The 72,089-nt window shown below is 34.8% G+C and overlaps 1 protein-coding gene, 1 non-coding gene and 2 pseudogenes across 2 annotated transcripts; 2 read left to right on the top strand and 2 right to left on the bottom strand.

Annotated features, from left to right (window-relative positions):
• Positions 1–11,697: 11,697 nt before the first annotated feature.
• Positions 11,698–11,804, bottom strand: LOC114388767. The gene has a single exon (XR_003661564.1). It is a non-coding gene; the product is annotated as a small nucleolar RNA R71 (small nucleolar RNA).
• A 14,229-nt stretch (positions 11,805–26,033) lies between these two features.
• LOC114385905 lies at positions 26,034–26,450 on the top strand. Its single transcript, XM_028345939.1, has one exon. The coding sequence runs from the start codon at positions 26,034–26,036 to the stop codon at positions 26,448–26,450; it is 417 nt and encodes a 138-aa protein (XP_028201740.1).
• Positions 26,451–31,594: 5,144 nt separating this feature from the next.
• Positions 31,595–36,453, top strand: LOC114385903 (annotated as a pseudogene).
• Positions 36,454–37,268: 815 nt separating this feature from the next.
• Positions 37,269–55,152, bottom strand: LOC114385902 (annotated as a pseudogene).
• Positions 55,153–72,089: the final 16,937 nt, after the last annotated feature.

Here is a 72,089-nt window from a genome sequence, read left to right as displayed (position 1 = left end):
TTGGCAGGGCATTGAAGTCCCGTAAGCTCACACCTAGATTCATTGGTCCCTTTGAAATCCTAAAGCGTGTCGGCCCAATGGCCTATCAAGTGGCTTTGCCACCATCTCTCTCAAATCTCCACAGTGTCTTCCATATCTCTCAGCTAAAAAAATATGTCCATGATCCGTCGCACGTGATCGAGTTGGACAATGTCCAAGTGAAAGAGAACTTGACATATGAAACACAACCACTGAGGATCGACGATCGTATGGTTAAGCAACTAAGGGGGAAGGAGATTTCCTTGGTCAAAGTAGTATGGGGAAGTGCTTCGGGCGAGGATGCCACCTGGGAACTAGAGGGTCAGATGCGTGATGCATATCCTATCTTATTTGATACCGGTAAGTTTCGGGGGCGAAACTTTTTTTTTAGGAGGGTGGAATTGTAACAACCGTGTTTTTTTTTTAAGTTTTTCTATAAAATAAAATTAATAAATAAATTAGTAAAAGTAATTAGGTCATAAATTTGCATTATATAAACCAAATGTTAACCTAGAGCAGCTTTTACAAAACACTTTTGTTCCTTTTTCTTCTTCTCACGCACAAGAACCCTAACAGAGCAACCGGAGGAGAAGCTCTAGAGAGCACCAGAGACGTCACAATTGCTAACAGAGAACGTTTGAGCAACTACATCGAGGTAAGGGATGAGTTATTCACGCTTGGGGAATAGAATGAACATGTATAGGGATCCCTAGAGGATCAATTTTTGGGTATTTTGGGTTGTTTTTATAAAATTTTAATTCATGAACCCTTTCAAATTGAATTTTTCATACGCTAAATTGAATGTAATATCTATTATTATGAAATTCTATGATCCTATTTAGTGCATATTGATATGATATTGTTTAGTGTATATTGATATGATACTGTTTAGTGTATATTAGATTTTTTTTAAATCATCAATTGTTATTACTTGATTTATTTTGTATATTAACGCGTATGATTGTTCGTTGTTTGACGCTTGTAATTTACCATTTTTTTAGAATGTGTCCGTGAATTTTATCATTGGAATGGAGAATTTGATCCAAATAATTGTATTCCATTTTGTTTGTAATCAAATTTTTTGAACCACGCGTACGTACTAGGCTTTGTGTGTGTGTGTGTGTGTATATATATATATATATAAAGTAGATATTAAGCTTTTTGGGTGAAAGTGCCTATACATGATTCCTCGTGTTGCTGTTTGAGATTTCTATAACAATAATAATAATAACAAATAAAATAAGGTTATAGAAATTATTTGCTTTTCATAAATAAATTAAATATTATTATAAAATTTTTATTTTATTTCTTTTCAGTTATATATGTTATATAAGCTAGTAATTACAATTATTTCTTCATAAATGGTTGTACAGTAGTTATGTTTTCCATTTTAAATATGTTGTAAATATTCCTTCATCATTGGTTGTGCTATAGTTATGGTTTCTGCTTTAATACTATTGCAAATATTATTTTATGTAATTATATGTGTTAATAATTGTAAATATTACTTCATAAAGGCTGTGCAACAATTACGGGTTCTGTTTTACAAATTTAGGTATATATACATATTTGTTAATTCATGTGACTGTACTATGACGTATGACATATATTATTACATATAAATATATTTATACGCTTTAAGGTTAGATATATTTAATTGATCATAATTTGTGCTTACCTATTAGTTAAATTCATACTAGTTAATTAATCGAGACTTAGAGGTACATATCATTATTTTATCCCTAAGTGTTTTTATTTGGTTAGTGCGTATATACTACCTGGAATTCTTATTATTAATATATTCCAGTTTAATTTATATTTTTGTTGTGTCAAGTAAATGTTACTATTGAATAATATGTGTAGGATGCATGAGATGCGATAAATTATTTTATTATGAAAATGTGATTCAGATGATGTGTAAGGGATAATCATTTGATACGTAATGGATTGTGAATTACATGATATTTGAGATGTTGTATGTTTTGAGTTGTGAGCCATGAATTATGTAATCACACAACAGTAAGATCCTTTAAGGGCGACGAGTTAATGCGCGATGAGTTGTGATGGGATCTACTGTGGAAACCCGACGAGTTTAATCACTTGAGGCGCACTGAGTTAAAATATATATTTTTTTAAAAATATATACAATTGAGATTTTGAAAACAATTGAGTAGTTGTGTGCATTGCATAATTCATAGGTAGAGTCTGTGTGTCAAATGTTTTTTTTGGGTTGGACCTGAATCAGGAGGAAGATGCCGTGACGGACTCTTCGGAGTGTAGGCCTTGTGGGTTATCCGGTTTGAGTGCTCCTTTAAGCTTGTGCCGATCCCACATGATTGGAGCATTCTCGCAAAACAGCGTGACCCTGACTGGTCTCCCTATGATTTCAGTTAGTGAGAGTGACGTGACTTACCCATTGTGAGGCATGTCCTATCCTGTACTCCTAGGCGCTCGACAAGGTTTTTCACTGAAAAATGGTACCACATTGCATGTAGGCTTGAGTCTAGAGTATTTGTTGCATAATGCATGTGTTTGACATTCATTGAGTTGACAATTGTGGTTTGATGTCATTTTCTGGAGTGGATGAACTTGAATGGATGTGCATAATTGTTGGATTGAGTGGCCTCAGAATAATTAAGAAGGGGGGGTTGAATTAATTATTCCTAAACCTTTACTAATTAAAAAATTACTCTTTTAAGGCTTTTACTAAATTGTTAAGAGAATGAGGAGTAGAAGAGAAACTTAACAGAAATTAAAAGCGGAAATTAAATGCACAGCGGAAAGTAAAAGTGTAGGGAAGAAGGAAACAAACACACAAGAGTTTTTATACTGGTTCGGCAGCAACCGGTGCCTACATCCTGTCCCCAAGCGACCTGCGGTCCTTGAGATTTCTTTCAACCTTGTAAAAATCCTTTTACAAGCAAAGATCAACAAGGGATGTACCCTCCCTTGTTCTCTTTGAACCTAGTGGATGTACCCTCCACTAGAACTGATCCACAAGAGATGCACCCTCTCTTGTTCTCAGTCAAACCCAAGTAGATGTACCCTCTACTTGTACCACAAAGGATGCATCCTCCAATGTGTTAAGACAAAGATCTTAGGCTGTTAAACCTTTGATACTCAATGAATGGGGATACAAAAGAATTCTCAGGCGGTTAGTCCTTTGAACACTTTTGTATTAGGGAATGGGAAGAATCAAAAGAATTCTCAGACTGTGTCGTTTTGAATTCTTTGACAAGGGAGAAGGGAGACACAAATAAATTCAGGCGGTTAGTCCTTTGTTCTTTTGGAAAAGGGAGAAGAGAGACACAAAAAGAATTCAGGCGGTTAGTCCTTGGCGAATTCTTTTTGGCAAAGGGAGAAGAGAATGGAAAGGATGAATAACACAAGTTTTCATGGTTTAGAAAACCAGAAAACTTCAGAAAGCTTTTGGTACAAAGAAGAAGAAGAAGTTCAAAGAGATTCAAGGCTTGTAAAGGATTGATTGGAAAAGTAAAGTGTAAAAAGTCTATTAGATTGAAAGAATGAATTTTTTTTTCAAAATGCAAAACAAAGCCTTGCTTTTATAGACTCTTCATGTTTGGCCAAGAAGACCATTTAGAAGAGTTATAACTTTTAGAAAAACTTAAAACCAATTTGAAAAAGTCAAAAACCTTTTGAAGAGTTACATCTTTCGATTTATTCATAAACAGTCACTGGTAATCTATTACCAAATCAGTGTAATCGATTACACAAAGCTTTTGTATGAAAGGATGTGACTCTTCACATTTGAATTTGAATTTCAACGTTCAAAGGCACTGGTAATCGATTACCAAAACATTGTAATCGATTACAGCTTTTTGAAAATAATTGGAACATTGTAAATTTAATTTGAAAACTTTTTCAAAACAATTTTGCTACTGGTAATCGATTACAACAATCTGGTAATCGATTACCAGAGAGTAAAAACTCTTTGGTAAAAGGTTTTGTCTAAAACTCATGTGCTATTCAAAGTTTTGAAAAAAAAACTTTTTAATACTTATCTTGATTGAGTCTTCTCTTCATTCTTGAATCTTGAGTCTTGAATCTTGATCTTGATTCTTGAGATCTTGAACCTTGAATCTTGATTCTTGTCTCTAGACTTTCTTCTTGATTTTTATCTTGAACTCTTGAATTGTTCTTGATTCACTTGAGTTGTTCTTTGATTGATCTTTGAGCTTTTTGTCATCACCTTTGTCATCATCTTTTGTTATCATCATTGTTATCATCAAAACACCTTTGAATCACCTTTAAATCACCTTTGATTCACCATGAAGCTTTGCTTCTTCAATCTCCCCCTTTTTGATGATGACAACTTCTGAAATCAAGAAACACACACACTTTTTCCTAGTCGATCACTCACATAAATTCTCCCCCTTTGTTTTTGAATTTATGCTTATCTTAAAATTAAATTAATTACTCATGTGAGTTCTTGATTTAATCCCATTTCTCTCCCCCTTTGGCATCAACAAAAAGCCAAAGTGCGTATCAAAATATAACTAAACATTCATACAATGTTCATGAAAAAATATCAACCAAATCATGAAGCAAGAAGCAAGAACCATAAAAACCATGAAGCAATCAACCATGAATAGATTAACTATAAAATCCACATAGTCAAATAACATACTTGTTCAACCATACCATGCAAATAAGGAAATAGTAAATTGTTCAAATACCATAATAATATAGAGAATTATTTTGATAAGTCACTAACATCTATTAGTCCTAATTTTCTTCTAATGTTATAGAAGGTATCTTTACTTAGTGGTTTTGTAAAGATGTCTGCAAGTTGATTTTTAGTATCTACAAACTCTAAAACAACATCACCTTTTAGAACATGATCTCTAATAAAATGATGCCTAATTTCTATATGCTTGGTTCTAGAGTGAAGAAATGGATTTTTAGATATGTTTATGGCACTTGTGTTGTCACATTTTATGGGAATGTGATCTAATACTATTTCATGGTCAGATAGTTGTTGTTTCATCCACAAAATCTGTGCACAACAACTACCAGCAAAAATGTATTATGCTTCTGCTGTGGATAATGCTACACTATTTTGTTTCTTGCTATTCCAAGAAACAAGTGCAGACCCTATGAATTGACATGTACCACTAGTACTCTTCCTATCTATTTTTGATCCAGCAAAATCTGAATCTGAGTATCCTATTAGGTTGCATAAAGTATTCTTAGGATACCATAATCCTAAACTAACTGTTCCTAATAAATATCTTATAATTCTTTTCTAATAGGAATTTACTTAATTTTTCATACCAAGCCCTAGGTGCTTGTTTTAGGCCATAAAGTGTCTTCTTTAATCTATAGACATGGTCTAGTTTTTGTGAATCTTCAACCCAGGAGGTTGTTCCACATATACCTCCTCCTGAATTAGACCATTTAAGAAAGCACTTTTGACATCCATTTGATATAGTTTAAAATTCATAATAGATGCATAAACTAATAACATTCTAATGGCTTCTAATCTAGCTACAGGTGCAAAAGTTTCTTCATAGTCTATACCTTCTTCTTGGTTATATCCTTTTGCTATAAGTCTAGCTTTATTCCTGATTACTATACCATTTTCATCCAATTTGTTTCTAAATACCCATTTAGTTCCTATGATTGGATAATCTGAAGGTTTTTCTACTAATTCCCATACATCATTTCTTTCAAATTGATTTAATTCTTCTTGCATAGCTACTATCCAATGGTCATCTATAATAGCTTCTTTAAAGTTTTTAGGTTCTATTAATGAAACAAATGCCATATTATTGCATAAATCTTTAAGAGAGTGTCTAGTTGTTACTCCTTTTGAGATATCACCGATGATGTTGTCAAGAGGATGATTTCTTGAAGTTTTTCATTCTTTAGGAAGATTATCATTTTCTTGTGCTGTGTCATCTTGATCATCCTTGTCTTCATCATCTCTCTTTCTTTTCAGATTTCTTTTTTCATTTTGAGTATCTTCCAAAGTATCTGCAATATCATCAACAAACTCCTTTCTTGGGGAGGTAATATTAGTTTCATCAAAAGTAACATGTATTGATTCCTCAATTGTCATAGTTCTTTTGTTGTATATTCTAAATGCTTTACTATGTAAGGAATACCCAAGGAAGATACCCTCATCTGCCTTGGCATCAAACTTTCCTAGACTTTCTTTACCATTGTTTAGAAAAAAACATTTACATCCAAAAACATGTAAATGTGCAATGTTTGGTTTTCTATTGTTAAAAAGTTCATATGGGGTTTTCTTAAGAATAGGTTTAATTAAGGCTCTGTTCATAATATAACATGCGGTGTTAACTGCTTCTGCCCAAAAGTATTTTAGAAGAGGTGTGTCATTTAAAAGAGTTCTAGCAATTTCTTCTAGGGCTCTATTTTTCCTTTCTACTACTCCATTTTGTTGGGGTGTCCTTGGTGCAGAAAAGTTGTGTTCTATGCCATACTCATCATAAAACATTTCAAAATCATTGTTTTCAAATTCACCTCCATGATCACTTCTGATGGAGATGATTTTGAGATTCTTTTTGTTTTGAATGACTTTGGCAAGTCTTCTAAATGCATGAAATGCATCATTCTTATGAGTAAGAAATAAAGTCCAAGTATATCTAGAATAATCATCAACAATTACTAATGCATAGTAACTTCCACCAAAACTCATGACCCTAGATGGTCCAAACAGATCCATGTGTAATAATTGTAATGGTTGAGTGGTAGAAACAATATTTTTAGATTTAAAGGATACTTTTGTTTGTTTACCTTTTTGGCATGCATCACATAACTTATCTTTTTCAAATTTTAATCAAGGCAATCCAATAACTAGATCTTTTGAAATTAATCTATTTAGATGATCCATGTTAATATGAGTAATTTTCTTATGCCACAACCATGGATCACAATCTTTACTTGAAAAGCATCTATCATTTACAGATTTTTGTTTTAGATCAATCATGTAAACATTATTTTCTCTAAAACCTATATGTTCAATATCTTTGTCATGCTCATGCTTAATAACGCATTTTTCATAATCAAAATATACTTTATATCCTTTATCACATAATTGACTAACACTTAATAAACTATGCTTCAAACCTTCTACAAGCAACACATTTTCAATTGGAGTAGAAGAAGTCGTACCTATTTTACCGACTCCAATAATTTTACCCTTGTTGTTGTCTCCGTATGTAACATGTCCACTTTTCTTGGGGGAAATAATTGTGAATTTGGATACATCACGCGTCATGTGCTTGGAACATCCACTGTCTATGTACCATTGCTTCCTTACAAAATCTTCTTTGTTATTCTCATCAGATTTTGTCATGAGACACAAGTTGACTTGGTCTTCATAATGATCTTTGAGTAACCTGTTCCTGAAAATACGTTTGAAAGACAAAGAATCTAAAGAGGCCATTAATCTTGAAGTTGTTAGACTTTCTACAAGAAACATGCTCTCATACCACTTGTTGGATCGAGTGGCCTCAGAATAATTAAGAAGGGGGGGTTGAATTAATTATTCCTAAACCTTTACTAATTAAAAAATTACTCTTTTAAGGCTTTTACTAAATTGTTAAGAGAATGAGAAGTAGAAGAGAAACTTAACAGAAAGTAAAAGCAAAAATTAAATGCACAGCGGAAAGTAAAAGAGTAGGGAAGAAGGAAACAAACACACAAGAGTTTTTATACTGGTTCAGCAACAACCGGTGCCTACATCAAGTCCCCAAGCGACCTGCGGTCCTTGAGATTTCTTTCAACCTTGTAAAAATCCTTTTACAAGTAAAGATCCACAAGGGATGTACCCTCCCTTGTTCTCTTTGAACCTAGTGGATGTACCCTCCACTAGAACTGATCCACAAGAGATGTACCCTCTCTTGTTCTCAGTTAAACCCAAGTAGATGTACCCTCTACTTGTACCACAAAGGATGTATCCTCCAATGTGTTAAGACAAATATCTCAAGTTGTTAAACCTTTGATACTTAGTGAATGGGGATACAAAAGAATTCTCAGGCGGTTAGTCCTTTGAACACTTTTGTATTAGGGAATGAGAAGAATCAAAAGAATTCTCAGACTATGTCGTTTTGAATTCTTTGACAAGGGAGAAGGGAGACACAAAAGAATTCAGGCGGTTAGTCCTTTGTTCTTTTGGAAAAGGGAGAAGAGAGACACAAAAAGAATTCAGGCGGTTAGTCCTTGGCAAATTCTTTTTGGCAAAGGGAGAAGAGAATGAAAAGGATGAGTAGCACAAGTTTTCAAGGTTTAGAAAACCAGAAAACTTCAGAAAGCTTTTGGTACAAAGAAGAAGAAGAAGTTCAAAGAGATTCAAGGCTTGTAAAGGATTGATTGAAAAAGTAAAGTGTAAAAAGTCTATTAGATTGAAAGAATGAATTTTTTTTTTTTCAAAATGCAAAACAATGCCTTGCTTTTATAGACTCTTATGTCTGGCCAAAAAGACCATTTAGAAGAGTTATAACTTTTAGAAAAACTTAAAACCAATTTGAAAAAGTCAAAAACCTTTTGAAGAGTTACATCTTTTGATTTATTCAGAAACAGTCACTGGTAATCGATTACCAAATCAGTGTAATCGATTACCAAATCAATGTAATCGATTACACAAAGCTTTTGTGCAAAAGGACGTGACTCTTCACATTTGAATTTGAATTTCAACGTTCAAAGGCACTGATAATAAATTACCAAAACATTATAATCGATTACAGCTTTTTGAAAATAATTGGAACGTTGTAAATTCAATTTGAAAACTTTTTCAAAACAATTTCGTTACTGGTAATCGATTACAACAATCTGGTAATCGATTACCAAAGAGTAAAAACTCTTTGGTAAAAGGTTTTGTCCAAAACTCATGTGTTATTCAAAGTTTTGAAAAAAAAAACTTTTTAATACTTATCTTTATTGAGTCTTCTCTTCATTCTTGAATCTTGAATCTTGATCTTGATTCCTGAGATCTTGAACCTTGAATCTTGATTCTTGTCTCTAGACTTTCTTCTTGAGTCTTGAATTCTTCTTGATTCTTATCTTAAACTCTTGAATTGTTCTTGATTCACTTGAGTTGTTCTTTGATTGATCTTTAAGCTTTTTGTCATCACCTTTGTCATCATCTTTTGTTATCATCATTGTTATCATCAAAACACCTTTGAATCACCTTTGATTCACCATGAAGCTTTGCTTCTACAATAATATGTGTGATTTTGTGAAGTGATGTTAATTATATAAATTCAACTTTAAGTATTTGATGTGTCATCATTTTCTCCTATTTCTTAACCCTTTTTGTCACCATTTTAATTACTGATTAGCCTTAATTATCAAATTAATTATGCAGTTTTATCATTTGGCCCTACTGGACTAATTTTGTGTTTTTAATTTAATTTCAGGAGAATTATAAGCAATTGGGCTTTAATCCAGAATTGGGCTTGGACTTGAGGAGAGCAGACAATTTTATTCTACCAAATCTTATCTTATCCAAATTTTATCTCATCTAGATATCATCTAGATTTTATCTTATCTTATCTTATCTAGATTTTATTTTATCAAATCTTATATTATCTTGTCCAGATTTTATTTTATTAATGGGCTTGGACTTAAAGCAGATTTGTAAGCTTTGGGGGCTGAGAACCTATATAACAGTACCAAGGTTTTAGTTTAAGGAGTCTTTTCGTTTTTGGAGAGAGAATAATTTTAGGTTTTGCCATTCCAGTTTTTACTATTCACGTAGCAATAAAATTTCATTTTCTGCTTCAATCTGCAATTTCGTTTTCTACTGATTAATGGAAGGTTAAGTCTCCAGCGTTGTTTTCTCTTGAGGATCAAGTACAACTCTCTTTGAGGTTTTATTATTACTATTGAATTCTGATCAGTTTTTCCTCTTCACCAATTACTCTGTATTTGTTGCTATTAATCCATGCATGCTTAGTGCTTGATTAATTGTCTCTGTGCTTAATTTATGTTCATGCTTAATGATCAGTTTCGTTCATGATTAATTGGTGTATGTGTTGCTTAATCACATAATGACAGCCTTATGTTAAATTTCGCTTAGTAATTTAATTTAGGGTTGGATTAAGTGGTTGAACTGATAAAGGATAAATTCTCGTAACCTAGGATAAGAGACTTGCTTGTGAATCAAGGGGAAACAACGTGCTTTAATTATGTTATTTTCTAATTAAAATTTGCTCGCTGTTTAAATTACAAAAACAAACAACCCCCCCTATTCATTACTGTTTTATTACTACCTGTTACGAACGTTTGGTTGACCATTGCTCGTTGGGAGACAACCTAGGATCACTTCCTATATATTGCATTTTTAATGTTTATTTGATTCGGGTATGGCCTCGATCAAATTTGGCGCCGTTGCCGGGGATAAGTGGGCCAAAGGTTCATAATAGTGTTTAGTTATCTTATTTTGTGTAGCGTTCTGTTTTGCATTTCAGTTGCATTCCCTGTTTAGCGATTGTTCCAGCTTTGTGTTTTGCTGTGAACAGTGATGAACAGTGATTAGCAACTGGGAATTAACGATTGATTTTGAAATTTAATTAGCGATTTTTATTTTGATAGTTAGAGTTGCTATTTATGGCTGATTTTTTGTGTGGTAGCTTCTTTTAATCCATATTTTGTGTGAAAAATACCAGGAGCACTTGGTGTGGCAGTATTTGAGAGAGACAAAACTTTTGGGAACTTGTTTTTAGCAAAACTTAAAACGGCCATAACTTTTGCTCTGGGTATCAGAATGACTATTATTATATATGCATTTGGGGTAGAAAAAAATTTCCCATAGTGTGGCAACCTGCTTTAGCCGGTTGGGGTCTCCCAAACTCGAAAAATCAGCTGTTTACTAAGTTTTTTATTTTTTATTTTTCAAGTATTATTGTCCTATTTTTCTAAACTTTTCTTAAGTATTTTTCATAGTTAGACTTTGAATTTTTGTTTCAAATTTTTGTGCTATCTTTTCATGATTTTAGGGTGTTGCTCACAAAATTTCAGCTCATTTGGATATAATTTGATTATAGTTGTAGTTTTAACCCTCCCCTAGTGCTTGTTTGAGAACACATTATTTGCTGCATATAGCGCATGACTAAGGGCAATCTAGGTGATTTACAACCCTTTGATCCTGAAATAGATAGAACCTTTCATAGATTAGTTAGGCATAGTGTGCATCCTGATCATTTTGTGCATTTCGAGCATTGTGAGCATTTTGAGAATTCTGAGTATTCTGTTGCTGGTGATTCTGAATATTCTGATTTTGAGCATTCAACTACTAATTTTCATACTGAGAACATGGATCAACCTCCACCTCGTGAGAGGACTCTTAGGGAGATGGTTGCACCTAATTTCACTTATGAAAGCTTGTGCATTCAATATCCCGATGAGGGTGTTTCATATGTTCTCAAGACTGGACTGATACATTTGCTGCCCAAGTTTCATGGTCTTGCAGGTGAAGATCCTCATAAGCAACTTAAGGAGTTCCATATTGTTTGTTTCACCATGAAGCCCCCTAATGTCCAAGAAGATCATATCTTTCTAAAGGCTTTTCCTCATTCTCTGGAGGGAGTGGCAAAAGATTGGCTATACTACCTTGCTCCCAGGTCCATTTTCAGCTGGGATGACCTTAAGAGGGCATTCTTGGAGAAATTCTTCCCTGCATCTAGGACCACCGCCATCAGAAAAGACATTTCAGGCATCAGGCAACTTAGTGGAGAGAGCTTGTATGAGTACTGGGAAAGATTCAAGAAATTATGTCCAAGCTGTCCTCACCACCAGATTTCTGAGCAACTCCTTCTTCAATATTTCTATGAGGGACTTAGCAACATGGAGAGGAGTATGATTGATTCTTCCAGTGGTGGAGCTCTTGGTGATATGACCCCTGCTGAGGCTAGGAATTTGATTGAGAAGATGGCTTCCAACTCCCAACAATTCAGTGCAAGAAATGATGCTATTGTTCTTAGAGGAGTCCATGAGGTGGCCACGGATTCATCTTCATCTACTGAAAATAAAAAGCTTGAAGGAAAACTTGATGCCTTGGTCAACCTAGTAACTCAGCTTGTTATGAATCAGAAATCTACACCGGTTGCAAGAGTCAGTGGTCTATGTTCTTCTGCAGATCACCATACAGATCTCTATCCTTCTTTGCAGCAATCTGGAGTCAATGAGCAACCTGAAGCTTATGCTGCAAACATTTATAATAGACCCCCTCAGCAGCAAAACCAACAACAACAGAATAATTATGATCTTTCAAGCAACAGATACAATCCAGGTTGGAGAAATCATCCAAATCTAAGATGGGCAAGTCCTCCACAACAACAACAACCTGTCCCTCCTTTCCAGAATGCTTCTGGTCCAAGCAAGCCATATGCTCCTCCACCAATATAGCAGCAGCAACAACAAAGACAACAAGCAACTGAGGCCCCTCCTCAACCTTCTTTAGAAGAGTTAGTGAGGCAAATGACCATCCAGAATATGCAATTTCAGCAAGAGACAAGAGCCTCCATTCAGAGTTTGACAAATCAGATGGGGCAAATGGCTACTCAGTTGAACCAAGCTCAGTCCCAAAATTCTGACAAATTGCCTTCACAAACTGTGCAGAATCCGAAAAATGTGAGTGCCATCACCTTGAGGTCTGGCAACCAAATTCAAGTGCCTCCACTAGTAGCAGCACCTGCACCTGAACCTATCAAGCTTCATTCTACACCTGAAAAAGAGGATGAGATAGTTTCACAAAAGAGAAAGCTTCTTAACAAAAATTTTCATGCAGGTGGACCTTCTTCTAGTAATTCTGACTTACTGCAGCCTCTTATCCCTCTTCCATTCCCACCTAGAGCAATTCCAAACAAAAAAATGGAAGAAGCGGAAAAGGAGATCTTGGAGCCCTTCAGGAAAGTAGAGGTGAACATACCTCTGCTAGATGCCATCAAGCAGATTCCAAGATATGCCAAGTTTCTAAAGGAGCTGTGCATCCACAAAAGGAAGCTCAAAGGCAATGAAAGGATTAGCATAGGCAGAAATGTGTCAGCATTGATAGGTAAATTTGTTCCTCACATTCCTGAGAAATGTAAGGACCCAGGTACTTTCTGTATACCTTGCATTATTAGGAACAGTAAATTTGAGAATGCCATGCTAGATCTAGAAGCATCAGTTAGTGTCATGCCTCTGTCCATTTTCAATTCTTTATCTCTTGGACCTTTGCAATCTACAGATGTGGTGATTCATTTGGCAAATAGAAGTGTTACTTACCCCACAGGTTTCATAGAGGATGTACTGGTTCGGGTTGGTGAACTTATTTTTCCTGTTGATTTTTATGTTCTTAATATGGAAGAGGGATTTTCCCATGGTTCAATTCCAATTATTTTAGGCAGGCCATTTATGAAAACCGCCCATGGTTCCTATGGAATTTGGTGATATTGTTGTTCATTTTAACATTCTTGATGCCATGAAACATCCATATGAGGATCATTCTATTTTTCGTGCTGAGATAATTGATCAGATTGTTGATGATTATATGCTTGATTTTGATTCTGTTCTTCATGGTAGAAAACATCCATTTTTATCTGATATGCATACTTGTCATTCCTTATGCATTGAATCTGAATCTGAGTTTGAATTTGATCCTATATCTGATTTTTATGTTGAGAATGAATCTGAATTTGAGTCTGGTTCTGATTTTCTGGGTGTTGTACCTCTTTATGTTGATTTTTTAGAGTCAGAATGCACTAACCATGTTGCAGGAAGTACATATACTTCTGACTTGCTTTATGAGGTACAGGCTGAGGAACCTTCTTCTTCCCCTACCCTGGTTCCTCCCACTATTCATCCATCACCCACACCAGAGTTGAAGCCCTTACCAGCAAACCTCAAGTGTGCTTACTTGGAGGACAAGGAAAAATTTTCAGTGATCATCTCTGCCTCCCTTGCTGCTGAGCAAGAGGAGAAGTTGTTGCTAGTGCTCAAGAAGCACAAGAAGGCCATTGTATGGACTTTAGCAGACATTCCTGGTATTAGCCCATCTACCTGCATGCATAGGATACTTTTAGAGGATGGAGCTAAGCCAGTGAGGCAGCCACAGCGGCGACTCAACCCCGTCATTCTAGATGTGGTGAAAAAGGAAGTGACCAAGCTCTTACAAGCTAGAATCATCTACCCCAATTTTGACAGCCAGTGGGTGAGTCCAGTCCAAGTGATTCCTAAGAAGACAGGCCTCACAGTGATCAAGAATGAAAAGGATGAGCATATTCCCACAAGAGTGCAGAACAGCTGGCGAGTCTGCATTGATTATAGGAGGTTGAACCAGGTAACCAGAAAAGATCATTTTCCCCTGCCATTCATTGATCAAATGCTTGAGCGCTTGGCAGGTAAATCTCATTACTGTTTTCTTGATGGTTTTTCTGGTTATTTACAAATTCATATTGCTCTTGAGGATCAAGAAAAGACCACATTCACCTATCCCTTTGGCACTTTTGCCTATAGGAGGATGCCCTTTGGCCTATGCAACGCCCCTGGTACCTTCCAGCGATGTATGCTTAGCATTTTCAGTGATTTTTTAGAGACTTGCATAGAGGTGTTTTTGGATGATTTTACTGTTTATGGATCCTCTTTTGATGCATGTTTGGATAGTCTGGATAGAGTTCTTAATAGATGCATTGAAACTAACCTTGTGCTGAATTTTGAAAAATGTCACTTCATGGTAGAACAAGGTATAGTTTTAGGGCATATCATTTCGAATAGGGGCATAGAGGTAGACCCTGCAAAAATAGATGTTATTTCACAATTGCCTTACCCCTCTTGGGTGCGAGAGGTTCGTTCTTTTCTTGGTCATGCAGGGTTTTATAGGCGCTTTATCAAGAATTTTAGCAAAGTGACCCTTCCACTATCCAATCTGCTGCAAAAGGAGGTGGAGTTTGATTTTGATGACCGATGCAAAGAGGCTTTTGATTGCCTCAAGCGTGCGGTGACTACCACCCCTATCATCTAGACACCTGATTGGACAGCCCCATTTGAGCTAATGTGCGATGCATCCAATTACGCATTGGGGGTTGTCCTTGCTCAAAAGATTGATAAGCTGCCTCGAGTGATCTACTATGCTTTCAGAACTTTGGATGTTGCTTAAGCAAATTACACTACCACAGAGAAGGACCTATTAGCGATAGTTTTTGCTCTTGAGAAATTTCGTTCATATTTACTTGGTGCTCATGTTATTGTTTATACTGACCATGCAGCTCTAAAGTACCTATTGAAGAAGGCTGAATCAAAGCCTAGATTGATCAGGTGGATGCTTTGGCTCCAAGAGTTTGATTTGGAGATCCGTGATCGGAGTGGTGCGCAGAACCTCGAGGCTGACCATCTGAGTAGGATTGAGCGTGTGTCTGAGGACTCACCCATTCGGGATGATTTTCCGGATGACCATTTGTACATTTTGTGAAGTGATGTTAATTATATAAATTCAACTTGAATGAACTTGAATGGATGTGCATAATGTGTGTGATTTTGTGAAGTGATGTTAATTATATAAATTCAACTTTAAGTATTATATGTTTTACATGCTCTAATATTTTATTATATATGAATGTGATAACTCATTCCCGGTGTGTGTTTGTGTTTGGGTTGATTGCCATTTGATCAGGTGAGCCATCACATGATGAATTTCCATGATAGAGCCGGAGAGACTTAGTTTGTGATAGAGACATGCTCTGATAAGTGTGACATTGGGGCATAGGATTTTACTTTGCATGTTATATTTTCCGTAAACAATATAATTGTGTTATGTTTTCTGTTTTTAGTTTTTTTTTATTTATTCATTCAGCATGGACGACCTTGTTTTGAGCCAGGATAACTTTGTTGTTTTTATTCAAACAATTTCTACTATGTTTTCATTAAGTGAATGTGAACCCTTTATCTATTGAAATCAATTTAAAGTCAATGTGTTTTTTTTTTAAAAAAAAATCCGCATGATTTTATTTCCTTTTATTCGTTATTTGTGAGGGTAGAGGGTGTCACATCTTTAATTGAGTCACTTTTTTATTAATAAACCATTTCTTCACTCCTCTGCTTTACCAACCCAACCCCTATTCCTGTGTGTGTGAGTGACTGACTGAGTTTGTTTTTCTCAGCTGATATATATGCACTTCATTGCTCTATTATAAGCAAAACGACATGGTACATTGTTGTATTATGGATGATGGTGGTGCTCATTAGAGTGGATGGTGCAGCCGCGAGGCCGAATCAGAAGGAGTGGGACTTAGTCATAAAGTTACTGACTGAACCGGTGGATGCTGACTTGGATGAAGTGGGAACACAATGGATGATTCTCATGGCTGGTTCAAACGGCTATGGAAACTACAGGCATCAAGTAAGTTAATTTGGTTTTGGTGTTTTTATTTTTTTGGATTGGTTCAAAGACCAAGGTGTCTCCTTTTATTTATTTTCTAAAATTAATTAATTAGTTTTATGTTTTGAGTTGCTCTGTGTTTTTTATTAATGGTTTGGTTTATGGATTTTGTGATGAATTGAATTAAATTAAAAACAAGCAGATGTGTGCCATGCGTACCAGTTGCTGATAAAAGGTGGACTAAAAGAAGAGAACATAGTGGTGTTTGTGTACAATGACATAGCTTCCAACAAGTTGAATCCTAGACATGGAGTCATCATCAACCACCCAGAGGGAGAAGATCTGTATGCTGGTGTTCCTAAGGTGAGTTTTTTTTTTGGTTGATTCTCTAACGTATAATTTAAGCTAACAAAATCAAGTGCTTAAAGAGGGATTTCCTTAGCTGCTAATTAATTGATTCTGCTACCATCGCATGTCATTCTTTCTTATTTTTGGCTACTCTCTTTTGTTTTCTTTTTTGAAAATAAAATGGAGCAACTTGTCTGTTCGAGAACCTACGATTTAGACTTTTTTTTTTATGTTTTTGAAGTAGATTAATTGTATATCAAAGTTAATTTCTCACTGTGACACCCTCTACCCTACACATATATGTACTAATAATAAAAGAAATAATTAAAAAAAATTAAACTTAATTCAAGTTTTTAAAACATATTTAAATACAAGCCTTTCAAGAGGGTAGCAGGCTCACATTCACCTTTCTAACATCATCATAAAACTTTTCTAAATAAATAATAAATTCACTTCGGCTCAAACAAGGCCGTCTGTAAAACCCTATACCCCAATGCCACATCCTATCAGAGCGTTGTGTCCCGGCGTCCTTCAGCACATGGTTCCTTAAAGCAATTCACCTAGTCATCTGCTCCCCCGAACACAAAGTTCAAGATCATCACAGGATCCAAACACAAACAACACACGGGGAGTGAGTTATCACATTCCTAACTAATAGAGAAACAAGACAACTAGATATACATATCATATAAACCAAATAAAACTTAGTTACACGTAATTCACAAAATTCCACTACTTTGTCATTCAAAGTTTACTTTTCAATCATCAATCACATTACACAAGAATCACATGCTCTAATCAAGACATAATAACACATCAATTTCATAATAAACAATTAGCACGCGCATGAAACAGTTATGTTAAGACTCAAGCCTATATACAATGTGGTACCATGTCAGTGAAAAACCACCCTGGAGCGCTTAGGAGTACATAACAAGACACACCAAACAATGGGTTTGTCAGGTCACTCTCACTAAGTAAGATCATAGGGAGACCAGTCAGGGTCACGATGTTTTGCGAGAATGCTCCAACCATATGGGATCAACATAGACTTAAAGGAGCACTCAAACCCGATGACCCCCAAGGCCTACACTCCGAAGAGTCCGTTAGGGCCTCTCCCTCCTGATTCAGGTCCAACCCCTAAAATCATTTTAGCACACAGACGCTGCTAGTGAATTATACAATACCCACGACCTCACGCTCGTGTCTTAACCACGTACAACATATTGCGCTACAATTTAACACTGGTTCCTAAATAGGAACCTACACTTTCTCTTTAACACTGGTTCCTAAATAGGAAACCTACACTTTCTCTTTAACACTATGCATTTACGCTTTTCTCAAGATAACACTGGTCAGGTTATTGTATAATTCATAGCTCACAATATAATTATTGTCACATCAAGCGTCAAACACACACTTATTCACAATCAAATATCATGCCCACAATTTAACATCTCATAATATCACATCAATCATCTCATTTTTTCATGTATATCGCAAATTGACACATTCAACTTTGTACTACTCAATCTTCACTATAATATTATAATACCATTATAATAACTTATTACACCTTATAACTCATGCACATCACACAATAATAATATTTGCATGATACAAAATATATATAGTAAATTAAACTACATTGTTTTTTTTGTCAAATGATTTCTATAACAATTAATTTAATATTACATCAAAAGAAATTACCACTAGACATTAACCTTACAATTTTCTTTAATTTATTATTCTAGTATTACAATAATTATATACACATAACATGTTGATCATCGTCGTAGAAAAATTAGAACAAGATAATAATTTATATAAAATAAGTCATTGAATAATATTATTTAAAATATAATTTTCGTTAATAAAAAGAGCTTAATTTTTCTAAGGGGTTCACACTCAATACAAGAACACATCAATCTCACAGCCATTTCTCATTGGGACATCAACTGATTCATCAAACAAATATAATTCACTGTAATAATCATAAGGATAAAATGAAAATTGCAAAAACACCCCAAAACTCATTCCAATTGATATCTCTAAGGATCCCTACACATGTTCTTACTAATCCTCAATGGTGAATAACTCATCATTTACCTCTGAGCGGACTCACGTGTCTTCAGCCAGCGATAGTAACATCTATAGCGGTTCCTTGAGATTCCTTCAGTTATTCTTCCGACTGCTCCGATAGAATTCCCAAACGTCAGAGAGACGGAGAAGAGATTGAAACCTCCACTTGTACTGTCTTCATGCGATTCATTTTTCTCCCACCACGAATATTATCTCTAAAATCCCAACGGTGGAAGAGTGCGAAATTAAATTTCGAACAACATATCCATATTTCATGAAAATCCAACGGTTAACGAAACCGGGATCGTAGTTTTACCGAGACAGTTTTGGGTTTAAGCGGGAAATTAAAATGCTGCAATGCGAAGGATTTTCCTCTAAGCTCAGATATGATTTTGAATTTCCCAACGGTGAGAATGTTCGAAATTGGGTTGTGAACGTGATACTCAAATTTCACGACGATCCAACGGTGAACGAGTATGAGATCGTCGTTTTTCTGAGACAGGTTTGGTGGGCTGCGGGAAAAAGAAAGGGTGTTGAGAGGAGAAGGGGAAAAACGAAAATGAGGCCAAAAAGAGGCACCTGACTTAACATAATTATTTATACCTAGGGTACTCAGCCTATTATTTGCTCTATATTTATTTATTTATTTATTTTATAAAAACAAACTCTATTTTATTTTCTATCAAACAAATAAATGAAATACCCTTTTTATTTTCTCTCAAATCATTATTTTAATTAATAATTATATCTCCTTATTTATTTATTTATAAAATCTCATCATTTTTCTAAAACTCTATTTATTTATAAATAACAATTCTTTTTAATCTAGATTACAAAAATTGGAATGTTACACTCACAACATCCTTTGAACAAGGATAAAAATAGGAAGAAAATAGAGAGGTATGTGAAATAAAATGGACTATGCAATGGAAAGACAAAACGGTTTGGGATAATTTAGATCATGAGAAAGAGTTGTCATTCCCTGAGCATCTTGTCTCTTGCTGCTACAATTTTTGTTTATAGCTAATGTGCCACCTCTCCCTTGTTCAGATCAATAATGCTAGTTTTTCCTCTTCCCCTTGCTCATCTCAAATTCTATGGGTCCAACCCAGATTGCCTTGTTTTGATTTTACTCCTTTAGAGACTAAAGTGAAAGTTATGCCCATTGATTAGAAAATCAAAGGTTGAGACTTGAGAGATTTAAATAGCTACATATTTTATTAAACATTTGTATGCATTTAATCATGATCTGACAATTGATTTTTTTCAATCAAATAACTCATCACTTTACTCTTTAAAGTAGCTCCTTCACTTGGCAACTTCCTTTTGTTCATGACACAACTCTAAAGCCTTCAAATATTTTTTTTGTTTTAGTTTCTCTACCAATTCACTAAATAATTCTTCTTCACTTTTTCATGCCTGTAATACCTGGAGGGGGAGTGCATCTTATGTTTGGTATAATTTCCCTTCTGTCTTGATTTTCTTTGTGCTAGGATTCATTATGGTTATTTACTAAGCTGGACTACTGGTATATGTTGAATGTCTATACTATCACATACTCCAAGTTGCATCTTCTTTTTATATTATTCTGGTCTCTCGGTTTAATAATTATGTTTTGCAGACCTTGATATACTTTTATGAGCCAATAGAACTGGAACAATATCAACTTATTGAAGGAAAAGTGACATTATCACAAAGCCAAGGAAATCATCGGAATCTGAATATTGAACTTGTATATGTGATAATGTCCTTCTACCCTTATTCTTGTTAATGTAATTTTTTTTGCACTCTAACAACATTCCCTAACATTACAGTACACGAGGTCAATCATATGTCAAAGTGTATGTTATGTGAAAGTGTCTGACAACATTCCTTGATGGAGTCTGTTATGGAGCAACTAAGGAAAGTTGCAAGTGGATAAACAGTGACCTATTAGAATTGTGACTTGATATTTTTTTATCACTCAGAAAAAAACTAAGGATAGAGACAAAGAACTAGCTTGTTACGTGATGGTTTCCTTAATCATCTGTCAGTAACAAAGAAAAACGTATCAGCAGGGCCTGGGACAACTTGTAAGATATGACAACCATAGTCCGAGGAGTTGGCTTTCTTTGCTAGGAAATCAGATCATGCATTTCCTCTGTTACTTGATTTATAGAATAGGCAAATATAAACTTCACATTTAATTAAGAAAACCAACCATCATTGAATTATATGGAAATTAACATTAGTTTATATTATATGATTATTTTGGGTAAAAGTAACTAAAAGTTTAAAATTTAGTTGAAAGTTAAAAACTTAGCTAGTAACTAAAAAGTGATAAGCTAGTTTTGTTGAATTAAAAGTAAAGTTTTCTTAGCTAGTTTCTAAATTATTTTTAATAGTTGAAAAATTTAGATTTTCTTTTGATCTAGATATTGAGCTTGATTTTTTATGAAGGCAAACGACCAGTTACACAGATGGTTTGAAGACAACAATGCATTTGAGCGTGCCATTAATGGGGAGTATGTCTATGACCCAATATGAACAAATATCATCCTTAGGATATTGCATTCCATATCTATATATCACATAAGTGTTGTGTCCTTCCTTTTCTGATTTATAGGTGGATTTTATTACCATGTGGGGATGAAGCAGGTCCTACGAAATCTATATGCCTAAGTCAAGATGAGATTAAACCCTGCACAATCGGGTACGCCTTAAGTTGCTCCTACTTACAATGTAGTTACATAATCATATATTTTGATATTGTATCTATTATGCAACACAGTAAAATGAAAAGAAAATTACAAGAACAAAAAAAAATTAAAATTGCAAGAATGAAAAATGTATTTAAATAAAAAATATATATCAAAATAAATTAATTCCTTAAATAGATTTAAGTATTTTGATACTTGAGCTTTGGACTAAGATACCTAATTCCTTAAAACTGATGGAATCCAAAGTTTTGCTTGGAGCGTATGATAACTGCTAAATATGAACTATTTTTTATAATAAAAATATATTGAAAATATCTTTAAAGATATTTATTTAGCAATTATTTTTGGCTTAAATGATATAAATTGATATTTTCTTATCTATGGCTTTTAGATATGAAAAAGAAAGATTAAAATGAAAAAAAGATCTAAAAGATATCAAAAAGATAAACAAGGAAGATTTTTTGCATCAAGTCCAAGTCTACTCCAGCAGCTATAAAAAGGGAGTCAAGTCAAGGAGGAAACACACCAAGTCTCAGAGCCTCCCAGTGCATAAATACATATCATGAGCCTCTCCCTTAGGGGAAACCTTCTTCTTAGCCATTCTCCCCCCTGCTTTGTTTGGCTTGTTACTTGTCATATATCACTCTCTTAGCCTTTGAATTGTAAAGCCTCTCATAGTCATGAGAGGCTAAACCTCCTCAGTTGGGGCCTGACAGCCAAAAACTCTTGTAATGTAACTATTCTTCTTATCTATTAATGCAATTTTAGTTTCTATTGTTCTTTCTTTCTTTTATTGTTATTGTGTGGTTTGGCCATCCATGTATTTGTTTTAGGGATTATTCATCGGGAAGTTGTAATGTCTAAAAGAACTAGGAAAGAACATCTCAACATTACATTGCTAGGCATAGCGTGATTTTGGTGTGCCTCTGCATAACATCTTTTTACTTAATGATGTTTATTATTTTGTCTTTGCAAAGGGATTTGGGAAAGAGAATATATAAATTAGGCTCTTCAGCGTGAGGGATTCGGGTTGAGTATATTAGCAGATGTGAGGTGGAAATTGGAAAAGCATTCAATAGAGAACATCATTAAAATTGCATCAAGGGTAGTTAGGTATGCTAGGTCCCAACATTATCTTATTCTGAACAGGCCCTTAACACAAAAGCCATTATTTAATTTTCTCGTTATTTTCCCTTTTGTTAGACAAGTGGCCTCAGAAATCTTAAGAAGAGAGGGGGATTGAATTAAGATTATGCTAACTATTCCCCCAATTAAAACCTACTCAGATTTTTATGCAAGTTCTAAGTTTCCTTTATAATAAATTACTTAGATGATGAATCAAATGAGCAAATTGAAATGAGACTAATAAACAACAGTCAATATAAGAGATAAAGGGAAGAGAGAATGCAAAATCGGATTTATACTGGTTCAGACACACCCTTGTGCCTACGTTCAGTCCCCAAGCAACCCGCTTGAGAGTTCCACTATCTTTGTAAATTCTTTACAAGTACTGAACCACACAAGGACTTTCCTTCCTTTGTGTTCAGATTTCCCTTACAACAAGAGACTCACAGTCTCTTAAGCCGTTGAACAGAAAGAAGATGAAGAGTAAGTGATCTCTCTAAAAAGAGACAAATATTACAATTGAGGCTCTCAAATCCTTATGAAAATCACAAGTGTTTGGCCAAGGAATATTAAATTATAAAAGATTTTTGTTTGAGAGGATTATGCATTTTGTGAACAGGGAAAAACTCTTTTGAAAATCCGTGCTCAAGTTACCTATTTACATGCCTTTGATGACCATTCAAAAATCCAATGAAAAGATGTGACTGTTGGCAAATTTTCTGAAAACTTCTCACTGGTAATCGATTACCATATTGGTGTAATCGATTACACAATTATCTTTCTTGAAAAGTTGTGTCTCTTCATTTAAAATTTGAATTTCCAACGTTCAAAGCCACTGGTAATCGATTACATGTTTTGTGTAATCGATTACAAGGTTTTTCAAAATATTTTTGAACATTATAAGCACTGGTAATTGATTACAAATTCATGGTAATCGATTACACCTTTGAAAAACCATTTTCAGAAATGTTGGGCTTTTGGTAATCGATTACAGCCTTCTGGTAATCGATTACCAGAGAGTAACAAGCTTGGAAATATTTAAGATAAAAAATCTCTTGGCCAATCATTTGTGCTTTTCAAAATCTTTTCTAATAGTCTATCTTAAAACCTATCTTAATTCTTTTCTTGAGACCTTTGCCTTTGCTTGAAATCTTGCTTTCTTCATTCTTGAATGATCTTTATAATTCCTTGGCATCATCAAAATAACTCTTGAAGCTTTGCTTCTACACCTTTTACCTTCTCTACTTCAAATTTCATCTTATTTTATCTTTTATTCATCTTATCTTTTATTTTTCTTATCTTATCTTTCTTTATCTTCTATCTTCTTTCATCTTTATCATCTTTTAATATTTCATCTTTTTATCTTCTATTTTTATCTTTAAATATTTATCTTTTCTTCTAAATCTTTTTCTTATCTCCTATCTATTATTTCCTTATCTCTTGCTTTTAAATTGAATTTGCATCAATCTAAATACAACCAAAGTCTCTGTGGATTCGACACTCGGACTTTTGAGTACTTTACTACTTGCCACAAATTGGTACACTTGCCAATCGGTTAACAAGTTTTTGGCGCTGTTGCCGGGGAGTTTGTTTTTCGTATTTAGTTGTTACTTATCCTAATCTGAAAAGCAATTTTTAATTTTGTTCTATTTTATTTTCTCTTTTGTGATAACCTGCACGGTAGTGCTCTCTTTTCTTGTATGCGAGGTACATTCGCAAGGGCCCTTGTTCCCTTGGACCTAGAGATTGAAGCAACTTGCAGAAAAAACAATGCTGCAAGGAAAAGGAGGGAACAACTAGAAGTACAAAGCAATCAAGAAGAGGGAGGACTTTCACCATCTGAACGATCCTCTCCCAGTCCACACTCAGTCTTTGAGGAATGCATCATGGCAAAAGACTGTCAGAGAATGACGCTAGAGGACTACTCTAGCTCCTCCATACCGCTGTACTTCACCTACATAGCCAGGCCAGAGGTGCAGGCGACCAACATCTCATACCCACATTCCCTCATCCAGCTGATTTAGGGGAATCTATTCCATGGACTACCAAGCGAAGATCCGTACGCACATCTGGCCGCATACATCGAGATCTGCAACATGGTAAAGATGGTGGGAGTACCTGAAGATGTCATCCGCCTCAACTTATTTTCTTTCTCTTTGGCTGGTGAAGCAAAAAGATGGCTTCACTCGTTCAATGGGAATAGCCTGCAGACATGGGACGAGGTGGTGGAGAAGTTCCTAAAGAAATACTTCCTGGAATACAAGACCACAGAGAGTAAGGTGGAAATATCATCCTTCCACCAACACCCTGATGAATCATTGAATGAAGCACTTGACCACTTCCAGGGGTTACTCTGGAAGACTCCTACACATGGGTTCAGCGAGCCAGTTCAGCTAAACACTTTTATTGATGGCCTGCAATCTTAGTCCAAGCAACTCCTTGATGCCTTAGCCGGTGGGAAGATCAAGTTGAAGACCCCAGAAGAAGCCATGGAGCTGATAGAGAATATGGCAGCCAACGATCATGCCATTCTCTGTGATCGAGCCCACATACCTACAAAGAAAAGCCTTCTTGAGCTCACTCCTCAAGATGAAATGTTGGCTCAAAATAAGCTTATGGCCAAAACCTTGGAGACCTTCACAGCGACTCTGAGTAATCTTCCTCAACAACTAAATGCAGTGCAACCTCCATCAGTTTCACACAATGGAGGATGCGACATTCATGGAGGTGCTCATGAGTCAGGCTCATGCATGGTTCAAAACACATCTAACGAGGTCAACTACATAGGAAATCAGAATCACCAGGGATTCCAGCAAAGCAGACCACCAAGCTTCTATCAAAGAAGTAACTTTTCACAAAGCCAAGGATGGAGATCTCATCAAGGGAATAATATCAACCAAGGGGGGCCATCCTTTCAGCATCCCAGCTAAGAGCCAAGTCATCAAGAGAAACATACTAACTTAGAAGAGTTGCTGATACAGTTCATGCAGAAGACTGAGTCACATGAGAAAAGCACTGATGCAGCAATTAGAAATTTGGAAGTTCAAATGGGCCAATTAGCTCAAGAGATAGCTGAAAGGCCTACTAGAACTTTCAAGGCCAACACTGAGAAGAATCCAAAGGAGGAATGCAAGACAGTTGTCACTAGAAGCCAGAGACAAAAGAATGAAGAAACTGACAAAGTGTTGCAGGATGCAGACAAAGAAGAGGGTGCTGAAGAGGAGGAGAAAACCCCACCACAAAATACCAAGATGCACCCATACCAAGAAGCCAAGAGAGAGGAACCACCGATTGTGATAAAAGAGGCACCGTATCCTCTAGTGCCAACAAAGAAGGATAAAGAACGTTACTTCAGGTGGTTTCTTGACATATTCAAAAGGCTAGAGATTACTATTCCTTTTGGAGAGGCCTTATAACAGATGTCGTTATACTCAAGGTTATTAAAGTACCTCCTTACTAAAAAGGGAAAGTACATCAACAACGAGACCATTATCGTAGGAGGAAACTGTAGTGTAGTGGTTCAGAAGTTTCCTCCTAAGTTCAAAGACCCAGGAAGCGTCACCATCCCTTGCTCTATTGGAGATATATCGGTAGGAAAGGCTTTCATTGATTTAGGAGCAAGTATCAATTTAATGTCGCTTTCCGTGTGCAAGAGAATAGGGAACCCAAAAATTGACCCCACTAGGATGATACTCCAGCTGGCAGATCGCTCCATCACCAGACCATTTGGAGTAGTGGAAGACATCCTGGTCAAAGTCTGCCACTTCACTTTTTCGGTGGACTTTGTAATCATGGACATTGAAGAAGACGCTGAGATCCCTTTGATTTTGGGTTAGCCATTCATGGTGACTGCAAATTACGTTGTGGACATGGGAAATGGCAACTTGGAGATAAGTGTGGAAGACCAGAAAGCCACCTTCAACTTGTTTGAGGGGAGTAAGCATACCACTGATAGCAATACTTGTTTTAAGGTGGAGGAAATTGAGCAAAAAGCTAACCTCGTTGGGGGGGCACCTAAATTCTTTGTTCCTAGAAAAAGATGAAGTCAAACCAATAGTGAATCATAAAGACTCTTCTAGTATCTTTCTAGGGCCAAAACACACCAAGACCCAAGCTACTCCAGACATTCCACCAACTCCTCCACCAGCGGTTCCTCCGCCAGTTATCTCTCCTCCACCTACCGGCCAAACTTCTATGCCTTTTTCTCAGCCAGAACAACTTCTCTCTATGTTGCATAGCCTCCACCATAGCCAGTACTTACTAATGCGGAACCTCCACCATCTTTCCCTCCAACAGCCGGTGATGACACCAGAGGCATTCCTAGCCCAGGTTGCTTGGCCAGGAGGCCAATGTCCTTCTGTTAGGAGGGGTGACACCTTTGGTGTAGCTGAGGATGATTATGTTGCGGACATTAGAGATGCTCATAGAGCTTGGGATCCAGGACCTACACAGGATTGAGGGCCCAATACTTTTACCAGGATTAATTTTTTCCTTTCTTTTCTTTATTTTTATTGTCTTTAATATTTCTTTCCTTGTTGGTTGTTTGCTTTTCTTTATTTTAATTTCAGAAGTTTGTTTTTCTTTAATTTCAGCAGTTTAATTCAAGTAGTTTAATTTCAATCATTGAATAAAAAAATTTGCATGATAGAGACAGAGGAAATTAGTAATGGGCTGTGACTTGTTTTGGATAAATTGATGCATGAGATAATTGTGAAAATTCTGATTCTTATGCAAGCAGGCGTTATTGTGAGTGATGAAGTATGAATCGAAAACACAAAAGTGAAGAGGTTAGCATGGTTGAATGGAAATCATGATATGGTAAGCCAAGTACTTCATAAATGTCCGGTGAGTTGTGCGAACCTTTGATTATGAGGGAACAATTGTTCTTAATTCCCTGATTTTGCATGATTCCTAGACTGTTTGAGTACATACAGAATGTGGAAAGGATCAAGGCCTTGTTTGTATTAAATTGTTCAGCCACTTAGCCAAATAGCCAACCTGTTATTTGAATGAATCCCTTGCACTTCGTTGAGCCTAATGCAATAAATTGTTTTTGAAACCTGAGCCTAATGAAATTAATGACCACCTTATCTTAGGTTGTAGGAGAGCACGGGTCAAGGCAAATTTACCCTTAATTTGGGGGAGTTGAAATTTTGGTTGGGTGAAAAATTTTATTTCAAGAACATCACCAACAGCACACACACAAAGATAAAATATGATAAGTTGCTACAGTACTAGTTCAATTTCTATAGTTAAAAAAAACATTGAAAAAAAATGTGTTTCAAATAAAGAGCTGATAGCAACCTAAGTTCCAAATTTGTGTGCTGTTAGGAATAGCAGAAAAGTTGGGGCTATAAAATATAAAGCCACGGGTTATCTGGAAATATGAGGTAGGTACTCTCTTAGAACCTAATTTTGAATCCAAAGAAAAACCATGAGTTCCTTGTTAGCTCGGCCATGTTACAAGCCCAAAAAGTCCTTAGTGATCCACAGTATGTGTGTATGATTACATTAATTGAGATGAAGTACAAAGTTGGGAATATTAAATTCAGTCGTTAGATTGAAAACACTTTTAGCCGAGACACTTGTGCGATGAGGGAAACACTAGCCTTGTGAGGAATGAAGTGTGGTAAGTCTTCCTTGATGAAGTCTTTACTTGCTAACCTTTTTCATCTCCGTGTGTATTCCTTCATACATCTATCTCAAGATCAAGACAAATGCAAGCTCAGGATCAGTCAGTGAAAGGTTTGAAAAGGTTTCGCAGTTATCTCATGTGTTGATACATTCAGAACTTGTCTTTTGCTTGAGGACAAGCAAAGTTTTTAATTTGGGGAATTTTGATAACTCCTAAGTATGAGCTATTTCTTATAATAAAAATATATTGAAAATATCTTTAAAGATACTTATTTAGCAATTATTTTTTGCTTAAAGATATGAATTGATATTTTTCTTATCTATGGATTGCAGATGTGAAAAGGAAAGATTAAAATGAGAAAAAGATCCAAAAGATATAAAAAAGATAAATAAGGAAGATTTTTTGCATCAAGTCTAAGTCCACTCCAGCAGCTATAAAAAGGGAGTCAAGTCAAGGAGGAAACACACCGAGTCTCAGAGCCTCCCAGTGCATAAATACATATCCTGAGCCTCTCCCTTGGGGGAAACCTTCTTCTTAGCCATTCTCCCCCCTGTTTTGGCTTGTTACTTGTCATCTATCACTCCCTTAGCCTTTGAATTGTAAAGCCTCTCATAGTCATGAGAGGCTAAACCCCCTCAGTTGGGGCCTGGTAGCCAAAAGCTCTTGTAATGTAACTGCTCTTCTTATCTATTAATGCAATTTCAGTTTCTATTGTTCTTTCTTACTTTTATTGTTATTGTGTGGTTTGGCCATCCATGCATCTATTTTAGGGATTATTCATTGGGAAGTGGTAATGTCTAAAAGAACTGGGAAAGAACATCTCAACATTACATTGCTAGGGATAGGGTGATTTTGGTGTGCCTCTGCATAGCATCTTTTAACTTAATGTCGTTTATTATTTTGTCTTTGTAAAGGGATTTGGGAGAGAGAATATATAAATTAGGCTCTTCAGCGTGAGGGATCCGGGTTGAGTATATTAGCAGATGTGAGGGATCCGGGTTGAGTATATTAGCAGGTGTGAGGTGGAAATTGGGAAAGCATTCAATAGAGAACATCATTGAAATTGTATCAAGGTAGTTAGGCATGCTAGGTCCCAACATTATCTTATTCTGAGCAGACCCTTAACACAAAAGACATTGTTTAATTTTCTCTTTATTTTCCCTTTTACCTTCTCAACTTCAAATTTCATCTTATCTTATCTTATCTTTTATTTTTACCTTATCTTTCTTTATCTTCTATCTTCTTTCATCTTTATCATCTTTTAATATTTTATCTTTTCTATCTTCTATTTTTATCATTAAATATTTATCTTTTCTTCTGAATCTTTTTCTTATCTCCTATCTATTATTTCCTTATCTCTTGCTTTTAAATTGGATTTGCATCAATCTAAATACAACCATAGTCCACTTTATTACTTGTCACAAATTGGTACACTTGCCAATCAGTTAAAAGCGTAGTTAAGGGAAATATTGTTACAAAACTATATAGAGGTATGATCATAGACAAAGGTCAACTCTTGCTTGATATGGTACCTAGTTAGTAGTAATGCATTGCGTCAATATATATAGATGAATAGCTATTCATGTATATTAATATGATACACATGCATTACAGTGTATCTTGTCCAACTTTGCAGTGGTATATATGTAAATAATAGTCAACATTAATGATATTTGTATATTATTTTTTAATTATATTTTCAACTAATAAAGAAGAATAAAATACAATTTAACATTTTTTTACCACGTAATATATTAAATGAAAGATAATTCAATAATATGAAGGTAAAATAGTTAACACATTAATAATATAAAATAATTTTATAGTTATTTTATAAGTTATCATGATAAATTTATTAATTTTTTATATTAATTAGGTAATTCAAAAATCATACATAATATAGCACTACGTCTAAGAACATCTTATTTTTTACTAATAATATTTATGTTTGGATGAGTATTTGTAAAATTGATTTTAATTAAAATTGATTTTAAAGTAAAATAATTTATATTTAGATGCTTTTAAACTAAAAAAAATTGCTATAAAAATTAATATAAAGTTTTTTAACTCAAAACAAAAATTATTTCCTATTGCTTTTAGTGCACGTGAGTGAAGTTCCACCTAGAAGGAAATTACAAATTATAACTTCTACCTTGTTTATTTATATTTGATACAATTTTATTAGATAACATGCATACATAATTATAACTACATTGTTTAAGACTTTCTATTATGCTTGTTTTAGGGGGCAATATTTTTTGTTCCTTTTTTTCTGTATATATTAGCATGCAGAGTATATGAAATAACATGTGGTTAGAATAGAAATTTGAGATTGATGGTAAAAAATGTATATGAGATTTTTATTTTTTTTTAAAAGGAAACACATTCTAAGACGGCTCTCTGAAAAACCGTCTTAGAATATTTACATTCTAAGTCGGTTTTTTTGATAAAACCGTCTTAGAATCCTTAAAATATTTTTTTTCTAAGACAGTTTTTCAGATAACCTTCTTAGAATGTGTGTCTTAGAATTCTTAATATATTTCATTTAAAAAAAAATACATTCTAAGACGATTTTCTAAGATGGTTTTTAACAAAAAACCGTATTAAATATGTATCATTCTAAGACGATTTTTAGTTAAGAACCGTTTTAGAATGATATTTTTTTAAGACGATTTTCTGTGAAACCGTCATTGAAGACTTTCTATGATGTTGGCTACGACGACGGTTAATAACCATCATAGAATGCCCAAATCAACCGACGTAGAAACTGTTTTTTTGTAGTACTGATGGTTGTTACTTGTTTTGTTGCACTTGCAACATTTTGTGAAGAGGTTTCGAGTTTGGCTTTAGTGTTGTTTCTTTTTCTGACTTGTTTAGCTTCATGGATTCCCTTCTTTATGTGGTAATTGATTCTTTGTTCGTGTTTTTTTATTGTGTTAATTGAACTCCATTTGTTACCCTTAGAGCATGAACTTCAAATTTGTTCATTTTATATCAGCAAAGTATAAATGTAAAATATTCCTTTTGTATAATATTGTCCCCGTAACAACATGCTAGAAAGTGTAGGCACGTGTGTTTCCGTGGCACAATGGTATGGTATTGATAAATAATATTCATGAAGAGACATCGAACTAATTCTAATAAACATAAATGATGGAAGCATTTTAACCTTTGAATGGTTGTTATTATCAAATTGAACCTTACTCATCTATCTTGTATTGATGAATGTTGCATTTTGCATGCTTTGGTTTGATTATGATTATTCACACCAATAGGATAATTTGCCATACATGCATTTTGACTTGCAAAAATTTTGAAGTGTTTGGAGAGTAAGATGCATGAGGAATGGCATCAAATCACTTCTCAAACTTTGAAGGAACAAACAAAAACCTTCGCCCACCTGCTCTCATAATTGTGGGGTGTTCCATGCTTGTAGCTTTAGTGATCTCCATTCTTCTCATTCTGCAACATCTTTGATCATATACCAATCCTGTAGTGAGTTATTTTTCTCATACCTATTGAATCACGAAAGTTGCTTCTTCTTTTCCTTGGCCTTTTTATATGCCATGAGGTGTTGTTATTGAGTTCTATGGTTCTTGGTCATTGAAGTTTTATTCAATGAAATAGCTATTGAATCACTGAAGTTGCTGTTTTTTTTTTCCTTGGCCTTTTTATATGCCATGAGGTGTTAGTGAGTTCTATGGTTCTTGGTCATTGGAATTATACTCAATGAAGCTAGTGTTTCAAAATGTAGTGCCTTCAATTATCACTTCTTGTCTGAGAAGAAAAAAAAAAGAGGAGAAAATAACATGTTATACACTTTGACACATTCAAGTTGCAAATTCTAGCTTGAATAAAATCCTTAAGTAGTTAGGAACAGCTTCGGCTAAATCGAAATTGGTTTACATTCAGGAGCAGAAGTGGATTGTTGTCGTTATTTCAATGGTCCCTATCTATGCTACCAAGTCCGTAAGATTCTATTACTCTAAAACATATTCCTGACTTCTTTTTGACATGGTTGGGTTAGTTATTTGAAGGAACAACTACATCTAGTCTTGAATTGTTTTAATGTTGTATTAGGATACAAGCAATGGGTAATATGATAGGCCTTTCCAGTTGTCCTTGAGTTTTTTCCCCCTCGGGTATTATGGTAAAGGGATCATGGAATTTACCAAATTGTCGTTTCCCTAGGCTAGTAGAATTTGGTTTTTAACCAAATTTAATGGCATTATGTGATCCATATAGCTTATGTCACCTAATGGAATACGATATTGTTATTGTTGTCTATTTTGTACTATAAGGGTGTTCTTTGGCCAGTTTTTGCATCAACCATTAAGGGTACACTGCTTCAGCTTGACGTATTTACTAGGCAACTTTAGGGAATTAATTAAATGTAATGTTACTCACACTTGCATACCTATTAAATTATATCACCTCTGATTAACCAACTAGTAATCCTGTTAACCTTACTAGTTTCATTAATTCTATAAAAAAAACTAAAAGATCATAAATGAGGTCATTCATATTGGAATATAATTTCTTTTATAGGAAAATGGTTATGCATTGACAATGTAAATTTTTTTTACACTGACATCCAATCGCAATCCACCATGTATGGTAAGATTGTTGACTTTTAAGATAATCACTTTAAAAGTCATATCTACGGTGACTTGTGATTGGATCACAGGGTAAAATTACATTTAAGATAGGTATCAATTCATTACTACAATCCCTTAAGATCATTGATAAGGTTGTTTGCACAGCTCACTACAACATGATAATTACTTTTAAGTTTGGTTATAACTCGTTTGTGTAGCTTGTTCAGGCTTAATTATTCCTGTAATGCCTCCATAAAAAAGAGTCCCTTTAAGAAACTGGATAGTCAGGACCCCCCCTTGATTTTTCCTTATCTTAGGGACAACACAATTGTAGAAAAAGCTTATCAATTGCTGACATTGAGATTGAGGGACATCATATTAGAAGAATTGAAACAAGATTTATAGAAGGACCAAGTCAAAATGAAGGAACAAGCAAATAAAGATAGAAGGGAAGTTGAATTTGATGTCAATGATATATTGTATTAAGCTCAACCCTATTAATTAAGGTCCTTCAGTAAAAGGTTTTATGGGCTATTCAAGAAATATTTTGGACAGAATAGGCTTAGTGGTTTATTTAGGTTCCAATTAACAAAAACCTCAAGGTTGCATCCTATTGTCTATGTTTCACAACTTAAGAAAGCCCTCCTAGCTAGTCAACCTAGCTAGGCAATTCCACCATTCCTAGTCGAAGATTGAGAGTTTGTAGTGGAACTTGAGGTAGTGTTGGCAGAGAGGAAATAGTCAAAAGTGTTATGAAGTCTCACATGGCTTGCCTCAACTATCAGGGTGCAACTTATATATCTGTTGAGAAATTTCACTTAATTCCAATTGGTTTTAAGATGAAATCTAACCTATAGGTCTATGGAGGTTATTTTCAAATAGGCTCACTCCAAGAATTCCACTTTGAGGACATGGTGCAACTCGAGGAGAAGGCCATTCATCTCTTTCATTTCTCAGTTATATGTCAGCAGTGAAATTCTTTTGTAATCAGATTCTTCAAGAATTATGAACTTTCTTCACTAGAAAAAAAGGAGGGGGGAAAGTTTAGGAAACCACTTACATTGCAAACTTTAAGCTCATGGTTTACTTTTGTGCCATGAAATTGCATGTTAAATCACACTGGTGCGTGTTCACATCTTTTCAATCCGAGTTACATCTCCCTTGTTAAACTAAGTGAAAAGCATATTTCATGCTGATGTCTTGATCAAATTTCTATATCTAAAGAGTTATAAAGTAGCGACACAACATCAACGTAACTCAGCTTTTGTTTTCTCTCTCCTTGTCATTCCAGATTATTTCTTTGTGGAATCCTAGATTATCTCTAGCATGTGACATTTTAAGAAACTACTATGAAGCCTTTGCTCTGTATTCTTTTGGCAGATTCCTGATTGCTTGTCTTGGTAAGTTACTTGCAGTAACCTCAATGTATTAAGAATACAGCTAGGGATGCATTAATATCATGCATATCTAGTATTCTTCTCAGCTAAAATTGGCTATTTGTGAAATCCAGGAAGTAAAAATAGAAATTACATGTGTTATACATGCTACTGAAAACCATTCATGAAGGTATTGGTCCTGTGGCACTGGAAATAAAAAGGTTTTTAGAAACACTTCTGCTTCTCAAATCAATAGCTTATATATTTGATGTTAAATTGACTTCTATGCTATCCTATCACCCCAAACCCCTAGTAAAAATATGTTGTGTCAATGTTACTTCAGACACCTAATATTTTAAATTTCTATAACATTTTTTGGCTCATATTCTCTCTTCATTTTACTGGGCATGCAATCCTGTTTTAGAGAAGACCACACCTCGTGATACTAAATGCCATATCTATGAAAATATTTCACTTAACTCTAATTTTTCAAATACAATCTGCAAGGTGGTGAAGGAAAGGTTGTAGAAGTACTTGAAGATGGATCTGCATAACAACTTAGTAAATCCTTGTTGGATGGTTCAGATGAGAATCACGACATAGAAAATAGATCTTTTGCAACATCTTTTGGCATCCATACAAGCTTGGAAAAGATCTTCTCACAACAGAAAAATTTGGTCTTGTTCAATATGTAAGTCATTGAAGTTTCCCAAAATATGAGTTCATTTTAGTTCTAAACCGACTCTAATGTCACTATGATATAGAGCAGATGATCCTGAAGACAGTTTATGCATTGTTAGCATTTATATTGGAATTGGCTGGTGTTTATGGCGATGGGGAATTCAAGTGGTACTACGGGTATGTTTTTCATACAAAGGTGGAATCCAAAATTTGGTATATCATTGTCTCACATCATAAACTGATATATCCCTCGAATGTTTTGACCATGCATTTTTCTTTTCTGTGAAATTGTACACACTGATTAATATTAAGCAAAGGCATCTCAACTTAGTTCAATAATAAACATGGTCTTCCACATTTTGCAGGTATCCATATATAGCAGTGGTATTGAACTTCAGCCAGATGTGGGCATTATACTACCTTGTTCAGTTCTATAATGTTACTCATGAGAGACTTCAACCAATAAAGCCACTTGCAAAGTTCATCAGCTTCAAGGCTATTGTGTTTGCTACTTGGTGGCAAGGTGTAGGTATTGCGGTATTGTGTACATTTGGAGTGCTACCCAATGAAGGAAAATTCCAAACTGGATTGCAAGATTTCTTAATTTCAATAGAGGTAGTTCGTCTATATACTATATAGTATTGTGGTGTTTTTCATAACCCCCTTTAAGATATAACAAAGACATTAAGAAACTAAATTTGATGGGTATTTTTCTGTTTATCTAACAGAAGGGATTGTGATCCATTTTGTTAGCTCTTTGAACTTTGCAAGGTTTATCTCCATTTTCTGTGTGCAATCCTGGAAAAATGGGATGAGTGAATGAAAAATCAGGGTTGATTCTTTTCAATATATTTATTTTAGGGTGAAAGGTTTAAGCTTCCATGTACTGAAGTGATATTTGGGTTACTTAATTCTGCGAACCATCCTAATCAAATTTCTTTTACTTTTCATAAATTAGTCCTAAATGAACACAACTTAAAATATTTTCAATTTCCTTTCTTATCCAAGACTACTTTCATGTCCATGGTAATGCAGATGGCCATTGCAGCTGTTGCTCATGTGTTTGTATTTTCTGCAAAACCATATCATTTTCTTCTTCCTGCTGCATATGGAAAAATCTCAAAGGAAACAATAGGAGCAGCCTTGGAGATAGATGAAGGGAGCAAGCAGAAATCAGCTGTGCTTAAAGAGACAACAACTCAAGTTGAGGCTCCAACAACTAGCGTCACAGAGAGCGTCCAGGATATTGTTGTCAAAGGTGGTCAACGAGTAAGTTCATTGCATAATAAAAACAAAAATTGTATTAATTATCATATCACTGTTAACCCCATCCTATCCATCATGCTTAATGAGGATCGTTAATTTTGTATATCAACAAAAAAATCAGGTTGTCAAGGATGTTGTACTCACAATAAATCAAGCAATAGGGCCAGTGGAAAAGGGAGTGACGAAAATTCAACAAACCTTCCATCACAAAACGGTGGTTTCATCATCATCATCAGAAGAAGAATCAAATATACAAATTGAGAAAGATGTCACTAAATCTTAGCGGTAAAGGAAATGAAATTACAATGGTTTACCTCACAAATGTTAGTACTTGCTAGAATAGATAGTATAAATATTATTTGTAACTAACAAAAGGATTAAATGACAATAGATTTCCTTTCAATTTGTTTATTTTAAACAATGAAAATCCCTTGAGATAATGTGTCTATTATTCACGTAATAAGCAAAGAGTACTGCAATATTTTTTGTTTCTTTTCTGAAGCAAAACATTGAAAATTGACTTTCTATTGAAAAATTTACCATGCCGGACAATATACTCTTGGAAATTTTAGACTACCCAATTTTGGCAAGAAAATGAACTATAAAACGAAACTGATGACTTCAACATATATATTTCCAAAATAACCACCTAGTAAATAGAAATTTCTATGTTGTATACAACAACCATACAACATGTGTTGAGGTTTCAGTTTTCATTTCCAGAACAGCATATATCTGCACAACAGTTGAGGTAGTTGAAGCATCCTAAGCCAACACAAAGTTAAGTAAATGCAATTGCACATTGGTTGTTTATCTGGGTACAGACCTGGATGCAGCACATGCAACAGAAGTTATTGCAGCAGGTGCCACAACAATTTATGGAAGCCTTAACAAAGATTTCAACCCCATCAGGCCCTTTTGTTTCTTCAGATCCCGGTTGAATGTTTTCTGTAGTTGCAGTTAAGTTGCCAAATCCTATACCTAAGGGAGGGAGCAAAATAATTCTCTGCCCTTGTTCTTTTGCTCCACTTTGAGGATGGCTTTTTTTTACACCTTTTTGCCATGATTTAGAAGAAAGGAAGTGAGATTTTATCCATTTAAAAGAACTATGTAAAACCACAATAGCAAATTGAATTATGACTTATGAGTATTCAATTAAAACAGGCAAAGCAACAGACTATACTTTAGTTTTTTCTATGTCATGTTACCATACATCTAATACAGAAAGGGATACATTTCAAAGTATGAAATGACAAAAAATAGGTTTACATAAAATGACATCTATTTTATTAGGAAAAAGAACCTCAAAACTTTTGATACATACTTCTTTCGTTCCATCTGATTCCTTGACTTTCTTTCGATCATTCTCAAGAATTGTTGTTCGCGTTTACTCGGAAATAAAGCCATTTTGTAAGCTTAGTTTTGCAACCTGCCAATTTAAATGATGTGGCACAGGAAAAAAATTCTTAGAGAAAAGAATTGGCCGAATATTGAATAGAGGAACCATTACAACTCAGATGAAAATTCAACTCATGCACTTGAGTACATGGAGTGGTAGCACAGAAAACTAATAACAAACCTTTTGTTCTAATTTTTCATCTTTTGAGAGCCATGCTTGAGCAGTAAGATACTCTATTTGATCTCTTGCACAAATCTGTGGAAAGAAAAGGTAGTGCGGAAGAATATCAATTAACAATAAAGGAAAGGAAACAAAATAACAAACATTGTGCATATTTAGAAAAATAAAGACGAAGCAAACCAGTACTTTTGGTACATGCACACTTTAGAAAATAAAGAAGGCATGGTTCTTTTATGTACCCTCAGAAAATCATAGGGATGATATGAAAAAAAAGGGAATTATGATTAGTTTGTCTAGCTCCCAATTCAATAGATCTTCTTAAAATGGTAAAATATAAATCATATATTACTCTGCTTCATGAATTAACAGATCCTTCAAAGTTCAAAAAGGATGGCAGAGTACCAAAAAAATTCCTAGCACTCAAACAAAATGTGGAACATCCTCTCCAGAAATTTTAGATATAATTTAAGAAGAAGAAAAAAAAGACAAACAAACTTGAATTGTAAAAAGGCAAGGTGGTGCGAATATTACCCTTTGTACAGGTATGTCCTTAGCGTCTTGAATCTTCATATCTATCACAAAATTACTGAAAACAGGCAAGACACCTTTAATTTCAAAATCTTTGGAAAAACTTCCCTTGTATCTTCCAGATAAAAGCAATGGACCATCAGAGGAAAGATCTGGAATGTGAGAGGGGCACACCTATCACAAAATATTGCAAATAATGCCATTAGAGTGAACCTCAAGTTCAAAGGAAGAGTTAGATAAAAAAAATGCAGCATATAATAGCACGCATGTTACAGAAACTTAATTGTTGTAGTTGACACATGACATGTGAATCCCATCATGGCATCATTTATTAGTCTTCACTCTTTAATATTTATCTAAAGAAGATATAAACATGGAAAAAAACATGAAGAAAAAGTATCCTTAAATGGCGCAACACCCAAGGAATCAAGTAACCAGACCTTGTTAGTTAATTGATTAGCCTGGTATAAATAGAGGCAGAGAGTGTAATGGAGTATGAAGTTGGTCCAGTTAGTTCTGGGTGGGAGAGTCTAGGTTCTTGAAATACTGGGGAAGACACCATTTTATCATTCTGGACCCTAGATATCCATTGATCCAGAGTTGGAGATTACTCAATAAACTTATAATGTGATTTCTTTCTGTTCCTTATTTTCTAGTTCAGTTCTATCAGACAAGGTAGAAAAACTGAAGCAAATGAATAAAAGTCACGAAAGCATTTAGTGAAAAGGGAAAAAGCAAAACATGGGTGGCATTTTTTATCTCCCTTCTATCTAGCGAAGTACCAGTAAAACGTTTACCTCAACCTCATCCACATCATTGAATATACCCATTGTAATATTTGCAAGAACAAGGGATGAAGCTTTCTCAAACAATTTCAGCATCTGAGGCTCAATCAAATCTGGCAATAAATAATTCAAATAGGTCATAAAGCCACTAAAATAACTTGTCTTGTCGAACACCAAAAGTAATTTTGAAAAGGTTGACAAAAATTGCTCACTCACAGCCCACCTACTGGTAGGTAGCCAAATAGCAATTTTACTCTACTTCTGTTCTACATATTGATGCATCTCTTGCAATTAAACAAGAAGAAGAGTGCCTTTCTATAAACATTGTGAAACTTATATGCAAAACCACTGTAGGCCCTCTTATTTTTATGACTAGTTAACCCAATCAGGTGCTACAAATGGAATGCATAAAATATGCAATCAGCCTTTAGATAATTTGTTAGGTATATGTTAATTGACATGGTTCGAAGATCAAAATTTTACTAGAATCCAACATTGTCACTTGGCTCATAACAAAAAAAAAATGATAAACAATGATAATGATATTTACTTTTTTAAGTTAAAATTCATAACTTGCCTACGTCCAATGCTGCAAAATGTTGGCCCCGACCAATCATAGAAAGCATCCGCAAGAAATGGTGATTACAGAATGAACCTGGGATTGAATGAGGTTTTACAATTAACATTAGGAAATAAACTAATAACAAAATTTCACAATTAATGAAAAAGCATAAGAATCTTTAACTTTTAATCGGAAAAGAATGTAATAATGTTAAAATTCCAATCCAAGCTTGAAATACTAGAAAGAAGAAATCATACCTATGCCAAAAGTATAAATTCAGGGGGATATTGACTCTCCATTGGTCATATGATTCTTTATCATATCACATATTTGTCTCTCATCTTCAACAATTCCATCTTTAACTAGGAAAATAATTGGAACTGAACTTTGAGCATCAGATAACATCCTTATTGCCTGAAAGAAAAGACAGTAAAAATATACAAATATACAATACAACTCCATCCAATGGCAGTGAACAGAAAAAAAAAACTATGATGACTCTAATATGCATAAAGTCTGAAGAAGTTTTGGCGCAAAATTCTGTTGAGAAGGATGGACACGTGTCAGACGATCCACATCACATGGGAGTTAGGAAAAGCACACAGTTGAGGAGAGAGAACATATTGCTAAAGGACTTCACACATTTTCGCACATTAGGGGTATGATGAAGGTAATCTTCTCTCCGAAGCCTCTTCCTCTCTAAAATTTTGATTCTATTTTCCTCCTTCCTCTGAGATATTTTTCTGATCTGTCTGAACTTCAAGTGATCATCGTGAGTTGTACTGCCATTATTCCGTGAAGATTGTTCGTGCCTTCTTTTGTTATTTGTCTAATTCTTTTCCTTAACAGATTCTGCTCTAGTGTTTCTAAACATTATTAATTCAGTTTGATAATCGGAAAACTAAATTGTTATGTTTGATAATAAATCTCTTGGATTGAGTGATGAGGTTTTCCTTAATTGTTTCATTAGTGGTTTAAATCCTGATATACGTAGAGATGTTGTTGCTATGAATCCTCCTAATTTACTTTGTGCAGTAGCCTTAGCTAAGCTTTTTGAAGAAAAATACAATCCAGTCCCTAAATACACTTGTAGCTCTTATATACAAAAATACTCTTAGATCTCCACTACTCCTGTTTCTATTAGTTCCCAACCAAAAATTCAAAATAAAAATAGTTTACCCGAACTTTTACCTACTCCTCAGGGACCTCCTTTGAAATCCTTTAATGTTAATAAGATTAGTCCCGCAGAAATGCAGTTGAGAAGGCAGAAAGGCCTTTGTTATTTTTGTGATGAGAAGTTTTCTTTCAGTCATAAATGTCCTAATAGGAAATTTTTGTTTCTACAGTTGGAAGAAGAGGATGTTGAGGATTCTTCTAGCTTGATTGCACCTTCGGATGTTCAGGAAGTTGAAACTATAGAACCTGATGATCATCACTTGTCTCTAAATGCTTTGAAGGGCGGTGTAGGAGTTAGTACTATCAGATTAATGGCCTATATTGATAAACTTCCTGTGACTGTGCTAATTGATGGAGGAAGTTCAGACAATTTCTTACAGCCTAGAGTGGCTAAGTTTCTAAAATTACTAGTTGAACCAACTACTCAATTTAGAGTAATGGTTGGTAATGGTAATTATATGACTGCAGAAGGATTAGTTAAACAACTTAAGGTTCAAGCTTAGGGTAATGTTTTTCACTTGCTAGTGTTTTTGCTTCCTATATCTGGTGTAGATCTCATCTTGGGAGCAAGCTGGTAGAAAACAATTGGACCCCATATTGCAGATTATGATGCATTGCAATTGAAATTTCTAATGAATGGAAAATTCACTATTCTACAAGGAGGTCATAATTTGATGCCTGAGCAGGCTCAATTACACCATATCAGGAGGATGATAACTACTAACTCTATTGTTGCGGTTTATAGCATGCAGTTGCTGGAGGAGAATGTCTCACCTAAGTCCTTCTTGGACCTGCCTACAAGCATGAAGCTTGAGTTAGTTCTATTGCTGCATAATTATAGTGTTGTCTTTGCCACACCTATCAGTCTACCTCCTTAGCGATCTCATGATCACTCAATTCCCTTGTTGGAAGGGTCACAACCTATCAAGGTTAAACCTTACAGGTATCCACATAGTCAAAAGGAAGAAATTGAGAAACTAGTCTCTGGTATGTTGGATGAAGGAATTATACAGCCTAGCAAAAGTCTCTTTTCTTCTCCAATTATTTTGGTAAAGAAAAAGGATGGCTCTTGGAGGGTTTTTACTGACTATAGAGCTTTGAATGCTATCACAATTAAGGATTCTTTTCCTATACCTATGGTGGAAGAGCTCGTTGATGAACTGTTTGGAGCAACATTTTTCTCTAAACTAGATCTCAGGTCTAGTTATCACCAAATATTGTTGAATATGGAGAATAGACATAAAACTGCATTTAGGACTCATCATGGCCACTATTAGTGGTTGGTTATGCCTTTTGGCTTGACCAATGCACCTGCAACCTTTCAGAGTCTCATGAATGATATTTTTGTTGGATTGTTAAGGAAATTTGTCGTAGTATTTTTTGATGACATATTGGTTTATAGTGCTAATTGGAAAGATCATTTGTACCATTTGGAGGTTGTTTTAAATATTCTGCTAAAGCATAAGCTATTTGCAAGATTATCTAAGTGTTGTTTTGGGGTTCAACAAATTGATTATTTGGGACATACCTCATCAGGATCAAGCATAGCTATGGATGCAAACAAATTAAAGGCAGTTCAGAATTGGCTAAAGCCTATGAATCTAAAGCAATTAAGGGGCTTCCTAGGACTTACAGGTTATTATAGAAGATTTGTTAAGTCCTATGCTACCATTGTAGCACCTCTGGATCTATTGAAGAAGGACTCTTTCAAATGGGTTCTAGCTACTGCTCAGGCTTTCCAACAACTTAAGATAGCCATGACTTTTGCACCTGTCTTGGCTATTCCTAACTTCAATGAACTTTTTGTATTAGAAACTGATGCTTCAAGGAGGGGATCGAGTTGGTGTTGTGTTAAGCCAAAACAAGCATCCTATTGCTTATTACTCAAAAACGTTGTCTGGTAGAATGCAGAAACAATCTGCATATACTCAGGAATTCTATGCTATTACTGAAGCTTTAGCTAAATTCAGACATTATCTTCTTGGTCATAAGTTTATCATTAAGACTGATCAGAAAAGTTTAGAAGAGTTAATGGAGCAGAAGTTGCAGACCCCCTGAGCAACAATAATGGCTTCCTAAGTTCTTAGGATATGACTTTACTATTCAGTACAAGCCTGGGAAAGAGAACATGTTGGTAGATGCATTGGCTAGGAGTTTTATGATGGCCATTTCCAGCCCAATTCATTCATGGATAAATCAAGTAATTGATAAGACTCAAATTGATCCTCAATTGGTGAAAATCTATCAAAGTTTCCTACAAGGCAAACCTTCTTTTAATGATTACAGCATTCAAAATGGATTATTGATGTTCAAGGATAAAATTGTATTACCTAGTGATTCTGCACTATTGAATTAGATCATGAAAAAGTTTCATAGTACTAAAATTGGTGGGCATGCAAGGGTCAATAAAACAATAGCAATATTAGGGCTCAATTTTATTGGAGTGGAATGAGGAATGATATTAGTAAGTTTGTCAAGGAATGTTCCATTTGTCAACATGCCAAAGATGATAATGTGTTGCTTGTTGGTTTATTACAGCCTCTTCCAATTCCTCAACAAATTTGGGTGGATATTGCAATGGATTTCATTGTTCAGCTATCAACTTCTCAGGGGTTTTCCACTATCCTTGTGGTTATGGATAGACTTTCAAAATTTGGTTATTTCATCCCTTTAAAAGCTAATTACAATGCTAAAGTGGTTGCTGAGGTTTTTATTAACAACATTGTGAAGATTCATGGATTTCGAAAGTCCATAGTATCAGATAGAGAGTTTTCATCAGTTCATTTTGGCAACAACTATTTAAATATGAAGGTACAATACTGTCCATGAGCTCTTCTTACCATCCACTATCTGATGGACAGACTGAGAATCTTAATAAGACATTAGAGATGTATTTGAGGTGTTTTGTATTTGAACATCCAAAAAAATTGGGTTTCAATGCTTCCTTGGGCTCAATTTAGGTACAACATTTCTTTTCATCCAAGAGATCCCAATCAACTTAAGGAGTCCTTGTAGCAAAGAAACCAACTTTTTTCCAAGCTTAAAGCAAATTTATGGAAGGCATAACAGTATATGAAGATGCAAACGGATAAAAAAAGGAGAGATTTGCAATTCAAAGAAGGTGATTTGGTTCTTGTGAAGCTTCAACCATATCGACAACATTCTATTACTTTAAGGAAACATTAGAAACTAGGAATACGTTTTTTTGGTCCTTTTCCAATGCTAGAGAAGATTCGAAATGTTGCATACAAGCTTAAACTTCCAGAATCGGCAATTATTCATCCTGTTTTTCATGTTGCTCTGCTTAAACCATTCCATGGCATGGTTTCTCAACCTTATGTTCCCTTGTCCCTTAATTCCAGTGATATGGGTCCAGTCCTCAATCCTTTGAAGTTGTTGGACGTGCGTGTTGTTAGGAGATTGGAGAAGGAAATCTCACAAGTATTGATTCAATGGGAAGCTACTAAGCTAAAGATGCTACTTGGGAAGATTTGCAAGACATCATGAATTATTATTCTTAGTTTAACCTTGAGGACAAGGTTGTTTTCGTTGAGAAGGGTAATGTAATGTAACATGCATAAATTCTGAAGAAGTTTTGGCATGAAATTCTGTTCAGAAGGATGGACACGTGTTAGACGATCCACATCACATGGGAGTCAGCAAAAACACACGGTTGAAGAGAGAGAACATATTGTTGAAGGACTTCACACATTTTCTCACATTAGGGGTATGATGAAGGTAATCTTCTCTCTAAAGCTTTTTCCTCTCTGAAATTCTCTGAGATTCTGATTCTATTTCCCTCCTTCCTCGGAGATACTTTTCTAATCTGTCTAAACTTCAGGTGATCATCGTAAGTTGTACTGCCATTATTCCATGAAGATTGTTCGTGCCTTGCTTTTGTTATTTGTCCAATTCTTTTCCTTAACAAATTTTTCTCTAGTGTTTCTGAACATTATTAATTTCGTTTGATAATCGGAAAACTATATTGTTATGTTTCAATAGCCATCATCAATCATAAAAGATAGTCTGAGGGTACGCAAATAAGATTAAAAAAAACAATTTGGTTCTACATGCATCAAGTTGAGCATATATTGATTCGTTTGTTTGGTAGACAATACATTACACTTTGGTTTGGTAATTTTTTTTATGAACGATAAAGATTAGAACCAAAACATTTATTTGTTACTAACAAGACACTAATGAAAAATTGAAAAATAATGTCAAAATAAATATAAAATTTGCCTTCAAGGAAAAAGAAATTTTGTATGAATATTAAGTTACCATGTTTAAGGGATACAAAATATTTGTATCACCCCCTTCAATAAAATTCATGTTAATCCACTCGATCGCCCTTTCAACAGCATCCTTTGAAACCAATTTCATTGATTTTGAAAATTGATATATCTCTCCATTAAATGCTATAATACTAAATGAATCATCAAGATCGAGCTTAGCGAGAGCAACTGATAGTGCATTCTTTGTATCATCCATTAGCTTTCCCCGCATGCTTCCACTTATGTCGATCACAAACAAAACGTCCTTTCTGAATATCTAAACATTGTAGGACTAGCAATGTGAACAAAAAGAAAATTAAAAAATTATATGTAAAATGCACAGATGCAAAATCTTTCAGATATTGTATCAACCTTCCTACCCTTTAGATTTTCAGGAGAAAGGTACAAGCAGAACATCTCTCGTTGATCAAAATCATCCACCAATGGAGATTCCAAAAGAACACCACTACTTATATGACTTGAAGAATCCTGAATTTACACAACATGCCTAAGTGAAGCTTTCAAAAACTGAAGCTACAAATAAGAATGACATTAAAAGTGGCATTGATTCTTACAGGCACAACATATGTAAAGCTAAAATTGGTTTTTGACCATGAGAGAACATCTGATTCATACGAGAAACCCATACTCCCAGCATTATGCCTCACTTTCTGTTCAGCTAGGGAATAGAATCACATGACATGGCTAATTGGTTGTACATAAAATATCACCTTGAGGACAAGGTGGTTGTACATGACATGGGAGGACTGGGATAAGTTACAGGAGGACTATCACCTTGAGGACAAGGTGATTTTGCAAGGGCCATCGGATGATAGCATAGTAGTTACAGAGGTGCAATTAGCAGAAAGTGGTGCAAAACAAGTAGAGCAAGAGGTACAAATAGCAAGCAGCACCAATAGGAAGATTTTGAAGCCTGCTTACCTCAAAGATTATGTCTAAAGATCTGGAATCCTGAGGAATGATGTTGTGTGATTGTTGTTGGAGGCTAGGGAGACAAGAATAATGATCCTGATATTCCAATTGCACAAAATGACAAATTCTGTTATGTAGAATATTAGTATAAATACACTACTATGTAATAAACAACATCATGAATGAAATTAAGCTTTCACCTTATTTCTTTCTTCTTTGGAGGCATTGGTCCTCGAAACCAGACTACCCCATGTGCATTCCTATCACTTTGGTGTTCTCGTTGCCCTCGTCCATGGCTGATTCTTCCAAAATTCCCACCTCCCTTGAAGATGCTATCCTCAAACTCACTGCTCATCAGTTATCTCTTGGTGAGACTTTGCAGATAGTCACCCTCCAGCTCGATGAAATCCTTCATTGTCTTTTACTTGCAATCGCCAATTCTGCACCTGCTTTCACCCCCTCAGCTTCGTCGCCTACACCTGCAATTACACACAGAATCAAATTAAATGCCCCTTGTTTTGATGGGACTGACCCCTTGGGGTGGATCTTTAAGATCACCCAATTCTTTGAGTACCATGGCACTCCAGAAGCCGAGAGACTTATCGTTGCATCATTCTATATGGACAGTCGAGCTCTGGCTTGGTTCCAATGGATGTCTGGCAACGGCCAGTTCACCTCGTGGTCGATGTTCCTCTAGGCGTTGCAGACTCGCTTTGCACCCTTTCAGTATGAGGATCCTACAGGGTCCCTGTTCAAACTAACCCAACGCAGTACGATGGTGCAGTACCTCTCTGATTTTGAGGACCTCGCGAACCGCATTATTGGCCTCCCTCTGCCCTTCTTGCTCAGTTGCTTCATGTCGGGCTTAACTCCCAACATCCGCCACGAGGTCCAGGCACATCAGCCACTGACCCTCGTCCAAGCGACAGGCCTCGCCCAACTCCAGGAGGAGAAGCTCCTCGATGTCCGCCACCCTCCCCGCAACCGTCCCTCTCAACCACCACCACCCTTGCACACAATTTCACCCTCTCCTATTTGTTTTGTTCCCACCCCACCCCTGTTACCACCACCTAGTCACACATTTTTCCCCACCATGAAATGCCTATCCCCCGAGGAAATTGGCTCACGCCGAGAGCACGGGCTGTGTTTTAATTGCGATGAGAAATACCACAGAGGGCATCGTTGCTTTTCTAGGGTATTTCTTCTCATCTCAGAGGATGATGAACCCCTTCTTGCTATTATAAACACGTGTGACCCAAAACCCAACCCAGAACCCCTCAATCCAGTTGACCCGTACCCGGCCCAAATAAGCTTCAACTCACTGGCAGGCCATGTCGCTCCAAAGATTCTCTGATTTATGGGCCTCATCGGCGATCGCCAGATTGTCCTGCTAGTGGATGGTGGAAGCACCCACAATTTCATTCAACTTCAATTGGTCTCTCAATTGGGTTTGCCCACTCGCACCACTAATCCCTTACAAGTCATGGTCGACAATGGTAAGCAATTGGAGTGTAATTGCCTATTTGAGGCTGTGACGATGGTCATCCAAGCTACACCGTTCACCGTTGACCTGCATGTCTTACCCATCGCATGCGCCAATGTCGTCCTTGGAGTCCAATGGATGAAGTCTCTCAGCCTCGTACTCACTGACTACAACACTTTATGCATGAAGTTTTTCCATGAGGGGAGCTTTGTGGAACATAAAGGAGACACAGAGTCCACCTGGAATTCACTCTCGTCCTCGAAATTTCATCACCTATGCCGCAAACACCCCAATAGCTTGTACCTCCATGTGATAGTGCTTTATGAGGCTTCCTTTACAAAAGCTAGCTCTAGCTCCGATACTTCTCCTCTCGTCCAAGCTCTACTTGATAAATTCCAGTCCCTGTTCCAACCTCCACACGCTCTGCCCCCACCACGAGACACAGACCACCGCATTCACCTCCTACCCCAAGCCACTTCGGTGAATGTGCACCCCTATCGTTACCCCCACTATCAGAAGCAGGAGATTGAAAACCAGGTCGAGTCTATGCTTCAGAAGGGCCTCATACGACCCAACACCAGCCCCTTTTTTGTCTCTGGTATTACTTGTCAAGAAACAGGATGGATCGTGGCGGTTTTGTATGGACTATCAAGCCTTGAATGCACTTACCATCAAGGACCGATTTCCCATACCCACCGTCGATGAGCTTTTGGATGAATTGGGGGGAGCTTGTTGCTTCTCAAAGTTGGACTTGCTACAGGGTTATCACCAAATACGTATGTACTCCAGTGACATCTCGAAAACAGCTTTCCGCACTCACCATGGTTATTACAAGTTTCACGTAATGCCATTTGGTCTGTGTAATGCACCCTCCTCCTTCCAAGCCACCATGAACGCTTTATTCTGACCCTACCTCCGGCGCTTCATCATTGTCTTCTTTGACGACATCTTAGTCTACAGTGGCTTGTTGGCAGAGCATCTCACCCACTTAGAAGTCGCGTTTCAGGTATTACTTACTCATCAGTTTGTTCTCAAACTCTCTAAGTGTTTTTTTGCGCAATCTCAGGTTGAATACCTTAGACATGTCGTCTCGTACGAAGGGGTGCAACCAGTTGCTTCTAAGTTGGAAGCCATACTCCACTGGCTAATTTCACAATCGACCAAACCCGTCCGCAGCTTCTTGGGACTTGTAGGATTCTATCGGTGCTTCATCAAAGGCTATGCCACTATTGCAGCATCTTTAGTGAAACTCACCATGCTCGATCGCTTCCAATGGACGGACCAAGCTCAAGTAGCCTTTGAGCATTTGAAACATGCTTTGTCCTCTGCACCAGTGTTAGCTCTGCCGGACTTTGAGCTCTCGTTCAGTGTGGAAATATATGCCTCCGGCACGTGGGTATGGGAGTCGTTCTTTCACAGCAAGGCCATCCCATAGCCTTTTTCAGCAAGCCCTTCATACCAAGACTCCTCAGCGCGTCCACCTATGTGCGTGAGTTGTTTGCGATAACCACGACGGTCAAGAAGTGGTGCCAATATTTGTTTGGCCACCGTTTTATCATCATCATTGACCACCGGAGCCTCAAGGAGTTGCTCACTCAGGTGATACAGACCCCGGAGAAACACACTTACTTGGCAAGATTAATAGGCTACGACTATCAAATAGTTCATCACTCCGGTGCTCATTGTTCGGTGTGCCGGCAAGTGTACCAATTCACACAAGTAGTATATTAAAACGGTAAGATCGAGTATCGTATCCACAAGGAATTTGTTTCACTAAAAAATTATACATTCAGTGTGCAAACATTTGTATACACTAAAAGCGAGATAAAAATAACGTTGAATTTCTATACTAAAATCTAGTTGAATTTAAACTAAATATCTAGAGTTTGAGAAGTAAAAATAGTCAAGTAAAAAGCGTCAGGTCGTTCTACTGAATTTTCCTTGATGTTTATTATGTATTTTTCTCTATTTAATGTTATCCTAGTATTCTTGTGCTGAGTGTTAACTCGTTGGCAAGTGTACCAAGTTGTCACAAGTAGTAAAGTACTCGGAAGTTCGAGTGTCAAATCCACATGAACTTTGTTTGTACTTAGATTAATGCAAATCCAATTTAAAAGTAATAGATAAATAATTTAAAATGAAGATAAGAAAATATAGGAGATAAGATAAAGATTTAAAAGAAAGGATAAAAGATTTAAAGATAAAAATAGAAAATAGAGAAGATAAAATATTTAAATTAAGATATGATAAAGATAAAAGAAAATAGAAGATAAAAGATAAGAAAAGTAAAAGATAAAAATAGAATATAAAAATAAAATAAAATCAGAATATGATAAGGTTGGGACCTGGCCTGCCTTGTTTGCCTAGGATGTATGAGTTTATGATTTTTCTTCATCAATTTAGGTGACTCTGTTCTACCCACATCTGTTCAATTACTTGCCCCTGATTCCTCACGATGACAAGCCTATATTATTTATCTATCTTCCAAATTCCTTTGGAAAGACTCAACAAATAAATTGCATGAAGTATGAATTCTAGATGTTTGCAAGAATGCATGGGCATAAAATTATCATTCTATTCCTAGCAATGATTTTCTTATGAAATTCTTTCTTTTTGTTCTATTAGAAGTTACCCTCTTCCGAGCGTCTAACCCCTAAAACCAATGCATGCATACCTTCTATAACTCTTATTTAGAAGTTACCCTCACCCGAGCATCTAACCCCTAACAGAATATAAAGATGAATAATGCAAGATAAAAGCAGAAAAGATAATAGAATAGAAAACACCTTTGCATTGATAAATAGTGAGTACATCATACATCGCTTGTCTTTTAGGTCTGCAAGGCCCTAACTAGGGGTTTAGCCACTCATGGCCATTGAGGACTTTATAATGGATGGAGTATAAGAACTGATGGGATAAGAGAAGTGAAAGAAAGAAAAGGAGTAAATGAAACCCCTAGGAGAAGGGGGTTCTGTTGTGTCTCCCTCCTCCTTGGCTTGACTCTCTTTTTATAATTATTGGAGTGGACTTGGGCCTGATGCTAGAAATCTTCCTTCTTCGATATTTTTTATATCTTTTGGATTTGTTTTGCTTTTAATCATATCTTCCTGAGATTTCCTAATATTTTGGATATTTTCTTGATCTTTTTCTCATTTAATCTCTCCTTTTCATATCTACAAGCCATAAATAAGAAAAATATCAAATCTTAATATTTAAGCCAAAGATAACTACTAAATAAATATTTTTAAAGATATTTTCAATATATTTTTACTATCAAAATAACTCATATTTAGCAGTTATCACTGAGAAATTACCCAAACCAAGATCCCTCTAGTGAATGAGCCTAACTCTCTTTAAACCTCGTCCTTGATCCCTCAACAAACTCAGCCTAAAAGAGTTGCATTAAGTCTACAGCATAAGATGGACTAGATCACTACACTCCATTCCTAGACATACAGTTTTATAGCTTGCTCTACCAAGTTCTAAGGCTTTAGAGCACTTTCCAACGCTAAAAATCCTAACTATACATACAAATGGGTGATCAAGTCATAAGCATGTAAAAATAAGCATAGATAGAAACAATGAACACATAAGAACAACATTAAATAGATAGTGAAAGAATATTACATCAAGGGTTCAGCAGAACTTCCCAACCAAAAGGCTTAGCCATCCATTATAAAAAAATGTGCTCTCAGTGCAAGGAAGAACAAAGTTTAGTGAAATAAAATGACAAAGAAGGGTTGAGGATGTCTCCTCTAACCTCTAAAACCCTAATCTCACTCCTCTAACCTAAGCTTTCTTAGCAGCTTGATTTCTATCGCTTCAGCTTCTCCCTAGACTCTGTTTTTTGACTCCTCTTTTAGTTTCTGCCAACTTCAGTATTTTAAAGGCTACTTGGACATTTTAGCTTCTGAAGGCTTGCTTAGTGAGACTAGCTCGCTAAGCAAGAGTAAGTGAATTTTGGCTTAGCGGCTGGGCACGCTAAGTGCAAGAAGAGACAACTAACTCGTTGGGCAAGCTGGCGACACGCTAGGCGAGCATATCTTTGACTGATCCTCTTCTAGGGTTTCCCAACACGCTTAGCGAATGTCACTCACTAAGCGGATCTTCCTCGCTTAGAGAGACACCAGCTACTTGAACCTTCTCTTCTTTTAGCCTGAAATTGAAGTGGTTTCAACATTAATTCACAAAAATGAGAGTATCTACTATATAAAATCACACTAAACATGAAAATATGTACAATTCCTACAAAAAGAACAATAAATTGGGGGTAAAGCGCCATTTTTGTGCAAATATTCAATACAAAACTTAGTCGTGAATAACGACTAACACTCATAATAAGCTGCAGATGCTTTGTCACGCATGCCAGAGCAGGAGTCGTTTTCACTAATGACCCTTTCTGTGTCGTGCCTCATCTTTATGGAGGAACACCACCGATAATTAGAAGCTTGTGTTGCTTATGTAGAGCACTGCAATGCTATTTTACAATCACCGGCAGCACACCCCGAATTCATAATTGTCAACAATCTCATTCTTCACCAGAAGCGCATTTGGCTACCACGGGATTTCCAGATGATCCCCACCTTGCTCACCGAGTTTCACTTGACTCCGACAGGGGGTCACATGGGCATAGCCAAGACCCTTGCCCAGATATCAGAGAACTTTAGTTGGCCAGGTCTCCATAATGATGTGAGAAAATTCATTGCCCAATGCGTTGATTGTCAACACACCAAGTATAAAACTAAGAAAAGTGTCGGGTTGTTGTGCCCGTTGCCAGTGCCGCATCGGCCATGGGAAGAACTTTCCCTGGATTTTATCATGGGCCTTCCCCTCTATCATGGCAACTCAGTCATTCTTGTTGTCGTGGACCGATTTTCTAAGGGCATCCCTTTGGGAATGTTACCTGCAGATCATACGGCTCATACAATAGCTTCTTTGTTCATGGAGATTGTCGGCAACTTCTGGCGAGAGTTATTCCAGTTTAGTGGGACACAGTTACGGGTAAGTTCTGCTTATCACCCTCAAAGTGATGGTCAAACGGAAGTTATGAACAGAATTATTGAGCAATACCTTCGGGCTTTTGTGCACCGCAAACCGCAAACATGGGGCAAACTTCTTCTCTGGGTTGAATGGTCCCATAATACTTCTTGGAATGTGGCAACAGGGACTACCCCATACGATATTACTTTCGAGCTCAAACCGTTTAATTTCCTAGATTATATCACGAGGTCATCGAAATTAGATGCGGTGGAGGAGATGCTCAAGGATAGGGATGAAACTTTCCAAATCATTCAGAAGAAGCTCCTCAAGGCTCAAACCACGATGAAGCACTTTGCAGATGCCAAAAGAAAATAGGTGACGTACCAGCCCGGAGACTGGGTCTTGCTTAAACTTTGACCTTACCGACAAATGTCGGCCAAAGCTTCCTCGGAGGTGCAGGGTAAATCAGCCAAATGATTCTTTGGTCTCTTCAAGGTGATTGAATGCATAGGACCTATTGCCTATCATCGACAACTGCAAGAGGATGCTCATATACATCCAGTTTTTCATTGCTCAATCCTGAAGCCATTCAAAGGGACACCTAAGCTTGATGTTGCTGCCTAATTGCCTGGTCATTTTTTCTAGGATTAGCCCATTATCTCTCCCTTGGCTATCCTGGATTATCGCAGGTCAGCAACAACAGAACCATCGCAAGTTTTGGTGCAATGGCACGAGTTGCCCCCTGATAACACGTCATGGAAGGACTAGGATAAGTTACAGGAGGACTATCACCTTGAGGACAAGGTGATTTTGCAAGGGCCACCGGATGATAGCATAGCAGTTACAAAGGTGCAATTAGCAGAAAGTGGTGCAAAACAAGCAGAGATGAGGTACAAATAGCAAGCATCACCAAGAGGAAGATTTCGAAGCCTGCTTACATCAAAGATTATGTCTGAAGATCTGGAATCCTGAGGAATGATGCTGTGTGATTGTTGTTGGAGGCTAGGGAGACAAGAATAACCATCCTGATATTGCAATTGCACAAAATGAAAAATTCTATTATGTAGAATATCAGTATAAATACACTACCATGTAATAAATAGCATCATGAATGAAATTAAGCTTTCACCTTCTTTCTTTCTTCTTTGGAGGCACTGGTCCTCGAAACTAGACTACCCCTTGTGCATTCCTATCACTAGACTGCTTATCCAAGTTCTGCAACTACAAAACATGGTGGTAAGTGTTTGTATACTTGATTTTAGGTAATAATTGATTTTGCAAAATTTATATATTTTGATTAAAATTAAGTTTGAAAAAAAGTGATATATGCTTGGAGTCTTTTATTTGCATATATAGCCTTCCCTTGGCCATGGTCACCAATAACGGTAGACAAATTGATGTTAGTTCATTGACATTAGTTAATTAAAGGTAAAAGTAATGTAAAAAAAAAAAGAATATCATATGTAATTTGAAAAAATAACATAAGATGCGAGTGTAATTTACTCTATTTTAATAACAAGTTCAAATCAAAATTAGTATAAAATTCTCAACTGCATGCAAATTTTGTTTCCTTTAAGTCAAAACGAGGTTTTAGGGGCACAATCACATTTGGTTGAAAACAAGTATACACAATTTATTTTTTCAGTTTAATTTTGATGAAATGTAAATGTATGTAAATATTTTTACACTGTTATTAATTAATTAGTAATCACTTTTGAGATATATCTTAAAGTTTATTTTCTATGCACCGTAAAATTTTCACATTGTCCTCCGATAAAAAAATTATTATAAATTACAAGTTTGGATTGGAAGCTAGTATAATATGCCCTTACATTGTTAATACATAAACTGTTTTTTTTTTTAATAATTATTATAACATTTAACAACTGTCTTATAGAAATTCTATGATACTTATTCTAAAAATGTAAAAATTTTGGTATTGTTACTAAGAAACTCTTTAGTCCCTCTTGGTGTGGACAAACTTTTTGAGCTATTGACCAAAAAAATTATTCCAAAATTCTAAGATTTCTAAGTGCCAACCAATTATTTTACTTTAAAAAATGTGACAATTTAGAATTGATTGTGGCTAAAACTTACAAATTTGACCTATCCAGTAAAAACAATAAAGTGCTGATACGAATGAGAATCAAATTATTAATTAATTAATAATAGATTGAAATATGTAATTTATGGTATCGAGTTAACGGTCATATTAGCCATTAATGAATTCATGGTTACGAAGGAGACCTCATAAAAATTTTCAATTTCGAAGGATCAAATACGAAATTCTGATATATATCAAACATAAAAAAATATATTTAAGTATTAATAATAATAATAATAATAATAATTCATTTCAGGATGCACCCGAGGGGGCACGGGCAGGGCGACGAGGCGTCCGGCTGCCGCAGACGCAGTGGAGTCTCCACGAACCAGAGACGTTGACGAACGCGGCGGCATTAACGTAACAATGCGCTTGAAGGTGAACATTTCCAATCATCTGGAGGGGAAGAAATAAGCGCCGGAGGATCGCACTTTCCATGCACGTAGGGCTGGTAGCTGGGAACGTCAGGGTTGTCGACCGCGAATGACGGCGTATAGCATGAGCCTGTCGTTGCCGTAGTATATGCGCTTGGTGAGCCGCAGCCCCTCCTCCACCGGTTTGGAGAATTCTTCTGCCATTGTTGCTAAGAGAGATGAAGAAGGAGGAGGTTGGGATTGGAGAAGGGAGACATGGAAATGATGAGGTTTCCTCTCTCTCTCCCGAGGGATAAAAATAGAAGATGTAGATACGCTCACAACGGTCCACGAGGCACGTCGTCGTTTTCATGATATTATGTACGTATGTGTATTGTGATGTCAGCCACCCCAACTTAGTGAGTCATACAATAACTTGCCGGCCATGTATGGATGCTGCTTGTCCAAAAAAAAGTTTGTATTTGATAAAAATCAAATATTTTTTTTAAAAATAGATCATTTTTCTGGGTGTGAGTTATGCTATTGTGATGTGACTAACTTGAAATTGGATTTGTGTCCTGTCACCGTACGTGTGATGGTTTTTCTCTTGATTTTAATTTTTTTTATTTATATTTTTAGTAAATTTGTGTTTAAGATTAAAATTAAAAAGTAAAATCTACATGAAATATAAATGAATAAAATATTTTGCAGAAACTAAAAATATAAAAAGTACAAACTTCAAATCAAGGACAAAACTACCAAAATTAAAAAAAAAAAGTAAATAGACGCTTTTGTCCCTAATGTGTAATTCGCTGACAAATACACCATGAAAGATGAAAATATAAAATTTAGTCTCTAAAAGTGTAAAAAGTACGACAAATATATCCTGCCGCTAATTTTCGTCTGTCATCGTTAATAAAGTCGTCTACGTGGTACAGAAGGACAAATTTGTCATCAAAATGATGGCTAACGTGGATTGCCAGTATAGGGACATATTTGTCATAATATTTTTTTTACTTTTCATCTTTTCACTCCGCTGACAGATGCATCCATAAAAGATTATTATTAGTTTATAATTTAATGCTCATATTTATTTAGTACTTATATAATATATTTTTTAAATTGCCTTTTAATATATATATATATATATATATATATATATATATATATATATATATTATTTTGATTTCCTTGTCAAAACCTTAATCTTTACCGTTAAAAAAAAAACTTTATCTTATATCTTATAATTTTATCAAATTTCTATTAAATTTCTCAATTTTAATCTTTAATATTATTTCATATCTCAATTTCAACTTAAGTAACCTTATATTTAGATTGAAAATAATATTTTGAGAGTTGAGTAGAAAAAATATAAATATGAGCATTAAAAAAAAGTCTTTTATTTCTTCAATTAATTATTAATCTTTATTATGTGCTCTTCCATAATATGTCAAATGGAGTGCAATGTCGCTGCAGCCTCTAAATCAGCGAGAGATACAACTCTACGTTCCGCAAGTAATAAACATTTGTACTAGTTTTTTTAAGTTAACCTCTATATTAGTTTGAGCATTATTGTATTTTTTATTTAAATTTATTTGGGTTCTTTATTTGTTAGTGATTGTTTTTCATTTCATTCATATTATGTATAATAAATGTTGTCTCGAGAGGAAGCACATAAGGTTTATCCACAGGATTGTTTCATATTTGAGATGTGTGTGTGTGTATATATATATATATAGACACACACACATTTTATTGATTAAGGAAAAAGACTTATAATTTCACTTTAGTTCTATCTAGTTTAAATTTTCTGAGACTTTTTTTAAAAAAAATAGTTGATTATATTATTTTAAATAAATAAATAAATTTGGTCATGCGGCTCGTTGTATTTTTTCTACTCGAAACACATGACATATTAATTTCAATCTAAATATTAGAGTATTTAAGTTGGAATTGGGATATAGAATAATTTTAAAGATTAAAAGTGAGAAATTTAGTAGAAATTTGATAAAATTATAAAATATAAGATAAAGTTTTTTTAACAGTAAAGATTAAGGTTTGACGAGAAAATCAAAATAATAATAATATATATATTAAAAGACAATTCAAAAATATATTACATAAGTACTAAATGAATAACAGTAAATTACAAACACATAATAAAAATAATAATAATAATAATAATAATAATAATAATAATAAGTTACAATCTATTATTAACGTCCGAATATATTTGTCATAAAGGACTAAATTTTATATTTTCATCTTTCAGGGACGCATTTGTCAGCGAAGTCGAAAGACGAAAAGTCAAAAAAATATTATGACAAATATGTCTTTATGCTGACAATCCACGTTGGCAATCATTTCAGTGACAAATTTGTCATTCTGTGCCACGAAGGCGACTTTATTAACGGTGACGGACGAAAATTAAACGGCAAGATATATTTGTCACACTTTTTTATACTTTGAAGAACTAAATTTTATATTTTCATCTTTCAGTAAACACATTTGTCAGTGAATTACACATTGAGGGACAAAAGTGGTTATTTACCCTATTTGATTTGCATAATTTTTGTTTGTTTAATATGTCAATATTGAATGAGGATTAAATATTTTTTTGATTTTTATACAATTTATCTTAAAAGCAATCTTTCTGCAGGTTTAATGTATCCTATTTTTTCATTTTATTTCTTTGATATCCTATTCATAATAAATTTGATAATTGAAATATGTAATTGTAATGTAAAAAAAATTATTCATTAATAAAAAACAAATGCTATGGATAATTGGTATTTTTGATTGTTAGCATTGGATTTAGATAGCTTATGTTGCATGTGTGTGGTTTGTTTATAAGAATACATAATAAAAAGTGTAATCGAGGAAAGAGACTGTCTATAGAGGATAGTTAGTGAAGGTCGACTTATGGAGGATGCCGACAGATGGTTGCAGAGAAATGAGGATGAATAGAAGCTAGGATTGTCAGAACACAAAAGGGCAATACTGCAAGTGAAGTTTGAAAGTTTTTACTTGTCCTTTTTTTAATTTTGTACAGCAACACAGTTTATGGTGATTTGATTTTGTCTCAAAAAGCTTGATATAAATGACACATAAATAAAAGGGAATTTCTATCCCTATAATTTATAAGGATTGTCCATCCATATCCTGATACGGATTGTCGATCCGTATGTCTCATACAGAATTTTTTATGACTTTTTTTAATAATGGTCTAAGCAGGTATCAAATTTGTGTCTCGTGCGTTATTAATAGAACACTCTGTTAGACAAGTGGCCTCAGATATCTTAAGAAGGGGGGGTTAAATTAAGATATTCCAAACTACTTCCCCAATTAGAAATCTATTTCACTTTTTATTCAAGTTATAAATTCCCTTAATAATGAACTTCTTAAATATTGATTCAAATAAAACAATTTGAATATGAATATAAAGCAATAATAAACAAAGGAGATTAAGGGAAGAGAAAGTGCAAACTCAGATTTATACTGGTTCGGCCACACCCTTGTGCCTACGTCCAGTCCCCAAGCAACCCGCTTGAGAGTTCCACTATCTTGTAAATTCCTTTTACAAGTTCTAAACACATAAGGACAATCCTTCCTTTGTGTTTAGAATTCCTTTACAACAAGAGACCCACGGTCTCTTAATCCCTTAGAGAATGAGAAGAAGAAGAAGAATGAATCTCTCTAGAAAGAGATAGATTTTACAGATTGAGCACTCAAATAATTCCTTAATGAATTGCAATTGAATTGGCCAAGGAATTCTTAAGAGGATAAAAATGATTTTGCTCTTTGAGAGGATAAACACTTTTGTTCTGAAAAACTATGAGCAAATTTGTGTTATAAGTCACATATATATAGACCATTGGTGGTCATGAAAAAGCCCTTTGAGAAGTTGTGACTCTTAGAAATATTTTTCTGAAAATCTTGTCTGGTAATCGATTACAGGAATTGTGTAATCGATTACAGCTTTTAAAATTTGATTTAAAACGTTTATTAATTGCTGGTAATCAATTACCAAAATTGTATAATCGATTACACAGTCTAAAATTTAAATTCAAATTTTAGTAGCTGTTGTAAAACGTATTAGGCCACTGGTAATCGATTACATCCTCTGGTAATCGATTACCAGAGAGTAAATCCTTTGAAAAACACTTTTTAATTTAAATTACTTGGCCAAACCTTTTGCTAATTCAATTAGGAATTTCCTTCCTAATATACTAGTGATCATCTTGATGTTGTGACTTGTAATCTTGAAGTATTGTCTTGAATTTAATCTTGAAAAGCCCATTTGCATCAATTGCATCATATCATCATGATCATCATCAAAACACCAAAGGCAGTTGCATCTACACACTCAAACCAATTGAGCTAATAGACAGATTATATTATAAACAAATAGTGTCGCTATATATAACACTAAAATTTCTAATTTGTATTTAATGTACATGTAAATTTACATAATAAATTTTGTGATGATTATTTTTTATCTAATAATTAATTTTTTTACATATATAAATTATAAATAAAAATCATAGATTTAATAAGTATTTACATATGTAAAAAATATCAAATTTATTTAATTATCAATTGTTATAAAAAAACATCTAAATACATCATTCAATTAAATATCATATTTATTTAACTTTTAATCATTATAATAAACATCTAAATACATCATTCAATTAAATGTCAAATTTGTTTAATTATCAAATTTTGTAAATAAAGTAAATGAATAAAAAAATTTCTTAAAAAATAATTTTTTTAAAATTTTTACTATCACGATAGTATATAGACTGGGTCGTTAAGGCCCTACTTTTGTGGGGTTCCATAAATTTTGTAAACAATTTTTAAAAAACTAGTATTTAAGAGTTGATACTAAATTAAGGTATTTTTGTAAAAATGTATTACTTTATTTTCAAACAATATATATTTTTGAATTTTAGGTGTCTTTCAACTATAATTTACACCATTAGTAGTTGATTATTAGATTTAATGGGTATTGCTTTTTAAAAAAAAACTAAATTTTAATAGTTGATTTTGCATTGTAAAGTACAAGATTACTAAATTTTAAACAGATTTGAAAAATATATTCTATATTTTGAAAAACACATTATATAATTTTTGTGTCTATTATATATAGAGACACTATTTGTATATAACATAATGTGTCTATTAGCTCAACTGGTTTGAGTGTTTTATTAATATGAATATTATAAGTTGTCCCGTAATAAATCCAGTTGTTGTTGATATTTTCTTCTCTTCTCGGTCCCTTCTTCCACAAGTCTGGCTCGAAGAAGGAAGAGATAAGGGGGCCCTAAGGAAAATATGGTTAGAAATCCATAATAGAGTCTGACCACAACTATCAAATTAGTTATTTTCATGCATTAGAATACTAGATTATCCAGTATAAAAGATTGAAAAATCATCTCAAACCTCTCTTTTTCTTTTCTATTGCAATTTCTGGATTCTTTTTCTATTGCAATTTTTGGATTATTATATAACGATTTTCATTTTTCAGTATGAGCATACGGATCGTCAATCCATATGAGTCATATGGATTGTTAATCTGTATGAATCATACAGATTGTCGATCCGTGAAAAAGTGAAAAACATTTTAATCCTTTCACTATGTTGCTGGGTGTCCCTAAAAATTCCCTAAATAAAATAGCCGTAGAGATAGTTTAACCCTGGAAGGAACAATTGGCTGCAATTTGTGTTAATTGAAACTTTTATGCATTTTGGAGGGCTTCTATTTTATATGTTGGGATACTTTAAGCTAATGTGATTTTAATATAAATTTTCAATTAGTATTTTTTAGGTGGGGATGTGGAAGGGAGTTGTTATGTTTTGGTGATAAAAAATAATAAAAATCAATAATTGATTATGTTAATTCAATTTGGTTATTTTAAGTAATAATATTGTTAATAAAAACATTAAAAACTTATTTGCATTAAATTTTTATGATTCTTAAATTAATGAACATAATGATTAAAATAATTTTTAGTACATTGGATTTTAAATTGATTATAAACTTATGATTTAATTCAATTGCTATTAACATAAATTATATAAAAACAACAACTCGTATATCACACAACTAACCGACTAGTATATATAAAAAGAGATGAGTTAGAATAATCGATGCAATCCTTTTTTGGGACCAAATGCATGACAATTTCATTATTATATGGAATTATTAGTATTGGAATATATACTTACTAGTGCATATTCGCATGCAATGCACATGATAAATTATTCATAGGAGATTAATATTTTTTATTATTTTAAAAAAATAAAAGTAAGAAAAATATATTTTTTATAAATATTAATTATTTGTGGAGATATAAATTTTTATCTATGGAATAATAAATCGAACACTCTCGATTTGCAATGAGATTTGACTATTATTTTTTAGAAGTTATCTGTTTGTAAATATTATTTGTATCATATATTTCAGACTGTTTTAAATAAATTTCAGACTTTATATCTTATTATTAAATTATTATAAATATTATTTTTGGATAAGAATTACTTCGTCTTTATAAGTTTTTTCATGTTTAATTTTTTAAGGGAACTAGGCTTCTTTTCGTACTAACTACTACATGCTAGGTGTAAAAAAAAGTGTCAAAAAACCAACTACATGCTGCTTTTTACATATTGTTAGTTTTTTTTCCTCAATCTTTAAAATTTAAGAAGATATTTTTTTTGGCTTAATTGTATTTTTTACTTTTAACCTTTCAATTTTTGGTAAATTTTATCACAACAAATCAATTTGGCACATTTATCATCTACTTATAAGAAACTTGTGCCAAATAAATACAAAAGTTGAAGGTAAAAACCAATGCATAAAAGTTGAAGGTAAAATTTACCAAAAAATAAAAAAAAATCTACGGTAAAATTCACCAAAAAAATAAAAAAAAATTGGGTGCAAAATTTGCCAAAAAATAAATAAAAAGTTGGGGTAAAAATTCAATTATGTTATGGGTAAATTGGGGAGGGATAACATTTACAAGTTTCTTAAATATTAGAGGTAAATGTGCCAAATTAATTTATTGGTATAAAATTCGTCAAAAATTAAAAAAAAAATGATGTGAAAAGTGCACTTAAACCTTGTTTTTAATATTAGTCCCTATTCTTTATAGTTATTTTATAATTATTATAATGATGGATATTTATTATTATTTAAGGTTTGAATTTATAAGAATAAAAAACATAATAATGTAAAACATATGAAAGAACTCTATTATTATTATTATTATTAGAGAAAAATGGTTATGCGCATTGATAGTGTAAAAAGTTTTACAAAATCATCTAATCACAACTCATCATATATACTAAGTTTGTTGAGTTTTAAAATAATTATCTTAAAGTAATTAATTCAAACATTAATTTGTGATTGAATAATAATGTAAAATGATTTTACACTATCAGTCTACAAACATTAAAGTCTTATTATTATTATTATTATTATTAAAGTTTAAATTTATAAGAATAATATATTATAAGGTTCGTATTAACCATTTTGAATTTATTATTATTATTATTATTATTATTATTATTATTATTATTATTATTATTATCCTCCTCCTCCTCTTTTGAGCTCCTTCTCCAAGTGTGTGTGTGTGAAGGGAGTACCTAAAAAGGGACTTTGACGCTCAAATCAGTCTATGTTTTTTAGTGAGTATAAAGTATAGAAAATTTTACTTACTTGTTTCTACTACTTTGCCCCTATTAATAGACTAGGACCACTACAAGGTTGATAAATTCCCTTACGATACACTAGAACCGCGACTAGATAGTGGAAGTTAGCTAACGATTGTGGTAGTGAGGTTGAGGTTGTGGCCAACCTATAATCGATCTATAAAGGGACCCATACAGTACACAAGTCCCTCTAAGCTTTGAGTCTAGAGTAATCAAAAGAGCTTGACAACAAATATGGGCGGACTTATTGAAGTGTTTTGGTATGGCTGACTTGATTGATATCAAAGCCATTTCACGGGGCCGGTCGTCGTGATCGGCCTGTTGTCATGAAGAATAAGATTCAAAGGTCATGACTGTAGTTGATCGATGTGAGGAGTAGGATATGAGGTTTGCGACCTCAGTCAACTGATATGACATTTGCGTTTGGTCAAGGCGAGAATATTTTGGACAAGGTAAGACGTGACTTTTGTTTTGGGGCACAATGTCCTAAGAGATCTTTTCAGACAATGACACGTGGTGTGTCATTTGTGGAGAGGGACAATCATGTCCTTTTGTGGGGTGTCTTTTCGTGTCCAGTCATAAAACCCCAATGGCAACAAACTTAAACCTTTGATGGCATTTTGCTTGTAATCTTATGATTGTGCCCCTTATGATTGTTTGTAACCTTTGAGGTCATAACTCATGGTGGGAAGTCAAAAAGTTTCATTTGGATTTTTCTAGAACTATAAAACCCAATGGTCCATGGTCCCTTCCTCTTCCTACATTCCCCTGCCATCTTTCTCATTTTTCCTTGTCTTCCATCTTCTTTTTGGTTATTGTGTGTCTGAGAGGGAGGTTCGTCGGTGGAGATTGGGCTATGTTATTTGCTTTGCTTGGCTCTACCACTCTCTTATTCCTTGGGCTTGCTATTCTCACCTAGGTATGATTTACTCTAGTTTGAGTTTCTATCTTCTCCATTTTTGTATTTCTTGTTCTGATTCTGGTGGGATGATTCTCCACTTGTTCTTTGCAAGTCTATACTTGTGAAGGAGGTGTCTAGTGTGAGGGAGAAGTCAGAATCTTTTTCTGACTTCACTATCTCCTTTCCTCTCTCTAATAATGATGTCTTCCAAGCTTTGATGATGGGCCGAGAGGTTTCTGTTAATGCAAACGTCCTCGCAGGCAACACCGTGGGTGATGGGGTTAATGTTGCTCCATCCAACCCTGATGAGGGGGTTGATGTCTTTGAACGTTTTAGGCAAGAGGATGAAGCTGCTAAGAGGGAAAAAATGAGTGTAGCTAGGAAAATAGAAAAGGAAAAGAAAGGTAGGGAAGAAAGGGTTAGAATAATAGGTCTCAAACAAACGAGAAAGAGGAAAGAGTATCCTTCGGTCGACCTCGCTAGAGATACTTGGGTTTCTGGAGAGGTCAATACTCATGCCTTCATTTTCCTAACCATTAGATTGATTATTGACCTAAAGCAAAGGATAAACCTTACCTACCACAACAACTTCGACTAGGTTGTTGTTGATCATTGTCTTCCCAGTGAGAGGGTTTATCTCACCGCTAGCAAAGGCCAGCCTGACTTCATGTATGTGTGCAAGGATATGTTCCAAGATTTAAACATAACTTTTCCATTTTCTGATTTTAAATGTGTCGTTCTATCTAAGATGAATGTTTCCCCAACGCAACTTCATCCTAATAGTCGATCCTTTCTGAAGGCTTTCTCTACACTCTGCAACTATTTAAACATCACTCCTACGGTCAATAAGTCTTTGTTCTTTTATTGGGTGGAAACGAGTGAGGATGGTAAGGTCAGTTGGGTTTTCATGACTAGTGCCCTCTTCTGGTGTAGCCATCCTTGTAACAACATCTGTGGCCACCTCTGCCTCCATAGTATCCACTACAATTAAAGTTGTTCCCTCGGATGAAGTCGTTTAAACATCCCTTCTAGACTAACTCCTCTATCTTGTCCTTCAAGACTATACATTCTTCTATAGAATGGGCATAATTCCAATGGTATCTACATTGTTTGGTATGGTCTGCTTAACTGTGTGAGCCCGCTAGTAGGGGGAGCACAAGTATCTTTGCATTGAATGCTTCCTCTAGTATACGTGCTCGACTCTCTGTAAGGGAGATATACATTGCAAAATTTGGTTGTCTGGGTTGTCTCTTAAAGTCTCTTTCTTTCATGGGCTTCAACTTTTCTTTGTTGGATTCAGGCTTCTTTTGGTCTCCTTTGACCTTGTCGCGATACTCAAACAGTTCTTCCATTTGGATATACTTGGCTATGTGGTGTCTTAACTCGTCCTTATTTGCTAGTCGTTTCTTACATAGACTATCTGCGAATGCCCCAGGCTTGAGCGCTGCTATCATGAAGTGAAGTGCTAGCCTAGGTTCGAGGTCTTGGATTCGAACTGCAATTTATGAAAACCTTCCCATGAAATCTCGTAATGATTCGTTGTCGGCTTGTTGCAAATTTATCAATGTCATCAACGTCATGTGATAGAGTCGATATGTGGCATATTGAGCATCGAAGCATTCTACCAATCTGTCAAACGTCTCGATCATCCAAGGAAGGAGTTAGCGCCACCACATCAAAGCAAGACCCTTGAGAGAGCTAGGGAAGTCCTTACATAAAATGGTGTCATCATCGGTGAATAAATTTACCTGCGTGATATATGCCATCAACCAAAGGATGTCGTCAACATAACTTGGCAAGTTGATTGTGGGACCTTTGGTGTGATCACCCCATGGTGTTCGTTTGATGGTTGGTGTCATGTGACGAGTGCTCCACCTTTGTTGCAACGGGGATTGAATGTTGTAATTGGGCTCGAATGAGGTTATTTTCTTCATGCAAGGCTTCTAAATTTACCTCTTGTCTTTGCCTTAGGGAAGTAATTTCTTCTTCATTATTTTTTTTGGAGTGCTTCTAGTTGCTCCTTAAAACCCTATATTATAAAGCTTTCTTCCATGGCCATCAATCATAATGTCGAACTCCTGGTCATTACCATATATCTTGTAACCCAAGGAAATTTTACTTTAGTCCCACAACAGGCACCAAATGTTCTTACCACTTTTGAAGTGATCTGACATAACTAATCTTCCTTTTCTGAGCTCTTTCTCCAAATGTGGGGATGAGGTGGGGGTGAGGGGATGTACCTGAAAAGAGACTCCCACACTCAAGTCATCCTATGTTTTTTGGCGAGTGTAAAGTATGGAAAATGTTACTTACCTGTTTTAGCTACTCTGTCCCTATTAATAGACGAGGACCACTACCCCCACAATTTGCTAGGATCGCGGTCAGATAATGAAGGTCAGTTAATGGTTGTGGTAATAGATGTTGTGGTTGCCCTATAGCGGGACCCGTACAGTACAATTTTATTGTGAAACAATATTCATCAATATAAATTATAATATTTCTGGAAATATTTATATAAAATTTTTGGGAATCAAGCATTAACGTGATATTTAAAAAAAAATTAACACGGAAAACTTTAATTATTTTTATTACAATAAAACTCTTTTTTAATTCAAGAAAATTACATTATCATTCCTCATAATGTTAGATTCTTAAAAATGATTTTTAAAATATAAATATAAATACCAAATGTACAAGTTTAAGATTTTTAACCTAAGATTCCTAATAAACTTAAAAGAATTCGTGTAGCAAACACTCTTGAATAATAAAACAAAAATAGAAATAAGAAACTACTGGAATGATAAAAAAGAATATCAAATTAATTACTCGTAGCATTTAGATGAAGTTTTTTTTTATAATAAAGAATATAAACTTCAATGGTCAACGGTTAAAAACTGTAATATAATACAGTATTGAATTTAAAAACAATTTTATTATTTGATTTAATATCATCGAATACTACTTTAATATTTTTTTAAATTTTATTTGGTAATAAGTTATTTAGTAAAATTCAAGTTTCATATAAAATCCTATATTATTATTTATTTTTAAATATGTAGCTTTGATTATGTGTTATTTTAAATTTAATTATATATATATATATATATATATATATATATATATATATATATATATATATATTATAATGTACTTTTAATTCACAATTTTTTAAAAGGAATTCAACATTATCTTATTTTAAATTACTTAAATTTTTTTATAACACCGATCACAATAAAACTTACCGCAAAATGTGTGCTATTTGATGGCACTCTTTTTTTAATTCACAATGAATCAGGTACCACCACAAATATAGAAATTCAACTGAATGACATTGAAATTCTGATTGTGTGAATTACTAGTACCGTTTGACCACACTCCTTTTTTTTTATTAAATATCCCAAAATTTAAATGTTATATTATACGTTACTCATTTAATTCATTTAAAATGTGAATTATAGGAAATACTTTTTTAGCACTATTTTAATTTAATTTTCCAAAATTCTTTTTAACGATTATATGCTACATTACATGTTACTCTTTTAATTCATTTGAAATTACGAATATAACATTAAACTTTTGGGGTAAAAAAAATTAACCCAGTATATATTTCTTTAAGTAATAAAGCATAAATAATTTGTTTAAACTCATTATTTAAATGTTATATTACATGTTACTCTTTCAATTCATTTTAAATTACAAATATAACATTAATCTTTTTTTTGGAGGGGGGAGGGAATTAACTGTTTGGCATTTTAGGTATCTTAATAAAATATCAATAATCACCGGAAATATATTACTTTAGATTATCAAGAAGGGTTGTGAAAAAATACCTAGATTCATGATAAGCAACGGAATTGATAAGTCAGACGAACTGTTGGTTTTGTGTTCTTTCTTAACCAAATCACTTTTTTTTCTTTTGAGACCTTAGGTTTCTTGTCAGATGGGGAGAAGAGAATACAATTTCTAATTTGGTGCCTCAGGGACCACAACCTTACTTTAGGTTTTAACCTGTTAGAGTCTTCATTATTCTCTAACGGGTCAAACTAGTTTTCGCTTATCAAGCCCATGTTAATTTATTATGATAGTCCAATAGGCTCACCAAATTAGATCACTTTTATTGAACCCATAAATGTAAATAACTAATATAAATGATAAATATAATATGTAGCCCACACTAATTAATTAATTAGGAATTATAAAATTCCCAACAATCTTCCATTTGAGCTTCATATTAACCTTAATCATTTATATTGCAAAGGCCTTTAGGCGCGCAACCGTATGTTATTTACTTTTAGTCTTTCCTTAAACAATTTGGTTCATCTTATATAGTAACACAAAACCATTGCAATTTTCCTCACAATCTAACGTGATTGAGCCACAATGATCACCAATGTCACATATACTTGATGACATAGATCAAATATGAAAAAATGGCATGAAAATAACATGCAATGTGATCTCATTCATGATTATTTCCAACTAGTCCAAACTTTATTCTTTATAGAGATCAATCCAAACACAATATAAATATTGCAAACAAAACAAGATCAGAATGAAATGATAACCTTCAACTTTATTTTATAGAAAATCAATCTATACAAATATCTAAAAAACCTAAGGCATATATAGAACATAAATGAGACTCCCACTAAACTAAGGTACTATAAGGAATCCCTCCCATATGAGCAGTGTGCTCATGAAAAACTTTAGGTACCAAACCTTTCGTAAGTGGGTCAACTAGCATATTGTCGCAACGTGCCCTTCGCGGGCGAGCGAGGGCGAGGCTCACGGGTGCGCTTTCCAAAGGAGGAAAGATGCGCGGAGTCGCCACCAACGTTTATTTGTGGAAAACGTCGGGAAAACCGAAGGAAACCGGTCAAAATGAAAATTCTAAGTTCGGGAGTTGTATTTACGCTTGAGGAAGGTATTAGCACCTCTCACGTTTGTCTCAAAGGACAACAACCTATTTTTTAGAATTGTGGAATTGAGTTATCTTAACTTTATTTCTTTTTATTTTTTTGAGGTCGACAAAAGCGGGACTTTTGCTCCTACGTACCCTCCATCGAAGAGGAAATCAGACCTACGTAGTTCTTTCTTATGCGTGAATCGAGTGATTTTTTTTTTTACTTGAAAGGTGATCATTTTAAGGCGTTGGACCTTAAAAATGATCCATTTTACTTGGTAAGAAACTGAAATGATAAACTTTGAAAACCCTATTTTTTGTGGACGAGCTTCACTAGGCGAGTTGATTTTAGCCTTAATTTCACTTTAGTTATTAGTCAATTCAATTAAGAATGAGAAATCCCAAAGAGAAAACGTCCGATTGATTTTGCGCTTTATTTTACTAAAAGGGTATTTTTTGATTATTATATTATTATTTTACCTCCTTTTTTGATTTCCAACGTGGTTACGGCACGACCGAACGGTCGGAATTCATTTTAACCAAAATTAACGGATGATACAATTCAAACGATCGGTGGAAATTTATTTTATTTTTATATTAGGCGAGAAATAACTTAAATAAATGGCTTAAGCATGTCAAAAGGGGGTATAAAAAGCGAATGAAAACGAGAATAAAAATACATGAAACAAAATGTGGACCACCACGGGTACATAGAATGAATTGAAAAGCTCGGTTTGAGGTACTTACCCGTTGAAGACTGAAGAAAAACGAAGAACGAACGATGAATGTTGAAGAACGATTGAGAATCTTCGCGTAATTACTCACGGAAACGTTACGGAAGCGCCTCGGCTTGGATTTTCTTCACGGAAATAATTTTCCTTAGCAATTTCGAGAGAGGGAGAAGTGCCAAGAAGGCTGAACCCTTTTCTTCTTCACTCTTCCCCCTATTTATAGCAAAATAGGGGAGGAGCTTGCCACCCAGCTCGCCCAGGCGAGCAAGGTTGCTTCCTCCAGAAGCAACAACCTTCTGGAGGAAGGATCTAGAAGGCCCAAGTGGGCCAGATTGCTATTTGTACCCCCTTTTTACTAAATGCACCCCCTTTCTATATTTTTTTAATTCTTTTTCCGTAACGTTACGAAACTTTACGAATTTCGTAACGATACTTATTTCCCTTCCGCAAGGTTACGAATCCTTACGGATTATGTATTTACTCTTTTTTAGCTTTCGAAGTAGTTACAGAAACTCACGGATTGCGCAAAACACCTCTTTTCGATTTCCGTCACATTACGAAATTTTCACGAATCGCGTAAGCCTGCTTCCTTTTGATTCTCGGCACGTCTCGGGACTTCACACATTGTGCAACAAAGGGCGCCAAGTATCTCGAAGCGGCCAATCAAATGTTGTATATCATCAAATAATAATCCCCGGACGAAATTAGGGTATGACACATATCATTAGTCCTTAAATGTTCTATGGAAATCTGTCTATTCTGAACTCTTTCTTTAACAACCAAAAACTTGATGTCAATAAACTTTGTTTTGGTTGCACTCCTATTTTTGTTGGAGTAAAGAACTGCTGAGTTATTGTCACAATAAATCTTTAATGGTCTTTCAATGCCGTCAACCACACGCAAACCAGTGACAAAATTTCTTAGCCATATCCCATGGTTGGATGCCTCAAAATAAACAATGAACTCCACGACCATGGTCGAAGAAGCTATGAGAGTCTGTTTAGCAGACTTCCAAGAGATAGCTCCTCTAGCCAGCATAAATATGTATCCAGATGTGGAGCGTTTGCTATTCTGACATCTAGCAAAATCAGAGCCTGAGTACCCAATGATCTCCAAATTCTCAGATTCTGATAAGTGAGCATGTATCCTTTTGTTCTCTTTAGGTAACGCATCACACATTTTGCTGCTTTCCAATGCTGCATTCCAGGATTACTCAAATATCTGCCCAGAACTCCTACTACAAATGCTATATTGGAACGAGTGCAAACTTGAGCATACATTAGACTTCCTATTGCAGATGCATAAGGAATCTTTTGCATCTCTATTCTTTCAAGGTCATTATTAAGGCATTGTTTAAGACTAAATTTGTCTCCTTTAGCTATCAGGGTATCTCTTGGTTTACTATCTTTTATGCCGAATCTATCTAGGACCTTATTGATATAACTCTCTTGTGACAACCTTAGGATACCTTGAGAGCGATCTCATAGTATCTTGATTCCTAATACAAAAGAGGCTTCCCCAAGATCTTTCATCTCAAAAATTTTCACCAGAAATTTCTTAGTCTCTTGTAAGAAGCTTATATTGTTGCTAGCAAGCAATATATCATCGATACATAACACCAAGAATGAGTATTTACTCCCACTAAACTTATGGTATACACAATCATCAACTACATTTGCCTCAAAACCATATGAGGTAATGACTTGATGGAACTTGTAATACCATTGACAGGAAGCTTGTTTAAAACCATAGATGGATTTATTTAGTTTGCAAACCATAGACTTTGAGTCACCTGATACAAAGTTTTCTAGTTGCTTGATATAAATTTTTTCTTCAATGTCACCATTTAGAAACGAGTCTTAACATCCATATAATGTAGCTCTAAATCATAATGAGCTACCAGTGCCATTATTGTTCTAAAAGAATCCTTTGAAGATACTGTAGAAAAAGTTTCTTTATAGTCAATGCCTTCCTTTTGGGTAAATCCTTTAGCAACTAGACGAGCCTTATATCTCTCGACATTGCCCTTTGAATCCTTTTTGGTTTTAAACATCCATTTGCAACCAATAGGTTTCACACTTTTAGGCAATTCGACGAGATCCCAAATGTCATTGTCTTGCATAGATTTCATCTCATCCTTCATGCCATTGATCCAGTTTTGAGAGTTAGAACTATGCATGGCTTGACAAAAGTTAATTGGATCATCCTCTATTAAACCAATGTCATCCTCATGTTCTTGGAGAAAGATAATATAATCATCAGGGATTTCACTTCTCCTATCTCTATTAGATCTCCTTAATGGCACTTCTTGAGGTTGTTGAGGTTGCTGTATAGGTATTTGAGGAAGAACCTCATCATTTTCTTGTTCTTGAACAATATCATCAACAATAGTTTGAAAGTTTTCTATTACTGGAGTTGTTTCTTGAATAACAATAGGTATGAGGACTTGAGCACTGCCAATAATAGGTTATTTCTCAAAGATAACTTTCCTTATGTTCTCTTCCTTCCCAAACTCAACTTCCTCAAGAAATCTTGCATTTCCCATTTCAAATATTGATCTTAAAGTGGGATCATAAAACTTATAGCCCCGAGAGCGTTCAACATAGCCAACAAAATAACAACTAATTGTTATTGGAAACCCCAAATATGCAAATGCTTAATGCTTGGCTTTTTGCTAGTCCAAAGTTCATAAGGGATTTTAGTAACTACTTTACTTGGCACCCTATTAAGGATGTAAGTTGCGGTATTTAAGGCTTTTCCCCAAAGTGACTCTGGCAAAAAAGAATGACTAACCATACTTCTCACCATATCCTTAAGAGTTTGGTTTTTACGTTCTACAACACCATTCATGCTAGGTTTGCCTGGTATAATGTATTACAGAACAATTCCACACTCTTTGAGAAAAAGCACAAAA

Source organism: Glycine soja, chromosome 15 (assembly GCF_004193775.1).
Source record: "Glycine soja cultivar W05 chromosome 15, ASM419377v2, whole genome shotgun sequence".
NCBI classification, from domain to species: Eukaryota; Viridiplantae; Streptophyta; class Magnoliopsida; order Fabales; family Fabaceae; genus Glycine; species Glycine soja.
This window is presented reverse-complemented; position numbering and strand designations above follow the sequence as displayed.

Coding starts and splice junctions, on each gene's coding strand:
- LOC114385905 (XM_028345939.1), top strand. CDS start 26,034: ATGTCGTTATACTCAAGGTTATTAAAGTACCTCCTTACTAAAAAGGGA.